At 42.2% G+C, this 72,089-nt stretch overlaps 1 protein-coding gene and 2 pseudogenes across 1 annotated transcript; 2 read left to right on the plus strand and 1 right to left on the minus strand.

The window, feature by feature from the left end:
• On the minus strand, window positions 566–1,507 carry ORYCUNV1R-PS1651 (vomeronasal 1 receptor oryCunV1R-ps1651 pseudogene; annotated as a pseudogene).
• Window positions 39,498–40,448, plus strand: ORYCUNV1R1547 (vomeronasal 1 receptor oryCunV1R1547). The gene has a single exon (NM_001167235.1). The coding sequence runs from the start codon at window positions 39,498–39,500 to the stop codon at window positions 40,446–40,448; it is 951 nt and encodes a 316-aa protein (NP_001160707.1).
• On the plus strand, window positions 65,938–66,881 carry ORYCUNV1R-PS1598 (vomeronasal 1 receptor oryCunV1R-ps1598 pseudogene; annotated as a pseudogene).

Raw genomic sequence — 72,089 nt, forward strand, 5'->3', positions numbered from 1 at the left:
TATTACCTGGGAATGTGCCAGTATGCTTTGTGGAGTGCCTAAGGCTTATACCTGAGTACCAGGGATGCATGCTGGCTGGGCAACAAAGCTCTGGCCACCTTTTGTGTTTGGACTGAGAATCTAGCGTGATACCCAATTGGGGCATGGTGGAGCACCTCTGGCTGCACTGGACTTGAAGACAGTGGGGACTGTGGAATTCTTCTTCATTCAAAGTGGGCAGTAAAAGGGACTGCTGCAGCTTCCTTGCACTTTGTACTGTGAAGGTGGTGCTCCCATATGAGTGGCTCCCACGTAAATGCCAGAGCAGCTGGAAGTAGTTTCCCCTCAATCCTCATTGTTCCATGTAGTCCGTTCTCCACTAAAATTTTCTCAGTCAATCCCCTAAGAATGTGGTGGAATTATTATTTTTTTTGGTTTCTTTCTGTGCTTAGGCCAGTGTGGCTTTGCACTATTGAGCCATCTTGCAACTCCCTTAACTCCATATATTTCATTGAACCCAGAGAGCATGTCCTGTAGGCACTCATGAATACATTTAAAGTCCAAATATTTTCTCAACTAAAGACATTTATTGATGAACAATTAAACATTTACTATCCTTCTCCCACATAGATTTGAAAATATTGATCCTCTGTCTTTCACTACTTATTAATATGAAGGGACAAATTGTGGCATAGCCATTGCCCAGCAACATCTGGACACACAAGCGAACTGGGTCATTTTTCCACCAGATTCCTGAAAAGGAAGACACCATGCAGTCCAACAAGTATAGGAGAACAAAGATGCTCATGAGTAGCAGAATGGTGTGGGTGGCCCTGTGCTCTGGGGAGGCTCTTGGAGAGAGGCTGCTGCTGTGAAGGTGCTGGGACCACCTCTTGTGCCTGCACAGGAGAGTCACCATGTACCCACTTGAGACAGCCATGAGCCCGATAAGGAAGACATCCCTGAAGATCCCCAAGATGTGAAATGTGTGCCTCGGTACATGGCTCAGGATCCAAAGGGAACAAGATTTAGTGACAAACATGGCTGTTGGATGTCTGATTTTTGGTGGCAACAGTGGAGATTAAGAGACGAGCACTGATGGACAAATTGAAGACACATAGGAAGAGAAACCCACACATGTTGTGATGTGAGGATGTGTGCTTGAAGTTTGCCAAGCACGAGCTCCTGGGGCTGAAGGTGATGGCCTGGAGGACACTCAGCAGGCAGGTGTTACACAGGGAGAGGCCCCATGTCACCTGGTATGAGTAGCTTTACACGTGATGTCGTCCCATAATTCCTGAGCCTCAAAAATATCTGCAGTTATGACCCTGATGCTAATCAGCATCACCAAATGGATGAGGGTCAAGTGCCCAGTGGTCAGGTCAGTGGGCTTGGGCCTGTGCTTGAGAAAGAATGAGAGGACGTGGAAGAGAAGATGGAGGGCATTGGCTGTGATCCCAATGCAGACTTCAAAGTAAAAGCCATTTCTTACAGCAATAAAACTTAAAAGTTTATTGTTTTTACCCATCTTTTTTGGGAAGTGATAGAAAAGTTCATTTAGTAAATGTTTGAGGAAAAAGAAGAAAAATCATTTATTGCAGATATTATGTCTTTTATCTGTCACCACAACTCCTACCTGTATGCACATATCTGGATCAACGTGACTGCACCCCCTTTTTACCTGTAAGTAATGAAGTTCACCTCACACACTCCTTAAAGCTTCTCTGTTTCTGGTTATATACTTGGCAGTTATATTTGGATAATAGATTGTAGTGCAGGGCTCACACAGGACCTAGAAAATAAAATTGCCAATATGTGAAAATTGTTTCCTGATTTTGTGTTAGTTTTGGCTTTTCATAGTCAAGGGCAATGAGTTATTTTCCTTTGGAACTGCAAATCCTGATGAACTTGAGGGCTCAGAGTAAGAGTGCTATTCATTTTGGTAAACTCACATGAGAATTTTAGGAAAGAAGAAATTAGACCACCAGATGCAGTAGGTGTCAAGGGTATATAAAATTTGCATATTTTCTTATGTCACTACTATGGTTACTTAGGTTTATTTTTTTTTTCAAAATAAATTATCTTTAATTTTATTTAAAGAATACCAACTTCATGCATTCCATGTATGTAGATTGAGGAACATAATGATTTTTCCCTCCTTATCCTCCTTCCTGCCCACACTCCAATCTTTCTTCCTCCTCCCTTTCATATTCCAATTCTTATATTTTACAAGGATCTATTTTCTGTTATCTTTATATTCATTAGATTAAGCCTACACTAAGTAAACAGTTTTACAAATAGTATGAAGAAAAAAACCGCTGTTTCTCAACAGTCAAAACATTTTCTGTTTAAAATCATCATATATTAGTGTCAAATTCTCTCCTATAAATTGCCTTTTAGGTACTCTATTAGTTACCACAGATCAGACAGAACATATGTATTTCCCTTTTTGGGAGAGGCTTATTTCACTAAGTTTAATGGTTTCCAAATGTGTCAGTTTTTCTCAGCCTGATACCATCAAATTTTTAGAGAACATTGAGTACACCCTACAAGACATTGGCATTGGCAAAGACTTCTTGGAAAAGACCCCAGAAGCAAAAGAAAACAAAGCCAGAATTGACAAATGGGGGTATGTCCAAATGAGAAACTTTTGCACTGCAAAAGAAACATTCAGAAAGTAAAGAGGCAACTGATAGAATGGAAGAAAATATTTCCAAACTATGTAATTGATAAGGGATTAATATCCAGAATCTATAAAGAGCTCCAGAAACTCAACAACAACAAAATGAACAATCCAGTTAAGAAATTGCAAAAGACTTGAACAAGCATTTTTGAAAAATATTCTTAACACATAAAAGATAAAATGATGGTTAGTATAGACTCAGACCTTAAATCTACAATCTGACATTTACAAAAGGTGTGATATTCTGCAGTTACTTAACACATGAGCCCCAGTTTTTTCATCTCTAACTATAGCTAAGCATGTTACTTGTTAGAGATGCTGTGTGTGCGAGGGTATTGGGTAGACGTGTGAACAGGTGTAGGGCCTGGGGAACAATGGTCTCTGCAGAAATTGCAGCCACTGCTGTCCCTGTGAGGTTCTCCTCCTGAGCTCACCTGGAGAGAGTGCCGTCCTCTCCTAATGTGCCAGTTCCTTCCCTGCCTGGAGGAGCAGGGGGAAGTGAGCACCACAGTAGTAGGCGCTGAACACCCTCTGTTCCACAGTTCCTTCTCTCTGTGTTCCCGCTTTGTGGAAACCACAGTGAATATGTTCACAGTCTAAGTAAATGGATGATTGCTTTGTATAGATGATCCCCTCTTGGCTGCCACCACCAACAAGGTGGTTCTGCACAGTGGCCTGAGTCTTCCCGTCTTAGCCATGTCAGGAAGTGCACATGAATTCAGTGATAAGTTCATGATGGAGAATAGTTATGAAGTGGTTGTTGGATGTGTTCCCTAGCAACAAAGTTATTTATTTAAAATCCTATTACTAGGAGGCATATACTATTGAATAAAATCCCTCTAATAAATTTTCACATGTTGATAATAAAATCAAGATTGTCAGCTGAATTTCATTCACAGATAATTAGAGATTTGTGGTTCTATGATAAGATGTGCTAAGGAGAAGCTGGACTGTTTAAGACCATATAGTAGGACACATATTTCTGAGATACTATTCTCCCCAAATTTAGAGATAGGAAGGATAGGGTCCTATCACCATCTCTTCCTTTTCTCTCTTTCCAGTGTAATTTCAGCCTCAATTCCCTGTCCTCTGGTTTGGAGTTTCCTCACTGCCTAAGAGCTGACTCCATCGATGTGATATTGAAGCCAGACCACAAAGTATTCACGGGAAGATTCTGGTAGACATTGTGCAGGAAGGGTGTCGCTCCCCCTCTTCGTGGAGGAACGACACAGGACCCTGCACTGTTCTTTTGTCTGCTCGGCCCTCCCCGGGTTTGCTGCTGGTTCTTCCCGGGTTGGCTACCGACCCTTCCACCTCCGTGGAAGGGCGGTTCCCCCGGCCACTTTCCCCACTTCTGCAGGGGAGCGGCACACCACCGGCCGGCTCTCTCAGGGGCTGCACAGGTGTTATTCAGATAGATGTTCCCCGGTGCATGTTGTCTCTCTCCTCCTTTATAGTCCTCTTCCACCAATCCCAACTCTGCTACCCACACGCCGAGTACACTGCTCTCCTCCAATCAGGAGCAGCTCCTGCAGCTTGTCAAATTGGTGAGAGGCAGCTGGGTAGAAGCTGTTTGCTCCTCTCCCAGCGCCATATTGTGGGAGAGCAGATGTATAGAATAAGTCTTAATTCCAGTAACAGTATAGTCTGAGTTGTTCCCAGTTGCTCCCCACAGATCCCCCTTTCTTTTTATTTTTGGCATTGATATGCACCTGTCTTCGGTGCCCCGTGGCACACACTCTGCTCTGCTTGCTAGAGTTGCCCACAGGTGCTTACAAGCCCTACCAATCAGGCAAACCGAATCCGGGTCCTCTTTTCGCCATGTTGTGAGCAGGTTTTTAGGCGCTGATGCGTGCCTGTGTTCGGTGTCCTGCAGCGCATGCTCTGCTCTGCTAGAACTGCCTGCAGGTGCTTACAAGCCCTACCAATCAGGCAAACCAAATCCAAGCCCTCTCATTGCCGTCTTGTGGGGAGACTTATTGGTGTTGATAACGTGCCTGTCTTCGGTGACCTGAGGCGCATAGCTGCTAGCCGCCCGCAGGTGCTTATCGTCTTACTAATCAGGCAGACTGAATCCAAGCTCTCTCATTGCTGTGGTGTGGGGAGGACTTATTTTTCTCTATTTCTCTATCTCCGGGCATTCCTATTTCTCCTATTTTACTATCTGCCAGCATTCCTATTTCTCTCATTTTACTTCTAAACTTCTGTTTCTCTTATCCCCGCGGCTTCCCGGCGCCCGCCCTGAGGCTGCTTCTTGGCGCCTCCCCAACGGCGGCTTCCCAGCTCTGCAAGGCTCGGCTTCGTGCGCTCCGTGGTCTCCACGCCCTTTGCGCCCACACCACAGCCTTTGCACCAGCCCCGCGTTCCCTATCTATTCACGCCCCGTCCTCTCTCTGCACGTGGCAGCTTCTGCGAATCACACAGCCTAGCTCACGTTTCCACCACCGGTATTCAGTCTAAGTTCCCCGGGCTAACCTGGAGAATTCAACCTATAGCTTACGTTTCCACCTTACGGTTTGGCTTCCCGTCTTTTGCTCCCCGGGCTAATTTGACGGATTCCAACCTGCAGGCGTACACCTTCTGGATAGGTTAACGCCGGTGAGACCTTGGAGACACCAGACGCATTTATCAGCTTTTCAGCTTCCACTTTATTTTTCAGCAGACTCGCGTTACATGTCGCGAACGCCCGCCGTCTTCGCCTCCTCCAACCCTCTTATATATCCCGCCCTGTTACCGGCATTCATTCACAACTACTTCATTCACCACTCCCACTTATTACTGGCGTTCATTCACAGCTCTTGCCTGTTACCGGCGTTCATTCACAACTCCGCCTTTTACCAGTGTTCATTCATCACTCCGCCTTTTACCAGCGTTCATTCATAACTCCCGCCTGTTACCAGCGTTCCTGCCTAACTCCCGCCCACTGTCCACCTATTTATATATGATTCATGGAAAACATGTTACCAACTAAGTGTGGGAAACATGCAATAACAGGATGCTTATAGTCAAAACAGGATCTTGCAATTAGCAACGGGCAGGGTGGAAAAAGCCCAGCACTAAACTTCTTGTGCTTGTACATGTCGGGAGGGGCACAGCTGGCCAGGCTGTCCCGTTCCCCGACATCTCCCCCTTATTTCTTTGCAAAATGGAGTGGTACTGTGCCTGTCTTAGGTGACCAAGAGCATCTATCGGGCTTACCCATCATTGGCACGTGAACATGAGGTGTGGAGGGAGCGTTCATGCCCTGTCTTAGGTTGCCTTGAAGACCTCTCAGAACTTACCCGTCTTTGACTACCATTCCAGCAGATTCAGCCACACCTGAATCTGTCCATTTTGCATGGGGTACTGGTTATTGAATGTTAGATGGCTTGTTTAACCACCATTTGCATATTAACAGCCCTTGCAAGATCCGAACAATAATTGATCCTGTTATAAGCACAATAAGAGCCAACCCTATAATAGCGGCCCATTGTTTAATTGGATTCCAACTACCATTTAACATGCTACCCAAAAGATGGGACTGATTAGCGGCAAATGAAAAGTGGTTGTAGAGGTAGGTGGTAACACAAACTGCAGTAGATCGAATAACACAGGGTATGCCAACCAGGCCTAATCTTGCAATAAATCTGTTCATTAATAGCTGAATAGCAGTATATCATCAAGTGCCTGGGTGGTAGATCTTGTGATGCTATCAAGTATGGCCAGTGTGGAGGTTTGGCTCACAGCCATGCCAATAGCGGCCTAACAAGCTGATAATGCCGCAATTACTGCAACGACGACCACGGTGACTCCAAAGTCTCTCCTGTGTTGAACAGCCATAGAGAAGTCCTTCTCAGGCAAATACACAACTGGAGAGGGAGAGGTAGGGCTCTCAAGAGACCCCAATACTCATCCAGCTTGGCCATTGTCGGTGACAGTGGCGTCATTATTAGTAGGAGTAGGATCACGATCATCTTGCCACTCTATTGTTCTTGTCCGTCTTTCTGGAGTCCAGATTGGATTTTTTTCTTCCTGTGGGAGAAAACAAACAGCGCCTCGTACCCTTCTTATTAATGGGTATGGGCCTTTCCATTTGTTATCTTGTGGGTCTTTCCACATAATCATTTTTCTAACGTGTGGCTGAGCTTATGTCAGTTCATGGGGTTTATTACTATTGGGGGTCTGTTCCAAGATTACATGATGTTCTGCCGGGGTGAGACCATCAGCTTTTTTATTTAAAAAATTTATGGTAAGTAAGGCGAGGTTGAGAATGTCTTTAGGGGAACGGGATAGTGCCCCTATTCCCCCTTTTTGTTTTAATACAAAGTTTTTCAGATACAGATTAGTGCGTACCACAACGGCTTGTCCAGTAGGGTTATATGGGATGCCAGTTAAATGAGAGATATGAAAAGTTGCTAAAACTCAGCAAAAGCCTTAGAAGTATAAGCAGGTCCATTATCAGTTTTTATTATATTAGGAATTCCCCAAGAAGCAAAACATTGTAACATATGTTGCATTACATGGGAAGTGGACTCTTTGGCGGCGGCGGTAGCCATAACTACTCCTGAGTAAGTATCCACCGTAACATGGACACAGGATAGCTTGCCAAAGGCAGGGATATGCGTTACATCCATTTGCCAAATGTGACATGGATAAAGGCCCCGGGGATTAGCTCCAGTGGACATAGTAACAGGCTGATGAATAACACATTTTTTGCAATTTTGGACAATAGATTTAGCTTTATGAATAGGGATATTAAACCTCATACTTAAGGTCTTACTATTAACATGCCAAAGTTTGTGATATTCTGTTGCCTGTTCCATGGCAGTGCAAGCTAAAAGGAAGCGGGAACGTTGATCGGCAAGGGCATTTCCCGCGGTGAGAGGACCTGGCAGGGAGGTATGTGCTCTAATATGGGTGATCATTAACAACATATAAGCTATCAGAAACGATATTAAGAGGACCCTCAACCATATATCTACACTTATGTCAAGGGTGATGGTAATGTGGGACCATTGCCAAGTTTCCTTAGCCCACTCCTGAATGACCACAGACTCTAATGGAAGAATGCAAGACTGTGGTCTTCTTCCTGCAATTTCTACGACTCGGTGGATGGCTTGTAAAACTAAATTTCCCATAGCCTCCGCATAGGAGGTAATAGATCTGGGCATATGGTTATGTGGGTATATAAACAACAATGGTCCTTCTTGCCAGAGTAAAGCATAGGGATAATGACTTTGTATGAACACCAAAATACTTAAGGGCATAGTGGGATCACCCCGCTGCATAGCGGTGCTCTTAAGGTGCTGTTCAAATTTTTTTAATACTGCTTTTGCCTCCTTTGTAAGTTGTCTGGGTGAATTTAGGCATGCATCGCCTTCCAGAAGTCAGAACAAAGGGTGCATTTCTTCAGTAGTCATTTTACAATAAGGCCGAATCCAGTTTAAATTTCCACACAATTTTTGTAAGTCATTTAAGGTTTTAACATGATGAGTGGAGATATTAAAATCAAGAGGCTTTACTGTGGTAGGGGTAATCCGTAGTCCTAAATATTGTACTGCAGGAACTCGTTGAATCTTTTCAGGGGATAAGATAAGATTATAATTGTTTAGGGATTGCTCTAACGCAAAGAAGGCTTTATCTAATTCTTCCTGGTTAAGAGCAGCCAATAGAATATCATCCATGTAGTGTACTATTGTCATTTGTGGAAATAATTTTCTTACAGGTGCAATAGCCTTAGCAACATATATTTGACATAATGTGGGACTATTAGTCATTCCTTGTGGCAATACCGTCCATTCAAAATGAGCATTGGGTCCTATATGATTTATAGAGGGAATTGTAAAGGCAAAACGTTGTCTATCTTCCTTGACTAGGGGGATAGAGAAAAAACAATCCTTTATATCAACTACTATTAGTTTCCATTCTCTAGGTAGCATGGTTAAAATGGGGAGGCCGGGTTGAGTGGCCCCCATAGGTTGCATTTGTTTATTTATAGCTCTTAAATCATGAAGTAGGTGATATTTACCTGATTTCTTTTTAATCACAAAGATAGGAGTATTCCAAGGAGAAGTAGATGGCTGAAGATGTCCTGCCCCTAATTGTTCCTCTACTAAGGTTTTTACAGCAGCCAATTTTTAGTCAGACTGTGTTTAACTTCCCCTTTTTTTGGCACTACCTTCCAGGCCCTCAAGGCTATATCTCTTATTTGTTGTAATACCTCCCGGGGACACCGAGCTTGCACCGCTTCTGCATGGAATGCTCCCTCTCCGTTTAACATGTCCTCATTCCAGGCAGGTTGCCCATCAGCTCGGTTTTGCGCCGCCTGAGTACGAGCTAGTTCCCTATAAGTGGCTGACCATAAGAGATAATCTCCCCCTGAAAGGACTGCCTTGCAGACATTTCTCCAATCTTCAGGGACTAGGCCCTGAGTGCCTAAGGTTCCTAGGATAGCTTTGGTGAAGTTAGCATGTGGCCTGTAGAGAGTCACTGCCTTTTGCAATTCTTTTAATGCTGTGAAGTTGACCAGAGTCCACCCGCGATTTCCTTGGCGGTCTTCGGTCACTGGAAAGATCTGATGGGGGTTAAAGAACTCTGTCCAATTTGGTTTCAGGCGCCACGGTGGGTGGGGAGTTGAATCCCCAGTATTTATAAAAAAAGCGGCTTCATCGTCATTACGAGCACTTTCATTTTCAAGCATTTGCCTTCTAGTCTGTTTCTCCGGCCCAGACTCCAAAACTATGGGCCTCATCTCGCTGGAAGCATTGCCGGCAAAACAGCAACAGCGCATAGAATGATGGGGTGGTTCGTAAGGAGGATCAGAGGGCATTAAGGGAAACTCCGAGTATAGTGGAAGCGATCCCAGCATCTGCGGATGTTTCGCTTTTGGTCGGGCTCCTCCGCTTGCTTCTATCCTTTGTTCCTCTATACTATCTCCTTTTTCGCTACTATCATGGGAGTCTTCGCTGAGCTCCTCCAGTAGTTCGGAGCCTTCATCTAAGAGTTCCCCGATCTGGTCATCCTCCGACTGTAAAGCAGTATCTATCAGATACCACAAGCGGATCACCCCCTCCTCGACTCCAGCGTTTCGCAATTCACGTCCCACCCGTCTCCACCGAACCTGTGATAAATCTCCTTCTTCAACAAACCAAGGACAAGTTTTATATAGTATCCTCGTAAAATTGCACACAGCTACACTCTTTACGGGCGTCCCCGTTGCCTTTAAAAGGCGGCTAATCAATAGGTGCACTTTCGTGGTGGACTGTGTGTTCCCCATTGTACCGCGGTATTCCTAGGCTTTTTCCCCTAGACTCCCGTCTATAGACTTTTTTTTCTTACCTTCTTTCCGCGTCGCAGCGATCCGAGTCACGGCACCAGTTGCAGGCGTACACCTTCCGGATAGGTTAACGCCGGCGAGACCTCGGAGACACCAGAAGCGTTTATTGGCTTTTCAGCTTCCACTTTATTTTTCAGCAGACTCGCGTTACATGTCGCGAATGCCTGCCATCTTCGCCTCCTCCAACCCTCTTATATATCCCGCCCTGTTACCGGCATTCATTCACAACTCCTTCATTCACCACTCCCGCTTATTACTGGCGTTCATTCACAGCTCTCGCCTGTTACCGGCGTTCATTCACAACTCCGCCTTTTACCAGCGTTCATTCATCACTCCGCCTTTTACCAGCGTTCATTCATAATTCCCGCCTGTTACCAGCATTCCTGCCTAACTCCCGCCCACCGTCCACCTATTTATATATGATTCATGGAAAACATGTTACCAACTAAGTGTGGGAAGCATGCAATAACAGGATGCTTATAGTCAAAACAGGATCTTGCAATTAGCAACGGGCAGGGTGGAAAAAGCCCAGCACTAAACTTCTTGTGCTTGTACATGTCGGGAGGGGCACAGCTGCCCAGGCTGTCCTGTTCCCCGACACCAACCTGGCCCACGTCTCTGCCTCTGGTTCCAGATTTTCGCCCCTTGTTCCCCGGGCTGACTCAACGAATCGCAAGCTGGCTTACGTCTCTGCCTCGGCCTGCCCCCGCGGCTGCATCCTCCCTAACATTTTTCTCTACCCGGTATGTTTCCCTAAGTTTTCTTCCAACAATATTTCCCTCTCATTTCTCCTGGCTTCTCCCCACAGTCCGTATCCGAGTCTAAGTTTCTTCTAGGTTTCACTTTCACTTTCAACCTGCAGACCGTATGAGTCTAAGTTTCTTCTTGCTTTCACTTTAAATCCTAACTTCTTTCCCACAGTCCGTATCCGAGTCTATGCCTAGGCTTTCAATAGCTTCTTCCGGCACCTTTTCCGTCCGGCTTTCCCCTGGGCTCTTTGCTAGTCTCTCTCTCCGGTATTTTCCCACTTCTTCCCGATTCTTCCCTCCTAGGTTTCCTATCCGAGTCACGGCACCATTATGTCGCTCCCCCTCTTCATGGAGGAATGACACAGGACCCTGTGCTGTTCTTTTGTCTGCTCGGCCCTCCCCGGGTTTGCTGCTGGTTCTTCTCGGGTTGGCTACCGACCCTTCCACCTCCGTGGAAGGGCAGTTCCCCCTAGCCACTTTCCCCACTTCCGCGGGGGAGCGGCACACTGCCGGCCGGCTCTCTCGGGGGCTGCACAGGTGTTATTCAGATAGATGTTCCCCGGTGCATGTTGTCTCTCTCCTCCTTTATAGTCCTCTTCCACCAATCCCAACTCTGCTACCCACACGCCGAGTACACTGCTCTCCTCCAATCAGGAGCAGCTCCTGCAGCTTGTCAAATTGGTGAGAGGCAGCTGGGTAGAAGCTGTTTGCTCCTCTCCCAGCGCCATATTGTGGGAGAGCAGATGTATAGAATAAGTCTTAATTCCAGTAACAGTATAGTCCGAGTTACTCCCAGTTGCTCCCCACAGAAGGGGAGGGTTAACATTTAATGGCATTCTTCTGAACATAGATAATCATTTGCTTCTAAAGGTTTTAGTTATTTTAAAAAGTACTGTAAGATGATAATTCTGTTTTAGGAAAATGAAAGTAAATAGCTGCTAACACTGAATGAAATTCGTCCAGTCCCAGGCTAACCTGTGATTATGAGAGCAGTTTTAGTCTTAATTGGAGAATAAGTGGTGTGACATGATACACCATGCAAATGATAGTAATTTTATCCAAAGAAATGAATGGGAGATAGAAAGTGTTTTATATGAAACAATGGACAAATTTTGTGAGTTAGCAAATTAAGGGAGCAAATATCCATCCAGAGAAGACCGTTTCCCCATTGTGTTGCACAGAGAACAGAGCTGAATTGTGGAGGACCGTTGGAGCCCACCTCCCTTCTGAGGCTGCTACAAACCTCAATGTAGTCTCAATTGCCTCCCTGCCTAAGAACCCACCCTGCTGATTCCTGATCTGTGCAATAAAGATCCACTTACGCAGCAGGAAGTTGGGGATTCCATGCACCTGCGAGAAACTTGCAGAATTTTAAGGAAAAGACGCCCTGAACTCATCTCTCTGTATTGTCATTTTGGTGTCTGGGGAAAGGTGATGAAGTCCCCTTGGAGAGCAGAGAACTAGGAGATCCCAGTGGAACTTGTCATTTTCCTTCATTCTCTCTTGGGTAATAGCAACCTGGGGAGAGCTGTGCTCAAAACTTAGTTTTGAGTTCCCTGACACTTGTGTATGGTTCAGAAAGGGCCTGCCTGGGTAAACAACACCAAGTTCTTCAACTTTCTATAGGAGAACATGATAGCCAAATTCCACTCCACACTGTGCAGTGCTTCTTCTGTGGGCTCAGAGATCCCTGGTGCCCGCATGAGTTTCCCAGGCTGAGGGGTGGCGGTCCTCTCCCTACACTGTGAGTGGCACGAGCATATCTGTATCTATTCACACACGCAACACCTGTTTCTGAGTGGCATTAGTCATATATTCCATGACGCTTAAGCTCTTAGTTTCAGTTTTCAAGCTCTATCTCAGATCAGTGATATAGAAAAAGATCTCTGATGGCCATGGGTGAAGGTAGTTAGCATCCTTTGGAGCCCATTGCTTTATTTTCATTCTCTAGTGCCCCTGTTTTCTCCATGTGTGGTAAATACTCAGCCCTGCCTGGTGATGGTCCAGATCCTTCAGGAGGTGAAGCTCACACCTGAGCACGAGGCAGGAACCTGTGCACACTGTGGCTGATGCACTGAGAAACCCATGCCCTCAGCACTCCAGGGCAAGGAATATGAGGCCTGAGTGATGATGGAGCGGGGGTGACGGGGGAGCCAGGATCTCCTGGCATTGAAGGATCCCCAGGCTTCAGATCTGACTGTGCTCCCAAAGTGGAAATGTCAGCCTGGGCATCTGAAGCAACTCTGTGTTCATTTTATGAAATTCCTCAGGAAGGGAACTACTTGGGGATGAAAGTTTGTCTATTCAGCAGTTCAATGAGATAAAAGCAAAATGCCCAGGAAACAGTGTTGCTCACCCAGCATGTCCACCAAGCAGAGCAGTGAGACTGTGGGTTTAATACAAATGCTACGGCCGGCACCGTGGCTCACTAGGCTAATCCTCCGCTTTGCGGCACTGGCACACCGGGTTCTAGTCCCTGTCAGGGCACCGGATTCTGTCCCTGTTGCCTTTCTTCCAGGCCAGCTCTCTGCTGTGGCCCAGGAGTGCAGTGGAGGATGGCCCAAGTACTAGGGCCCTGCACCCACATCAGATACCAGGAGAAGCACCTGGCTCCTGGCTTCGGATCAGCATGGTGCACCGGTCGCAGCTCGCTGCCCGAGGCGGCCATTAGAGGGTGAACCAACAGCAAAAGGAAAACCTTTCTCTCTGTCTCTCTCTCTCACTGTCCACTCTGCCTGTCAAAAAGAAAATATAAATGCTATGGACAACATGTGTCCATCAGTAGCCTGGACTCAATTAGGCTATGAGAGGCATGATCCACCACCCAGTCCTGCCTCGGCTTTCCCTGATGAGGGATATGGCTTATTGGTTCTGTGGCTGCTGATCTGATACTCAGTGGCACTGGGATCCATGTGGGTGGTGATCCCTGTGCCAAGAGTGAAGTCGTGTTCTCCCTCTGCTTATCCAGCTGACTCAGCAGCCAGCTGAGTGGACTTTTACTCAAGCAGCTGCCTGCCAGCAATAATGATGAGACATCTAGTTTTGCTTATTTTTCAAAGGTTGGACAGGTATTCTTTCCACACTTTTACTTTTAAAGCTTAAATGGCTTTATCCCTTACTATGGTATCTGTGGCTGATAGGAGATTCCTTATTGCAAGACTTTTGGAGCAGACATCATATGGAAATCATCTTTTTGTGCTTAGCTAATTTCATTTAACATAATGACTTCCAGTTTCATCCATTTTGTTGTAAATAGTAAATTTTTAGAACTTTAAATTTTTAAAATGATTTACTTATTTATTTGAGAGGCAGAGTTAGAGACAGAGAGATCTTCCATCTGCTGGTTCACTCCCCAGATGGCCACAATGGCCAGAACCAGTGTGATTGAATCCAGGAACCAATAGCTTCTTCCAAGTGCAGGGGGTGAAGTACTTGGGCCATTTTCTGCTGCTTTTCCAGGCCATTAACAGGATGTTGGATTGGAAGTGGAGCAGTTGGAACTTGAACTGGAGCCCATATAGGATTCCACTGCCACAGGTGGAGGCTTAAGCTACCATGACACAATGCCAGGCCCAATTTCAGCTCTAAATGACTAAATGACATTACAAATTTTCTCATGCTTAAGGCTGCTGAACATTTTCTGGAAATTACTGGTCATTTGTGTTTCTTCTTTTTTTTGGAGAAAACTGTATTTTGTTTTTAAAAACATTTTATTTTGGAATAGTTTGAAATTTACAAAACAAAAATTGTGAAGATTTCACATGTACCCCATAGTCTATTTCCCCTATTAGTAAGATATTAGTATCATGTCCTTTGTGAGTTTCTTAACTGTATTGTGTTTTGTAAATTGTTTTATCAATATAAAGAAAATATACTTCATACAGTTCATAGATACAACTCTAGTAGTATAATGATACCTCCCTCCCTCTCTGCCTTTCAATCTTTCTTTTATAATTTTTGAAATAACATTCTTAATTTTCTTTGTAATCACAAGTTTGATTCTCTGCTAAATAAAGAGTTCAGTAAGTATGGACCACTGTTCAGAAATATAGGTAAGGGCTATAAATAGTTATAAAATCTTGGGATGCCAATTGAACTCATTTGCAACAAGAGGTTATTTGATATTCTATATGTTAGTTACCTCAACTCAGAGGTAACAGGTGGCATTTGTCTTTTTTGAATCTTGATTCTTTCAGTAGGCATATTGGTATCCAATTGTATCCATTTTCTTTAAAAAAGGGTTTCATTCCACCTTGTACATATATCACATTTTCTGTATCCAGTCACCATTGTTGGTCATCTATATTAATTCCATATCTTAGCAATTTGTGAATTGAGCTGCTATATACATGAGGGTACTGTTAACTCTTAGATATGGTGATTCATTTCCTACACTTGATCTTAGCCTAAAAGCTGATAAGTCATGGCGATTCATTTCCTTTGGGTAATGAGTGGGATGGCTGAGTCATATTTTTAGATTTCTGAGGAAACTCTATAATAGTGTCAATAATGGCTGAATAGTTTACACTACAAACAACAGTGTACCTGGGCACCTTTAGGATGATAGCCATTGTAACTGCGGTGAGGTGAAACCTCATTGTGGTTTTCATTTGCATTTCTCTGATGGATAGTGATCCTGAACTGTTTTTCATGTGACTGTTGGCCATTTGAATTTCATCCTTTGAAAAATGCCTGATCATATTCTTTGCTTGTTTCATAACTGGATTGTTTACTTTATTGTTGTTGAGTTTCTTGAGTGCCTCATATATTCTGGATATTATTCTTTATTAGATACATAGTTGACAAATATTTTCTCCCATTCTCTTGGTTGCTTCTTCACTTTGTTGAGTGTTTCCTTCGTAATGAAGAAGCTTCCTATGTTTATGTAATTCCCTCCATTTTTACTTTGATTGCCTGTGCTTCTGAGGTCTTGTCGGAGAAGTGTTTGCATATGCCAATGCTTTGTATAGTTTCCCTGGTGTTTTCCTCTAGTAATTTGATGCTAACAGGTCAGCAGTTTAGATCCTTAATCAATTTTGCATTTTTTTCAATAATGTATAAATTAGTGGTCTTTCCTCCACTTCTGCTGGTGGAGATCCAATTTTTCCAACACCATTTGGTGATAAGGCTGTCCTCTCTCATGGGATTGATTTTATCTCATTTGTCAAATATTACTTGATGGTAGATGTGTGGATTAATTTTGGGGTTTCTATTCTGTGCCATTGGTCTACATGTCTATCTTCTTGCCAGAAAAAGGCTGTTTTGATGATAACTGCTCTGTAATATGTCTTGAAATCTGGTATTCTGATGTTACCAGTTTTGTTCTTGTTGACTTAAGATTGCTTTAGCTATTTGGGGTCTCTTGTTTTTCCGTATGAATTTTAGCATCATTTTTTCTAGATCTGAGAAGAAGGTTTTTGGTGTTTTGAATGGGATCACATTGAAGCTGTAAATTACTTTGGGGAGTATGTACATTTCTATGTTGTTCTTCCAATCCATGAACATGGAATAATTTTTAATTCTTGGTGTCTTCATCCATTTATTTCTTTAAGCTTTTGTAATTTTCACTGTAGAGATCTTTCATGTACTTTTTTAAATTCATTCCAAGGTATTTAATTTTTGTTATCTATTCTGAATGCTAATGATCATCCAAGTTCTTTCACAGCAATAGCATTGTTTGTGTATGCAAAGGCTATTCATTTTTGTGTGTTGATTTTATGTTCTGAAACTTTACTATACTCTCTTCTGAGTTCCAATAGTTTCCTAGTGGAGTCTTTTGGTTCGTCATGTATAGGATCGTAACATCTCTAAAAAGGGTTAATTTGAATTCCTCCTTTCCATTTGTATCCCTTTGATTTCTCCTCCTTCTCTGATGATTCTGGCTAAAACTTTCATACCTATATTGAATAGCAATGTTGAAAATGGGCTTCAGTGTCTGTTTCTGCATCTTAGCAGAAATGCTCCAACTTTTCCCCATTCAGTATGATGCTGGCTTGGTTTGTTGCATACTGTTTTGATTGGGTTAAAAAATGCTCCTTCTATACCAAATTTGATTAAGGGTTTTTTTTAATCATGAATTGACGTTTTGTCAAATCTTTTATTCACATCTATTGAGATAATCATATGGTTTTTATTTTTCAATTTGTTAATGTGATGTGTCACATTTATTGATTTGTATAAGTTGATCCATCCATGCATACCAGGGATAAATAGCACTTAGTCCACATGAATGATCTTTCTGACGTTGTTGGATTCAATTACCTAGTATTTTGTTGAGGATTTTTTCATCTGTGTTTTTCAGGAGTATTGGTCTATAGTTCCCTTTCTTCATTCTGTCTGTTTCTGGTTTTGAAATTAAAGTGATGCTGGCTTCATAGGAATTTGGGAGGATTCTCTCCCTTTCAGTTGTTTTCAGTATATTTTGAGAAGTAGTGGAAAATTTTCTTCTTTAAACATTTGGTAGAATGTTTATAAAGACCCAGGGCTTTGATTTCCTGGGAGAGTCTTTAGCAGTCATTCAATTTCCAGCTTGGTTATTGGTCTATTTGCTTTTCTATGTCTTCATGATTCAATTTTGTTAGATTGTATGTGTCCAGATATCTACCCATTTATTCTAGATTTTTAAATTTGGCATATAGCTATTTGTAGTAATTTCTGATTGTTTTTATTTCTGTGGTTCTGTTGTAACATCTTTTCCATCTCTAATTTTATTAATACAGGTTTTCTTCCTTTTATTGAATGTTTGGACAAATGTATCAATTTTTATTTTTTTTTTCAAAAAATCAGCTCTTCATTTCTCTGATTTTTATGTTGTTTTTGGTTCAAATTTGTTAATTCTCTAATTTTAATTATTTCTTTCCTCCTTCCAAATTTGGGTTTGGTTTATTTTTGATTTTCTCAGTCATTTTTTGATGCCTTTTTAATTTCTTGATGTAGGTACTAATTGCTATAAAATTCCCTCCTAACATTGCATTTGTTGTATTGCATGAGTTTTCACATGTCATGTTGCCATTTTCATTTGTTTCTAGGAATTTTTTTAATTTCCTCTTGATTTCTTCTCTGACCCACTGTTCATTCAGGAGCATGTTGTTCAGTTTCCATGTATTTCATATTTTCTAGAGCTTGTTCCATTGTTCATTTCCCACTTGATTTGCATTTGGTCAGAAAAGATACACAGTGTGATTTCAGTTTTTTTTTTTTTTAACTTTTTTAAGGTTTGTTTTATAGCCTATTATATGATCTGTCCTAGAGAATGTTCCACGCAGTGATGATAGAAATGTGTATTCTATAGCTGTGGGATGAAATTTTCTGTACATATCAATTAGACCCATTGGGTCAGTAGTGTAGATTAGCTCTGTTGCTTCTTTGTTGATTCTATGTCTGGTTGATCTGTCCATTTATGAAAGTGGGGTGTTGACATCCTTTTCATTATTTATTGGATCCTGTGTCTCCCAGTTGATCCCTTAATATTTGTTCTAATTATCTCTGTGCCCTAGCATTGCATGCACATTGACTACAGTCACATCCTTCTGTTCAATCAATCCCTTATTTGTTCCATAACTGTTTCCATGATGTTTATGTTCCATAACCATTTTTGTCTTAAGTCTATTTTGTCTGATATGAAGATAGATACTCATTTTTAATTTTCATTTGCATGGAATATGTATTTCTATCCTTTCACTTTTGATGTTTTTTGTCTTTCTTGGTGAGGTCTATTTCTTGCAGTCAGCATATACATGGTTTTTGTTTTTTAATCTATCCAAGTCTGTGTCTTTTATTAGGAGAATTTATTTCATTTGCATTTATAGTATTATCGATTGTAATGAATCTGTCTTACCATTTTCCCATCAATATTCCTATTTGTTTTGGATCTTCTTTGTTCTTTCACTAGGAGGTTTTCTGCCTTCACATTTTTTCATTGTGTGGGTTATCTTTCTCTGTTTCTCTGTGTAGTACTACCTTAAGTGTCATTTGTAAGGCTGGCCAGGTGGTGACAGAATCTTTCAATATTTGTTTTCTTTGGAAGTTCTTTCTTTCCCCTTGATTTATAAAATGAGGGTTTCACTGGGTACAGTATTCTGGGCTGAAAATTTCTTTTAGAACTTGTGTCTCTCCCTTGTCTCCTAGACTGTAGGGTTTCTGCTGAGAAATTTCCTGATCTAATTGGAGATACTTTAAAGGGAATCTGGCATTTCTTTCTTGCACATATGTTCTATGTTTGTCTTTGAAAGTTTGACTGTAATGTGTCATGGTAAGATCTTTTCTGATCATGCCTGTTGGAGTTCTGCGTATATCCTGTACTTGGATGTCCATACCTTTCTCCAAATTGGGGGAAATTTGTTATTTCATTGAACATGTTTTCTATGCCATTCTGTTTTTCTTTTCCTTCGATGATTCATAAGACAGGTAATATGTTGTCATTTGATGGCACTGCATACATCCTGAATATTTTCTGTTTTTCTAATTTTTTCCTTTTTGCTGGCTGAGCTATTTCAAGAGATTTGACTTCTAGCTTGGATGTTCATTCTTATGCCCTACTGAGTCTGTTCTTAAGGTATCCCATGGTGTTTCTATTTGACATATTGAATTCTTCCTTTCTAATATCATTTTGATTTTTCTTTAATATCTCTACAGCCCTACAGAATCTCTCATCCATGTCATACAGATTTTCTTATTTCATGTAACTGTTTTTCTGTATTTTTCAGTAATATTACTATCATTTTAAAAAAAATCATTTTCAGGCATTTTATCAAACTCCTTGTCTTCATGGTCTAATATTGATATTGTGTTCCTTTGGGGAGTCATATTGTCTTCTTTGTTCATGTTTTCTTGTATTTCTGCATTTATTTTTATGCATCTCTGGAATCACTTGTTGGTGTCTCCTCTGAAAATTTTGTTCCTGGAAATGCAAATTACAGAAGAAAAATCTCTATGATTTGTTGGAATGCCTGTGGATTATAGTGGTGATTGAGATGTGTGTGTTGGGCTAGGCCTGGGAGCTCTGGAATACAGTAATGACTGGAGAGATTCCACAGTGACAATCACCTTCGCCATGGTGGAGCTCCTCTGATTGTCCTCAGTAGTAAGCAATGGTCATGTTGGCTGGCATTTTCACAGCCCCAGTTGTTCTCTGTGCCATGGTGAAAAGATTCACTGCCTACAATGAGCTCACAGTGCTTGTGCAACACACCCTCTCAGGGGTACAACCTCTCACATATCATCTATGAACCTTGTAGTGAGAGCCCTCTGCTATGTCCCTCTTTCACATTCAGAGAGTTCAGAGCTTATGGAATCAGCCCGTGCACACTTCCATAAACCCTACCACAGTGCATGTCCATCTCAGTTTTGTGGACTAAGATTTGCACCATCACAGGATTCCCACATTCACAGGCTACAGAATATCCATTCTCTCCCATGTGAGCTGCCCTATCCCCAGAGAGAGCCTCCAGCGTGACAAAGAGATTAGCTTTAGCCCCGTCTCAGCAAGTTGAGTGCTTTGGTTGGGGGAGGGGAAGGAGGCAATGTGGCTTTCCTTCATAGAGCTAAATGGATTCCCTGGCTGCCCACTGACTCTGTAGGCTAGACTCAAATACAGTGGGGACCACAATGTTTCCAAATTTAATGGTTCACTTTTGAAATTTCTTAACTATCTTTCAATGATTATAGCAACATCTGCTCTAAAGTGATGTCTCTGCTGTAGTCCTTATGATAATCTGTGCCATTCTTCTTCTCCAGAATCTAAATAGTATTTTATTATTTTAATATTTGCCTAATTTTCCCTTTTTTTCTGAGGGTAATAACTCAAATAACTGAGACTACTCTTTGTTACAGCACTATTAATGTTATATATTGCTGGGGCCAGTGTTGTGGTATAGTGGGTAAAGCTGCCACCTGCAGTGCCAGCATCTGATATGGGTGCTGGTTCAAGTCCCAGTTGCTCCACTTCTGATGGAGTTCTCTGCTATGACCTGGAAAAGCAGTAAAAAATGGCCCAAGTTCTTGGGCCGCTGCACCATGTGGAAGACCTGGAGGAAGCTTCTGACTTCAAATTGGTTCTGCTGTGGCCATTGCAGCCATTTGCAGAATCAACCAACAGATGGAAGACTTCCCTCTCTTTCTATGCCTGTGCCTCTGTGTAACTCTACCTTTTGAATAAGTAAATGAATCCTTAAAAAAAGATTTAAAATGATAGTCTTTTTGAAGTATTATATATTTCCCCCTAAGAAGTGATTGAGCCTCAACACGCAAGTTGTGGTATCTGTGTTTGTATTTTCATTCACTTATAAAATTTTGTTATTTCTCTTGTAAGTCCTTGACACATGTATTTAGAAATGCATTAATTCACTTACAAATATTGGAGGATTTCCCAATTTTCCATCAAAATTTGTGGAGGCTGTAAATGGGAGCATGTATGGGTTTGGCCCTTGTAGAGGAAGGTGTATTCTGCATACAGAGGAGGCAGGGATTGTAGGGGATATCCACAGACTTGAAAAGGCATCAACCCTATCAGGTTCTAGGAGAATCTGTATTGCTATCCCAAACCACCTGGCACAAATCATGAATGACACTGGGGTTACTGTTACTTCTGAGTCTATTTGGGTTTTCAGCTGACGCTGGAATGCTTCCTACTACTGTGATGGAACATCAGTGGATTCTCTAGGATGGTCATGTGACTGGGACTCTGTGCTCTTGGGTGGGACAGGTACCAACAGTAATCCTCTTATTATAACACCACACTGCTGCAGCCTGTGTTCTGGAGATTGGGGTGTGTTAGCAGCTTTTCATTTCTACAATTAAATTATGTAAGAGGGGCTTCTTAGAAGGAAGGACACTTATTTCAGCTCATACTTTGGAGGTTCCCAGTCCAAAATTGGGCAGCCACACTGGCTCTAATAATTGACCAGTCCTTTTCAATCTGGATGAATTTTATTTCTTTTCTGTGGATAAATATCCTGTCTGTGACTTCTACGACAATGTTGAAGTGGCAAGAGTGAGCATAATTGTCTTGTTTGTATTCATGATCTTACAGGGAAATCGTTCAATGTCAGTATTCAGTTGAGTTAGTTCCCTTCTATTTTGATGAATTTTCTTAATATGAAATGTGTTGCATTTTCCCAAGATCTTTTCTGAATCTTTTGAAATAACCATGAGTTGTTATCCCATTCTAGTATTGTGAGATACTACTTCAGTTTTCTTTTGCATGCAGAACCATCTTTGCATTACTGAGATAAATCTCACTTGGTCATGGTATCTTTTCCTTTATCACGCTGCTGAATTTGATTAGCTAATAATTGAAGATTGTTGCATCTGTGGTTATTTTAATAGAAATATCTCTATCAGCTTTTGGGATCAGGGACATATTGTTCTCATAGAATGGGCTGGACAGTATCCTTTCCTCATATCCCAAAGGTTTTGGGAGTGTTTGAAAGAATGATGGTATGATTTGGATGTTGCTCTTATATGTCCCTCAAAAGTTGATGTGTTAGAATCTTCGTTCCCAGTGTGTAGATGTTAAGAGGTGGTTGGATATTTAAGTGGTGGGATCTGTGGGAGGTCATTGAGTCATTGTTGACGCTACCCTTGAAAGGGTCTCCCTGCTGGTGCCGTGGCTCACTAGGCTAATCCTCCGCCTGCAGCACCGGCACCCTGGGTTCTAGTCCCGGTCAGGGCACCGGATTCTGTCCCGGTTGCTCCTCTTCCAGTCCAGCTCTCTGCTGTGGCCCAGGAGTGCAGTGGAGGATGGCCCAAGTCCTTGGGCCCTGCACCCACATGGGGGACCAAGAGAAGCACCTGGCTCCTGCCTTTGGATCGGCGCAGTGCACCGGACTCAGTGCGCTGGCTGCAGTGGCCATTGAGGGGTGAACTCACGGAAAAGGAAGACCTTTCTCTCTGTCTCTCTCTCTCTCTCACTGTCCACTCTGCCTGTCAAAAAAAAAAAAGAAAAGAAAGGGTCTCTCTAAATGAATGAGTTTTTTCGCTTGAGCTAAGTTGTGATAAGTTGAGATATCTTCTCACTGCACTTGGACTGGCTACCATAAAAAAGACAAAAGATGACAAGTGCAGAAAGTCAATTAAAATTAATATTAATGGAAAATGGAATGGGAATGGGAGTGGGAGCATGGGAATGTGGGGAAGAAACACTATGTCCCCAAAAGCTGTACATATGAAATATGTATTAATTTCAATAAACTACAAAACAGAAATTAAAAAAAATGATGTGGGTAAAGGAACATTTGGATATTGTTGGGAAGGTAAATTTTTTCATCTGCTGTGGGAAATAGTATGGAGATTCCTATAAAAACTGAAACCCGGTCTGGGAGCCAAGATGGCGGAATAGTGAGGGCGCGCACCGATAGTCCGGGAAAATTTAGTTTAATAAAAGGGGAGTTACAGTAGCCTCAGAAAAAAGAACCAGAAAAATATTGCAGAGAAAACTCTTCTGGATCCAGTAGTCGTAAATCGGAGGACCTACTGGGAGAACAAGGTCGCCCACCACGCGGAAGCCGAGCCTTGGGACCCGAGCCGCGGGACTGAGCCACGGAAGCCGAGCCTCGGGACCCGAGCCGCGGGACCGAGCTGCGCAAGCTGCAGGGTCTGCGCGCAAGTGCTCAAAGGGGAGTGCGTGCCACACAGACAACAGTGGAGAGACTTGGGACGTCCAGGGCTCCGAGTCCACACATCGGCGCTGGAAGGGGAGCGGACCTGCGAGGAGAGCGTGGGAGCCCACAGTTCGGGACACCAGCGGCAGACTCAACACACCAGCGCTGGAACGCGAGGTGAGCCGAACCTCAAAAATCCGAGACACTGGCAGGCAAGCGGAGAGAGGAGACTAGAGGGAATGACCCCCGGTGGGGGGACTTCACCAAGCTAACTGGAAGAGAGAGAGAGGGAAAAAAAAAAGGTGACTGGTACAGACACGGGTTTCTCTCTCTCCGCTCACCTCTCAAGGGCGAGCAAGACAAAGAGCAGGCGCCATCTTGGACATACGTCATAAGCAGAGCGACCTCAGGTCTGCACCGGCCCTGAGCCTAGCAGAAAAACCTGACTCTGGGCGGGGCGAATTAACAGGAGATTAGGACCTAGTAAATTTGTGGTGCTACTGAACTGAGACTGAAAAAAAAAGAGACGGTGGGGGAGAGAACTCACGGAATTCACGTGAGTACTCTCCAGACATGTTACAATTCCATAACTTTGGCAACCCAGTGGGAGACTGAAGGAGACTTTGAGCCCACTCTGAGGGCTGAACAGATTCCCTGTGTGGTCCTTGGGAAAGAGCTTCCGATCTCTGGCTCCTGTGGGTATATCATTTGCCTGCTAACTACCTCCAACTTCGTTCAGCTGTGCAGAATAACTTCCCTTTTGAATCAAAAAAGAGAGAGAGAGAGAGAGAGAGAGAGAGAGAGAGGTTTACCACGCCTAACCTGGGAGTGTCACCTTTGGCACACCAAACAGAGCTCTCAGGCCACACCCATCTCAAGCCCTAAGGCTCCATCAAAAACAGATAGTCCACTTAATCTAGAGTCATAGTATAACAAGAAAAAGCACCACAGTGAAGAAACCAAATATCTCCAATATGACAAATAACAAACGCAAAAACCAAGGTAATAAAAACAAGGAAGTCACCATGAAGCCCTCAAATGAAAAAGACACCCCAATTCAAGATTATGAGGATGATGACATAGAAGAAATGCAAGAAGCAGATCTCAAAAAATTGATAAGAACATTAAGAAGTTCTCAAAAACAAATTCTTGAACTACAGAAATCCTAGTACAACAGGAAACTGGGATAGTGACTGAAGTGAAGAATTCAATAGATCAAATGAAAAACACAATAGAGAGCCTTACAAACAGAATGGGAGAAGCAGAAGAGAGAATATCGGACTTAGAAGACAGAGAACAGGAAAGGATACAGTCAGACCAAAGAAAAGACGAGGAAATTAGAAACCTAAAACATATTGTCGGGAATCTTCAGGATACTACTAAAAAACCCAACATTCGGGTTCTAGGAGTTCCTGAAGGCATGGAGAGGGAGAAAGGATTAGAAGGCCTTTTTAGTGAGATATTAGCAGAAAATTTCCCAGGTTTGGAGAAGGACAGAGAAATCCTAGTACAGGAAGCTCACAGAACCCCTAATAAACACGACCAAAAGAGATCCTCACCACGACACGTAGTAATTAAACTCTCCACAGTGAAACAAAGAAAAGATCCTAAAATGTGCAAGAGAGAAACGTGAGATTACTCTCAGAGGATCTCCAATCAGACTCACAGCTGACTTTTCATCAGAAACTCTACAAGCTAGGAGGGAATGGCGAGATATAGCCCAGGTACTAAGAGAGAACAACTGCCAGCCCAGAATATTATATCCTGCAAAGCTATCATTTGTGAATGAAGGTGAAATAAAGACTTTTCATAACAAACAGAAATTGAAAGAATTTGTTGCCACTCGTCCAGCCCTGCAAAAGATGCTTAAAGATGTGTTACACACAGAAACAAAGAAACACGGTCATCAATATGAAAGAAGGTAAAGGAAGGAAACCAAGGAAGGAAAGCTCACAGCAAAAGATCACAGGGAATTCAAAGCATATATTAGAACTTATCTTTGGCAAATGGCAGGGCAAAGTTACCACTTATCATTAGTCACATTGAACGTGAATGGCCTGAACTGTCCAGTTAAAAGACACCGTTTGGCTGATTGGGTTAAGGAACAAAACCCATCTATTTGCTGCTTACAAGAAACACATCTTTCCAACAAAGATCCATACAGACTGAAAGTGAAAGGCTGGGAAAAGATATACCATGCCAACAGAAATGAAAAAAGAGCAGGCGTAGCCATCTTAATATCAGACACCATAAACTTTACCACAAAAACCGTTAAGAGAGACAAAGAGGGACACTACATAATGATTAAGGGATCAATTCAACAGGAAGATATAACAATTATCAATGTATATGCACCTAACTACAGGGCACCAGTTTATCTAAAAGATTTGTTAACGGACTTAAAGGGAGACTTATACCCCAATACAATAGTACTGGGGGACTTCAATACTCCACTCTCAGAAATAGACAGATCAATAGGACAGAAGATCAACAAGGATACAGTAGATTTAAACGACACTATAGCCCAAATGGATCTAACAGATATATACAGAACTTTTCATCCTACATATAAAGCATTGACATTCTTCTCAGCAGTACATGGAACCTTCTCTAGGATTGACCACATACTAGGCCATAAAGCAAGTCTCAGCAAATTCAAAAGAATTAGAATCATACCATGCAGCTTCTCAGACCATAAAGGAATGAAGTTGGAAATGAACAACTCAGGAATCCCTAGAGCATATGCAAACACATGGAGATTGAACAACATGCTCCTGAATGAACAATGGGTCATAGAAGAAATCAAAAGAGAAATCAAAAACTTTCTGGAAGTAAATGAGGATAACAGCACAACATACCAAAACTTATGGGACGCAGCAAAAGCAGTGTTAAGAGGAAAGTTTATATCAATAGGTGCCTACATCAAGAAATTGGAAAGGCACCAAATAGATGAGCTTTCAATTCACCTCAAGGATCTAGAAAACCTACAGCAAACCAGACCCAAATCTAGTAGGAGAAGAGAAATAATTAAAATCAGAGAAGAAATCAACAGGATTGAATCAAGAAAAACATTACAAAAAATCAGCCAAACGAGGAGCTGGTTTTTTGAAAAAATAAACAAAATTGACACCCCATTGGTCCAACTAACTAAAAAAAGAAGAGAAAAGACCCAAATCAATAAAATCAGAGATGAAAAAGGAAATGTAACAACAGACACCACAGAAATAAAAAGAATCATCAGAAATTACTACAAGGACTTGTATGCCAGCAAACAGGGAAACCTATCAGAAATGAATAGATTCCTGGACACATGCAACCTACCTAAATTGAACCAGGAAGACATCGAAAACCTAAACAGACCCATAACTGAGACAGAAATTGAAACAGTAATAAAGGCCCTCCCAACAAAGAAAAGCCCAGGACCAGATGGATTCACTGCTGAATTCTACCAGACATTGAAAGAAGAACTGACTCCAATTCTTCTCAAACTATTCAGAACAATCGAAGAGGGAATCCTCCCAAATTCTTTCTATGAAGCCAGCATCACCTTAATTCCTAAGCCGGAAAAAGATGCAGCACTGAAAGAGAATTACAGACCAATATCCCTGATGAACATAGATGCAAAAATCCTCAATAAAGTTCTCGCCAATAGAATGCAACAACACATCAGAAAGATCATCCACCCAGACCAACTGGGATTTATCCCTGGTATGCAGGGATGGTTTAATGTGCGCAAGACAATCAATGTGATACACCACATTAACAGACTGCAGAAGAAAAACCATATGATTATCTCAATAGATGCCGAGAAAGCATTTGATAAAATACAACACCCGTTCATGATGAAAACTCTAAGCAAACTGGGTTTGGAAGGAACATTCCTCAATACAATCAAAGCAATCTATGAAAAACCCACAGCCAACATCCTATTGAATGGGGAAAAGTTGGAAGCATTTCCACTGAGATTAGGTACCAGACAGGGATGCCCACTCTCACCACTGCTATTCAATATAGTTCTGGAGGTTCTAGCCAGAGCTATTAGGCAAGAAAAAGAAATTAAAGGGATACAAATTGGGAAGGAAGAACTCAAACTATCCCTCTTTGCAGATGACATGATTCTTTATTTAGGGGACCCTAAGAACTCTACTAAGAGACTATTGGAACTCATAGAAGATTTTGGCAAAGTAGCAGGGTATAAAATCAATGCACAAAAATCAACAGCCTTTGTATACACAGACAATGCCATGGCTGAGGAAGAACTTCTAAGATCAATCCCATTCACAATAGCTACAAAAACAATCAAATACCTTGGAATAAACTTAACCAAGGATGTTAAAGATCTCTACGATGAAAATTACAAAACCTTAAAGAAAGAAATAGAAAAGGATACCAAGAAATGGAAAAATCTTCCATGCTCATGGATTGGAAGAATCAATATCATCAAAATGTCCATTCTCCCAAAAGCAATTTATACATTCAATGCAATACCAATCAAGATACCGAAGACCTTCTTCTCAGATCTGGAAAAATTGGTGCTGAAATTTATATGGAGGCACAAGAGACCTCGAATAGCTAAAGCAATCTTGTACAACAAAAACAAAGCTGGAGGCATCACAATACCAGATTTCAGGACATACTACAGGGCAGTTGTAATCAAAACAGCATGGTACTGGTACAGAAACAGATGGATAGACCAATGGAACAGAATTGAAACGCCAGAAATCAACCCAAACATCTACAGCCAACTTATATTTGATCAAGGATCTAAAACTAATTCCTGGAGCAAGGACAGTCTATTCAATAAATGGTGCTGGGAAAATTGGATTTCCACGTGCAGAATCATGAAGCAAGACCCCTACCTTACACCTTACACAAAAATCCACTCAACATGGATTAAAGACCTAAATCTACGACCTGACACCATCAAGTTACTAGAGAACATTGGAGAAACCCTTCAAGATATTGGCACAGGCAAAGAGTTTCTGGAAAAGATCCGGGAGGCACAGACAGTCAAAGCCAAAATTAACTATTGGGATTGCATCAAATTGAGAAGTTTCTGTACTGCAAAAGAAACAGTCAGGAGAGTGAAGAGACAACAAAAAGAATGGGAAAAATATTTGCAAACTATGCAACAGATAAAGGGATAATAACCAGAATCTACAAAGAGATCAAGAAACTCCACAAAAAGAAAACCAACAACCCAATTAAGAGATGGGCCAAGGACCTCAATAGACATTTTTCAAAAGATGCAATCCAAATGCCCAACAGGCACATGAAAAAATGTTCAAGGTCATTAGCAATCAGGGAAATGAAAATCAAAACCACAATGAGGTTCCACCTCACCCCGGTTAGAATGGCTCACATTCAGAAATCTACCAACAACAGATGCTGGCGAGGATGTGGGGAAAAAGGGACACTAACCCACTGTTGGTGGGAATGCAAACTGGTCAAGCCACTATGGAAGTCAGTCTGGAGATCCATCAGAAACCTGAAGATAACCCTGCCGTTCGACCCAGCCATCCCACTCCTTGGAATTTACCCAAAGGAATTTAAATTGGCAAACAAAAAAGCGGTCTGCAGCCTAATGTTTATTGCAGCTCAATTCACAATAGCTAAGACCTGGAACCAACCTAAATGCCCATCAACTGTAGACTGGATAAAGAAATTATGGGATATGTACTCTTTAGAATACTATACCGCAGTAAGAAACAACGAAATCCAGTCATTTGCAACAAAATGGAGGAATCTGGAACACATCATGCTGAGTGAAATAAGCCAGTCCCAAAGGGACAAATACCATATGTTCTCCCTGATCGGTGACAACTGACTGAACACCAAAAAGGAAACCTGTTGAAGTGAAATGGACACTATGGGAAACGGTGACTTGATCAGCATAGCCCTGACTGTTAATGAACAACTTAATACATTATCCCTCTTAGTAGTTTTTTTTTTTTGTCTGTTCTACTTAATATGACTGGTTTAATTCTGTAATTAATACACAGTTATTCTCTTAAGTGTTAAAAATTAACTGAAATGTGATCCCTGTTAAACATAAGAGTGGGAATAAGAGAGGGAAGAGATGTATAATTTGGGACATGCTCAAGCTGACTTGCCCCAAATGAAAGAGTTAAAAACATACCAGGGGATTCCAATTCAATCCCATCAAGGTGGCATGTACCAATGCCATCTCACTATTCCAAGTGATCAATTTCAGTTCACAATTGATCATAATGAAAGGACTAAGAGTCAAAGGGAGCACATAAACAAGTCTAGTACCTGCTAACACTAACCGATAGAATAAATAAAGGGGAGAGTGATCCAACATGGGAAGTGAGATACTCAGCAGACTCATAGAATGGCAGATGTCTAAATAGCACTCTGGCCTCAGAATCAGCCCTAAAGGCATTCGGATCTGGCTGAAAATCCCATGAGAGTATTTCAGGCATGGAAAGCCTAGACACTCTGGCAAAAGATCTCTGTGAGTGAGATCTCAGTGGAAAGAACAGGTCTTCAAAGAAGGAGGTACTTGCCGGCGCCGTGGCTCAATAGGCTAATCCTCCACCTTGCGGCGCCGGCACACCGGGTTCTAGTCCCGGTCGGGGCGCCGGATTCTGTCCCGGTTGCCCCTCTTCCAGGCCAGCTCTCTGCTATGGCCAGGGAGTGCAGTGGAGGATGGCCCGAGTGCTTGGGCCCTGCACCCCATGGGAGACCAGGAAAAGCACCTGGATCCTGGCTCCTGCCATCGGATCAGCGCGGTGCGCCGGCTGCAGCGGCGGCCATTGGAGGGTGAACCAACGGCAAAGGAAGACCTTTCTCTCTCTGTCTCTCTCTCTCACTGTCCACTCTGCCTGTCAAAAATAAAAAAAAAAAAAAAACAAAAAAAAAAACAAAGAAGGAGGTACCTTTCTCTGAAGGGTGGAGAGAACCTCCACTTTGACTATGACCTTGTCTATACAAGATAAGAATCGGAGAACTCAGAGGGCTTCCATAGCCTTGGAAACTCATGACTGGAGCATAGGGAGATTACTGATGCCATAGACAGGAGTGTCAATTGGTAAAGTCAACAACAGGAGTCACTGTGCACTTACTCCTCATGTAGGATCTCTGTCCTTAATGTGCTGTGCATTGAGATTTAATGCTATAACGAGTACTCAAACAATATATTTCACTTTGTGTTTCTATGGGGGTGCAAACTGTTGAAATCTTTACTTAATGCATACTAAACTGATCCTCTGTAAAAAAAAAAAAAAAAAAAAAAAAAAAAAAAAAAAAAAGAAGAAACTATCAACTCCCAGCTTGACTCTCACTGGGATTAAACATGACAATAGGTCTGATCTGATTTCATCATCATTTAAAGAAAATCATCTATTATTTTTCACTTTATGTTTCTGTGTGGGAGCAAACTATTGAAATCCTTACTTAATGTATACTAAGCTGATCTTCTGTATATTAAGATAATCGAAAATGAATCTTGATGTGAATGGAAGGGGAGAGGGAGTGGGAAAGGGGAAGGTTGTGGGTGGGAGGGACGGTATGGGGGGGAAGCCATTGTAATCCATAATTCGTACTTTGGAAATTTATATTCATTAAATAAAAAAAAATCAAATCAAAAAAAAAAAAAACTGAAACCCACCATCCAGCAATCCCAGTACTGGGCATGTATCCAAGGGAGATGGAATAACTCTGTTGGAGAGACACCACCACTCCTGTTTGTAACAGAAATCCTCACAATAGCCAAGATATGGAAACAACCTATGTGTCTACCAACAGATGAATGAATATGTATCTGTATACATGGAAAGCTAGTCAGCCGGGTAATAGAGGAAATCTTAACATTTACAGCAAAATGGATGGAGCTTGAGCTCATTTTGTTAAAGGAAATGCCAAACACAGAAGGGTAATTCCCATCTTGCACTTGTATCTGCAATCTAAGAAGAGTTGACCTCACAACAGTTGAGGTATTGCAAAGGCAACAGGAAACGGGAAAAGCTGATGAACAGGTAACTCAGATGGGAGTTGGCACTGGGGCTGTTACTGCACATTAGAGTGACTGTAGATAACAACGTACATATATTTTTCTGAAAAAGGAAGAAAAGATTTTGAATGTTTTAATCACAAAGAAATCATGAGTGTTTGAGGAACATGTACCCTGACTTCAACGTGAAGCAACTTATACGTGTATTGAAATATCACATGGTGCTCCATAACTATGTACATTCTGAAAATCAGGACAGTTGTTTCAAGCAACAGACATGATGTCTGTTGGGAGGTCTAACCCATGACAGAATGTCATGGTTTGCATCCTGGCTCTGTTTCCAATTCCCACTTCTTGCTGATCTGTACCTTAGGAGAAAGCACATGAAGGCTCCTGCAGTTCAATCCCTCCTGCCCTCATAGATGACATGGATTGAGTTACAGGCTCCTGGATTCAGCCCAGAGAAGCCTTGGTTCTTGCACACATTTTGGGATGGGATGTTATCCAGTAGATGGGAGATCGTTCTCTGTCTCTCTTTAACATAAGATATAAATTTTTAAAAATGTGCAGACCATCCCAAAGACTATGAGTCAGTTGAGCCAATGAGTTTCTGATGTTCTCAGGAATCCTATATGGAATGTGTTTTCAATCCACAGGTGCCCTCTGCTATTTTTTCTGCTCCATCAAAATATTTCACTGAGGCACCTGATATCAACCCTGTCTACTATAGTAAGATTCTTTGTTCCACAGGCCAAGTTAGACAGTGAGAAAAAGAAAGGGGGGGTGTCTTCCTTCCATTGGTTCATGCCCCAAATGACCACCACTGCCAGCACGCTGCGCCAATCCGACGCCAGGAGCCAGGTGCTTCCTCCTGTTCTCCCACATGTGTGCAGGCGCCCAAGGACTTGGGCCATCCTCCACTGCCCTCCCGGGCCACAGAAGAGAGCTGGACTGGAAGAGGAGCAACCGGGACAGGACTGGGGCCCCATCTGGGATTAGAACCTGGAGTGCCAACACCGCAGGTGGAGGATTAGTCTAGTGAGCCATGGCACCGGCCTACTATAGTAAGATTTTAAGATATTTAAACTTTTCCTCTTTTTCATAAAAGCCTAGAGTGAAAGAGAAAACATCTGTGCAGGCTTCTCACAGTGATTTCTTGCAGGTGGCTATCTGCTTGATGTGCAGAAGGAAGACAGAATTGGCTCTGTGGCAAGAGGGTTCACCTGCCACATGGGTTCTCCTGGATGCTCAGTCCAACTGCTTGGCAGCCACAGCTCCAGGGTGCCAGATGCCAGAGCAGAGCTGGGTTGTGGATCACAGCATCACAACAGTGTGAGCCCAGGCCACTAAGAGCCGTTGCTGCTGCACAGCACAGTATGAAACCCACCCTTACTTCTCTGGTGGATAAGCTGGATGAGAAAGAGTTTCCTGGGCATTTTACTTTTATCTCTTTGAACTCATGGACAGAAACTTTGATCCTGTAAGTGGTTCCCTTCGTGAGGAATTTCATAAATGAACACAGAGTCTCTCCAGCTCACCATGGCTGTCCTCTCTACCCCGGGAGCACAATCAGGTCAGAAGCCTGGGGCTCCTCCAATACCAGGAGATCCTCCCCCGCTAATCCATCGTCACCCAGCCCTCATGTTCCTTGCCCCGAGGGCTGAGGGCATGGATTTCTCAGTCCATCAGCCACCAAATGCACAGGTTCCTGCCTTGTGCTCAGGTGTGAGCTCCATCTCCTGACATGTGTGGACCATCACCAGGCAGGGGCTGTGTATTTGTGTCACATGTGGGTGACACAGGAGAGATCTTAAGAAGAAAAATGATGAAAAGAGCTCCAAAGGAAGTTGGCCACTTTCAACCAGAGCCATAAGAGAGATTTTTGTAACTTGTTTAATGTTAGAGCTTAATCTTGAAATTAACAGCTTGGACATCATGGATTAAATAACTAACATCACACAAAAACACAGGTGCTGGCTGGCGCTGTGGCTCACTAGGCTAATCCTCTGCCTGCAGCGCCTGCACTCCGGGTGCTAGTCCTGGTTGTGGTGCCGATTCTGTCTCAGTTGCTCCTCTTCCAGGCCAGCTCTTTGCTGTGGCCCAGGAGTGCAGTGGAGGATGGCCCAAGTCTTGGGCTCTGCGCCCGCATGGGAGACCAGGAGAAGCACCTGGCTCCTGGCTTTGGATTGCTGCAATGCGCTGGCCACAATGTGCCAGCCATAGCGGCCACTTGGGGGGTGAACCAATGGAAAAAGGAAGACATTTCTCTCTGTCTCTTTCACTAACTCTGCCTGTCAAAAAAAAAAAAAAAAAACAGGTGCTGTGGTATGAATGGATGTCAGGATCAGTCTGATCCTCATACTGTATGGAGGGGACCCTCAGCCTCCTAGAACCCATGGAGGACACTGGAGGTCTCAGTCCAGGGTAGGGGCACTGCACAGTGAGGGGTGGGCTGGGCTAAGATGTTCTCAGGTGAGAGAACTCAGAGTTCTCTACAGAGCTGGTCCCTTCTGATCCTCACACCTGTGTCAGGAAACTCACAGGAAAGTTTTGAGCACAGCTCTTCCCAGGGGCTATTGTGCAGGAGGGAATAAAGGAAAATGTAGACAGGTGATGTGTTTCACTGGGGAATCCACATTCTGTGCCTCGGAGCTGGATTTCATCACCTTTCCCCATACTCAAAATAACACACAGAGAGATGATCTCAGTGAGTCTTTTCCTTAAAACTCTGCAGGTTTCTCTCAGGTGCATGGAGTCCCTCAGCTGTCATCCTGGGTAAGTGACTTTTTATTTCACAGATGAGGAATCAAGCCAGATGAGTTCCTAGGCTGGGGGTAAAGGGTAAAAATTGGCTGCAGTGGGGTTTGTAGCAGCCTCAGAAGAGATGTGGGCTCCAACAGTTCTCCAGGCTCAGCAGTGTTCTGTGTAAAACAGTGGAGAAATTTTCTTCTCATGATATTTGGTCTTTCAATTTGGCAACCCGCAAAATCAGTCCAGTTATTTAGAAAACATTCTTTTTTTTTTTCTTTTCCTTTTATATATGCTTGAGTCAACTCTGAAAGCACTCATTCTCTGATTGCTGTAGTTACAAGAGTGCTCATTCATAACCACACCTTTACCTGGAAGGGACCAGTTTTTATTCTGAGTTTCATTCAACATTATTAGTGTTGCTTCTTTCACCTTCCTAAAAGTGTTAGAACTATGATTTTAAAATGACTTTGATAGTTTCTTTTTTAAGAAACAATGTAACCCTTTAGAAGGAAATGGAATCTTTGTTCAAAAGAGTGCCATGAGCAGTTAACCCTCTCCTTCCTACACAATGTCAACCAGTATTTAAAGATCTTTCTTCTTCAGCCTTCACTTGGACAGATTTCAAGTTCACGGAGTCAGCTCAGCCTTGAATACTCCAAACTAGATTCTGGGGAAAAGAGGCTGAAACTACACTGAAATAAGGTAAATGAAAAGACAGTGATGGAGCGCTCTCCTCCCTGTCTCCAATTGGCCAAAGGACAATCAGGACAGGTATGTGGATCCAGATTTCTTTGTTAAAAAATCTCTCTCTCAATGAACAAATTTCACATAGCTTAATTTGTATGCTTGAATTTTATGCTTTTTCCCCCAAACCGAATACATTGATGATGCAAGACATGTTGTACAGGCCTAGTGCTGTCATGCATTCATCGGCACAGATGAAGCTGGAATAGTATTTCTTGCTAGTACGATGCCATGATGGTGATGTGGTGAGTGACAGTGACATCTGTTTCACAGGACGCTGGGCTGCTCTGTGCTGTTGCTCAGGGAAGCTGACTCAGCACTGTCTTCCATTATCTGTGACACATCTGGCTTTGTATCTATGATAAGGCCCTTGCTTTGGAATGATAATAGTAATACTTATTATTACTAATAACTTAAGTTATTAATTACAATTACTACCAGTAAGTTACTACTAGTAACTAAAATACTTCAAATTTTTCTGACTACACATAAAAATATTGGTACCATCAATAGCCAAGTGTAAGCAGGCAGCCTGAGCTTTATTGTATAATCTCTTCACCCTGCGTTGCCAATATAAAATTCTCACCAGTTTTTTGAGAAACAGCTGCCATTCATTTGCCAAAATGTTTCTCAAGCTTCTCGTTCACTCTGCTGGAATTCATGTATTGCACGACATCTATGTGCATGCCACTAACATCAGTTTGTGTGCTCTGTCAGCTGCCTCTGCAACGTTCTCAACGTAATTCTCCAGCTAGAACCATACAACACAGAACATGTGGTGCAGGACACTTGTACTCTTCATATGCATCCATTGTGTATTATCAATGTCACCTTCTGAACTGATATATTTGTTGGCCAGTACAGTCAAGTTGACGTATGTGGAACTAACAAACCAAAGGGTGCTCTTGTACCATCTAGGCACATCACCATGTGCTGACATAAATCCTAGCATGTACACGTTGTGTCATTCCTAACAGCTTGATTATGCTCATGCTGCACACAACTGAACAGACATGGCCTACATGTCTTCCTTTTTTTCACCCTGTATCTGTCCATTCAGAAGACTGTACACTGGACTAGCACTGTGGCGTATGAGGTTAACCCACTGCCTGCAACACTGGCATCCCTTATGGATGCTGGTTCAAATCCAGGCTACTCCATTTCTGATCTAGCTCCCTGCTAATGAAACGGGACAAGCAGTGGAAGATTGCCCAAGTGTTTGGGCTCCTGCCACCCAAGTGGGAGACATGAAAGAAACTCATAGCTTCAGTCAGCCCGGTCAGCCCCAGCCATTTTGGCCATCAAGGGACTGCAAAAACAAATGGAAGATCAGTCTCTTTCTGTATACTTTGGGCTTTTAAATAATTAATTTTTAAAAGCCACACACTTGTACTGAGATCTGCTGAGGGTTTTCTGCCTGTTACCCCTACACTACCCTCCTGACTGCACTGTTCTTCATGATCTCTGGCCCACTTGATGGTGCCATGTAACACAGGACTGGCTGTGAGTTGGGTCCGTGCAGCACACAGCTGTCTGAAGTGAGTGCTGTCTTGATCAGGTGGTGGGAGGAGTCTTCACGGTGTCCATTTGCTCCTGGCTGAACTCAGCCTGCAGCATCAGATCTAAGACTTCCTGGAGGTCAGTGCTCAAGGAAATGCTGATTTCTCTCAGACACTTCTTAGTCTGTGCTCTTTCTCCTAACCTTCCCACTCAGCCCTTCCTGATTCCACCTGTCTGGATGAGATCTCTTTAAGAACTTCCAAATTGTAACCCCTGTGATCTCTATCATTTCATTCAGACTCTGAGGGCTGTCTGCTTTCTCCAGTGTGGAGAAGGTGACCTGGGGGCTTGGTCCATCAGCAGAGTCAGGTGCCACCTCACACTGTCACTCCTTGGTGCTGTATCTGAGAGGGTCTCCTGGCTCCTCCTGCTGTCTTATGATCTCCTAGTCTGTGCAGTGCTTGTCAGGTGTGTGTGTGAGGAGCATGGCTGGGGAGCACTCACTATTACCATTGCTTGCAGAATACTTTTTCTAATAAAATATCAGCCAGAAAGAGCTAACACATTAGCTTTCTATTCCCTTCCTCATAGTATGTGAATAGAAATATAAAATGTCGATATTTGGCTTGTGTGTTCCCCTGGTAACAGTGGTGGGTGCTCAGCACAGTGTGGAGACCGCTGGGAGGGTGGATTCAGCTCTCAGCCCCTGGCCATTCTCGGGAGCCACTGTGAGTGGGCACCCGTGCATGGTTCTGACTGGGTCCATTTCCTTAATGACCATTGTGTGAAAGGAGGCAGAATTTCTGCTCCTTCTGGAGGATTTGCTCTATTGTAAAAGGTAAGACTTTTCCAGTGGTTTTTAAGAAATTTCTGATATGATACCAGTTCATGGCACCATACATCCTACCTTTCTTGCATGACCCCCTGAGAAACTGCATCTATGCAGTGCCATTTCACAACTTACTATGATGAGACATGCTATTTGATCAGTTTTATATCATGCACTTGCATTACTAAGTGTCAATTGTATTTTAAAATCTGAGAAAGCAAAGCCTGCACAAAGTAAATACAAAAAGTTCATGAGAAAAACTGAGTTAAAAGGTTAGTTCATTTTGACACAAAATATCTTGAAATCTGTGCATAGTTTTTTCATACTGTGGCTTCTAAGGAAAAAAAATTAAAGATGTTTCATACACATGGAGTGTGTAGCTTTTTATAAAGTGAGCATCTTTCAATTACATTTTTGAAGATCTCATGTATTTCAAATAACATAAGAAAAAAAGAATTTTAATTTTTACCTCAGCCTTTTAAAGTGCTGGTATGTTACTTTATATCTATTAAATGTTACTATTTTATAACACTTAGTATATATTTTTTAATTAGGTAAAATGGAACCACAGTAAATAGGTGTATATCATTTTAAGTAGAAGAAAGAAGAAAGTTCAGGGTTGTGTACTTAATGATTTGCAGTGATAAGTGGAGGATGATGTGACAAATATTTTCCCATTTTCTCCCGGAGCTCAGACAGGAGCCAGGAGTTTGTTCTAGGTCTGCCATGCCGCTAAAGCAGCCCAAGTTTTTGAGCCACCTTGTACTGCTTTCCTGGGCCACAGCAGAAAGCTTGATCAGAAGTGGAGATGCAGGGACTCCAACCAGCACCCGTATGGGATGCCAGCGCTACAGGCTGGGGCTTTAACTTTCTCTGACACAGCACCAGCCCCTAGTCACTGTATTCTTAAATGCTACACAGTAATGGGGCTTAAAAAATTCAATTTCTTAGCTACTCATATTATAGAACCATAATACTCCAATTTTCTATGGATGAAATTCAGCCTGACACTCTTGACTTTTTTGAATGATAAATCTGTGAAAGTGTGTTGCTGGAATTATTGTTACAATATTAAATGCCACATATTTATAAAGTTTGAATTATAGTAAAGAACTGTATCACACAGGTGAAGCATCGTACCTGTAGGTCGTACCACTTAGTTCTTCAGCACTTCCAACTGTGGGGCAGACAGGAAAACTTGGCCCCCATGGAGAACCACCTTCTTGGTGAAGAGGTGTACCATCATTCCTGTAGAAAGGAATCATCTGTCCACTTAGACTGTGAACATAGTCATTGTGGCTTCTGCATGCCTGGGTTGGAGAGGGAAGGGACCGTGGAACAGAGGGTGTTCAGCACCTGCTACTCTGGTGCTCACTTCCCCCTGCTCCTCCAGGCAGGGAAGGAACTGGCACATTAGGAGAGGACGGCACTCTCTCCAGGTGAGCTCAGGAGGAGAACCTCACAGTGACAGTAGTGGCTGCAGTTTCTGCAGAGACCACTGTCCCCCAGGCTCTACACCTGTTCACACGCCTACCCAATACCCTCGCACACACAGCAGCTCTAAGTGACACTTATCTATAGTTACAAATAATGGAGTCTCAGACTTCCTGGCTAACCAGCATGGGGTCTTTTATGTATTAAGAATATCTCGGGCTGATGCTGTAGCACAGTGGGTTAAAGCCCCGGCCTCCCATATGGCCACCGGTTAGAGTCCTGGCTGCTCCTCTTCTGATTTGCCTCTCTGCTAATGTGTCTTGGAAACCAGTGGAGGATGGTCCAAGTCCTTGGGCTCCTGCACTCAAGTGGAAGAGCTGGAAGAAGCTCTTGGCTTAGCTCCAGCCATTGAGGCCATTTGGAAACTGATCCAGCAGTGGAGGCTCTCTAACTCTTTCAGATGAAACAAACTTAACGGTGGTATAAGGAGTCATACACATTGATATATCCTGGACCCCTGCATATGGGGGCATAATTTCTTCTTGCTTAAAATTCCCATGTGAATTCATCAAAACTAATGGAATTCATCAGCATTTTGCAAATCCCAAGGGAAATAAATCATTTCCCCACCCCTGAAAAGCTAAAAATAACAAAAATCTAGAACAAATTTATAATAATGGCAATTTTATTCTCTAGGTCCTGAGTGAAACCTGCAATGGAATTTATTTATTATCCATTATAATTTACAAGTATGTAACTAGAAACAGCAGCTTCCAGGAGAGTACTCACAGGTGAAAAATGGTGCAACGGGGTTGATCGAGACATCGTCCTGAAGGTAGGAGTTGTGGAGGAGACCAATTCAGTTCATAATATTTGCAATAAGTCATTTTAAAATTTTTCTTCAGACATATACTAAATGCTCTTTCTTCCCCCAACAAGATGAGTAAAAACAATCTACTTCTAAGTTTGATTGCTGTAAGAAATGGCTTTTACTCTGAAGTCAGCATTGGGATCACAGCCAATGCCTTCCATCTGCTCTTCCACATCCTCTGGTTCTTTCTCAAGCACAGGCCCAGGCCCACTGACCTGGCCATTGGGCACCTGGCCCTCATCCACCTGGTGATGCTGATCACTGTGGGGGTCATAGCTGCAGACCTTTTTGAGTCTCAGGAGTTATGGGACAACATCACATGTAAAGTTGTCATCTACTCATACCAGGTGATGCGGGGCCTCTCCCTGGGCACCACCTGCCTGCTGAGCATCCTCCAGGCCATCACCCTCAGCCCCAGGAGCTCCTGTTTGGCAAAGTTCAAGCGCACAGCCTCACATCACAACCACGGTGGGTTTCTCTTCCTGTGGGTCTTCAATTTGTCCATTAGTGCTCATTTCTTACTCTCCACTGTTGCCACCACCAATTGTACGTCCCACAGTCTTATGTTTGTCACTAAATCCTGCTCTCTTAGGCCCCAGAGATACCTACCTAGGCTCACATTTCACATCTTGGGGATCTTTAGGGATGTCTCCCTGCTAGGGCTCATGGCCGTCTCAAGTGGGTACATGGTGACTCTCCTGTGCAGGTACAAGAGGAGGTCCCAGCACCTTCACAGCACCAGCCTCTCTCCAAGAGCCTCCCCAGAGCACAGGGCCACCCAGACCATCCTGCTGCTCATGGGTGTCTTTGTGCTCCTGTACTTGATGGACTGCATGGTGGCTTCCTTCTCAGGGGTGTGGTGGAAGAGTGACCCAGTGCGCCTGTGTGTCCAGATGTTGGTGGGCAACGGCTATGCCACCATTAGTCCTTTGTTACTAATCAGTAGTGAAAAACGAATGATCACATTTTCAAATTCGTGTGGCATAAGGAGACTAAGTGTTCAATTGGTCATTAAATAACATGAAATCACGATGAATTAGGGGAGATAGAATGTCCTGAAAAAAGAATTCAAAGTAAGGTTTTAAGGTTACTGAGCAATGCAGGTAAATGACACAGAGAATCAGTACGTGACATAGATGAGTAATTACAGAAAGTGATAAACAGCAATATTGTAGATGAAGTTTTCAATCTGTCAAAATAAAGGTACAGTACAAACTTTCACCAGTCTTTTGTTTGACTGAAGATAGAATATCTGACCTAGAAAGCAGGTGTTTGAAATATTTCAATCAGATCAGAAACAAGGGGTAAGAAGAAAAAATCAGCAAGCCTGAGCAGTGGTCCAGATCTATGGGATACCATAAGTTCATGGAGTTGCATTAATATCATAAAAATGTCCACACTGCCCAAAGCAACTTACAGATTCAATGTGATACCAAGTCAAAATACCAGCAATTTTTTTTCACAGAAGTAGAAAAAGCAATTATGAAAATCATACAGAAACATGAACGATCACAGATAGCCAAAGTCATCTTACACCGTGGAAACAAAGCTGCACAATACCAGATTTCCAGATGTGCTGTACAGTACTGTTAGCAAAATGGCCTGCTACTGGCATTCACACAGGGCTATTGAGGAATGGAACACAATGCACACCTCAGGTCAATCCATGCATCTGAAACCAACTAATCTTTGACAAACAAGCAGAAGTTGTTCCTTGGAAAAAGCAGAGTTCCTTTAACAAATAATGTAAGAAAATTCTATTTCCACATGAAGAAGTATAAAGAAGGCCCCTACCTTACAGCCTTTACAAAAACCAACTCACAGTGGATCAAGGACCTACAATTAAAACCTGGCCATCAAACTGCTAGGGGAAAACATAGGAGAAGTGCTGCATGCAAGTGTCCAAGGCAAGTACTTCATGGAAAAACTCTAGAATCCTGGGGAACAAAATAAAAAAGATACTAAGAGAATTACATCAAGGTCAGAACCTTTTGCACGGCAGCACAAAAAATTAAAGCGAACGAGCACCTACAGAATAGGAAAAATAGTTGCAATCTATGAATCTTAGAAAGCATTAATATAAAATAAGGAACTCAAGAAATTCAGTGACCCAAGCAATCGAGTGAAGAAAAGGGCAGAGGATATTCACAAATCACAAACATAAACATGAAAATAATTTTATAATCTTGAGCCAGCATGAAATGCACACTAAATTCACAATGAGGTGCTATACTCTAAAAATTAAAATTCATAAATTTCTAGTGCTGCTATAATGTGAAAAACCAGGTACCCTAATATTCTCTTGGTGGGATGTAAACAGCTAGAAGCATTGGGGATGGCACTACTGAGATTCCTCAGAAAACTACAAATATATCCAACAACTGACCTAGCAATGCTGCTCCTGGGAATCTAGCCAAAGGAAATTAAATCAGCATATGAAATCAAATCAGCATATGAAAATGTTGATGGCAGCTCAACCCACCATAGCTAAGCTATGGAATGAACTTGGATGTCCATCAATGATAACTGGATAAAGAAAACTCCACATATATACATGCTTGTGCATTACTCAACCACAAGAAGAATGAAATCCTGACCTACGTCACAAAGTGGATCCAAAGGGGATCATTGGCTACAGAAAATAACCCAGTTCCAAACAGAAACACTATGTTTTCTCTTTATATTTATATTTCTCTTTATATTTGGTGCAGCTCTACTTAGTGCTTCATTGCATGCATCACTGAAGCATACCATGTCGGGGACAATATGGTCTTATTTCACAAGCTAACAAACAAAGGTGTTCTCCCCACATGTTGGTATGCATGTCACCACATGACAAAAATATTTTATCTGTACATGCATGTGTACTGTATTGTAAATAAAATCTAGAACATCCTTCTTGACAAGTAACTAATGCATAAGTTAACCCTAGGACAACTACTGGGCAAACCCAAGGGTTCAATTCAAATCACACACATAGTACCTTCAGCTTATACCAAATTTCAAACTTCAGGAGACAAAACATAATGAGAGGTTGAAAGAGGACAATAAATGGACAAAGTGATTGTGGTTACTGTGCCTCCTGTAATATATGTGTGCATTAAATATGTATACACACCTCAAGAAAACTGTTACAACAACAGAAAATCAGAATAGACATGTAACTACAAAGGAGATGCACTTAGTCATCCAAAACTTACCAAAAAGAAAATCCATAACCAGGTCAATTCACTGTTCCTATCAAGAGTGTAAATGATTTATACCGGGGCCAGTGCTGTGCACTAGGTTACTCCTGCAGCGCCAGCATTCCATGTGGGCACTGGTTCTAGTCACAGTTGCTCCTCTTCCAGTGCAGCTCTCTGCTATGGCCTTGGAAAGCAGTAGAGCATGGCCCAGGTGCTTGGGCCCCTGCAGCCACAGGAGAGACCAGGAGGAGGCTCCAGGCTCCTGATCACTACAGCTCTGGCCATTGTGGCCACTTGGAGAGTGAACCAACAGAAGGAAGACCTTTCTCTCTCTCTCTCACTGTAATCCTACTTGTCAAATAAATAAAATCTTTAAAAAAGGATTTATACCATTGTTATGCTTAAAGGGATGTTTTCCAGCATTGATAACAAAATACCTAAGGATGAATGATTTATAAAAATTCAGGATTATTTAATTCATGGGTGGAGGTTCAAGGGCCTGACACCAGTATCAGCTCGCCTCAGGGGAAGAGCTAATGCAGGGTGGTAGCAGTTCATCACAGTGGTAGGAGTTCAAGCAAAAGGCAGAGACCACCTGGTGAGAAGGAAGCCACAGAGACCTGGGAGCTGGTCCTGTGCTTTCATTGTAACTGGACTCCAGGGAACAAGTCACTCATTTAGAGAGATCCCTCCAAGGGCAGGGCCCCAATGACCCCATGACCTCCCATAGGATCCCATTATTTAAGGTACAGCTGGACTTTTAACATCCTAACTCTAGGAACCAAGATTCTAACACATCCACGTTGTGGGGACACACATGGGCAAAATCCAAAGCATGGCACCAGTCTTTGAAAACTTTCCCCCAAACGTTGAAACATGTAAAAGGGATACTTTCCTGCTCATTCTAGGAGACTGGAAACAGAAAAAAAAATACTGACAGGGCAGCACTGTGGCAGAGCAGGTAAAGCCACTACCTACAGGGCTGCCATCCCATATGGGTGCCTGTTCGAGTCCTGGCTGCTCCACTTCCGAAGAAGCTCTATGCTATGGCCTGGGAAAAGAGTATAAGAGGGTCCCAAGGACCCCTGCACCCACATAGGAAACCCAGAAAAAGCTCCTGACTCCGAAATGGCACTGCTCCAGCTGTTGTGGCCACCTGGGAAGTGAGCCAGTGGATAAAAGCCCACTAACCCTGGCTCTGCCTATCTGTAACTCTGCCTTTCAAGTAAGTAAATCTTGTTTTTTAAAGAGTATTTACAGTCTGGAAATTTTTTTAAAAACTTTTATTTAATGAATATAAATTTCCAAAGTACAGCTTATAGATTACAATGGCTTCCCCCCCATAACGTCCCTCCAACCCACAACCCTCCCCTTTCCCACTCCCTCTCCCCTTCCATTCACATCAAGATTCATTTTCGATTCTCTTTATATACAGAAGATCAGTTTAGCATACATTAAGTAAAGATTTCAAAAGTTTGCTCCCACACAGAAACATAAAGTGAAAAATACTGTTTGAGTACTAGTTATAGCATTCAATCTCAATGTACAGTACACTAAGGACAAAGATCCTACATGAGGAGTAAGTGCACAGTGACTCCTGTTGTTGACTTAACAAATTGACACTCTTGTTTATGGCCTCAGTAATCACCCTAGGCTCTTGTCATGAGCTGCCAAGGCTATGGAAGCCCCCTGAGTTCACTGACTCTGATCATATTTAGACAAGGCCATGGTCAAAGTGGAAGTTCTCTCCTCCCTTCAGAGAAAGGTACCCCCTTCTTTGATGACCCATTCTTTCCACTGGGATCTCACTCGATCTTTCATTTAGGTTTTTTTTTTTCCCCAGAGTGTCTTGGCTTTCCATGCCTGAAATAGCCTCATGGGCTTTTCAGCCAGATCTGCATGCCTTAAGGGCTGATTATGAGGCCAGAGTGCTGTTTAGGACATCTGCCATTCTATGGGTCTGCTGTGTATCTCACTTCCCATGTTGGATCATTCTCTCCCTTTTTTCTTCTATCAGCTAGTATTTGCAGACACTATTCTTGTTTATGGGATCCCTTTGGTTCTTAGTCCTATCATTACGATCAATTGTGAACAGAAATTGATCACTGGGACTAGTGAGATGGCATTGGTACATGCCACCTCGATGGGACTGAATTGGAATCCCCTGGTATGTTTCTAACTCTACCGTTTGAGGTAAGTCAGCTTGAGCATGTCCTGAATTGCACATCTCTTCCCTCTCTTATTCCCACTCTTACATTTAACAGCAATCACTTTTCAGTTAAGTTTCAGCACTTAAGAAGAATTGTGTATTGATTACAGTATTCAACCAAAAGTATTAAGTAAAACAAACAAACAAAAAATACTAAGAGGGATAACATATCAAGTTGCTCGTCAACAGTCAGGGTGAGGGGTGATCAAGTCTCAGTATGCCTTAATGAAGCTGCTGTGCATTCTTCTTCTGTTGAAGCTTTAGAATGAACACTATAAAAATGGATGAAAGTAGGGCTGGCGCTATGGCATAGCAGGTAAAGCAGCTGCCTGCCATGCTGGCATTTCCTCTGGGAGCTGGTTCTAGTCCTGGCTGCTCCTCTTCCAATCCAGCTCTCTGTTATGGCCTGGAAAAGCAATGGAAGATGTCCCAATGTCCTTGGGGCCCTGCATCCACATGGGAGATGTGGAAGAAACTCAGGGCTTCAGTGCAGCCCAGCTTTGGCCATTGCAGCCATCTGGGGTGTCAATCATTCAATGCAAGATATGTCTCCCTCTGTGTGTCTCTAACTTTGCCTTTCAAATAAATAAGTCAATCATAAAAAAGAAAATGGATGAATACATACATTAAACCCTACACAACTAATTCATAGCTTCCTACAGATAATTCAGAACTCATTGAAAATACTTGAGACTTTAAAAATACTTAAGAGACTTGTATTTGATATACGGAGGCCATGTAATGAAAATTTTTGCCTATAGGCTTCCCATTGAATATGTTAGTCATTGATAATCTCCCTAATTAAATGCTCCTGTTAAACTCCCATGCTGGGACAACTTCTTCATTCTTCTAGAAGGTAGCACTAGAAGTGCTACAGTCCACTTCTTTTTTTGTATTTTTTGACGAGGCAGAGTTAGGCAGAGAGAGAGAGAGAGAGAGAGAGAGAGAGAAAGGTCTTCCTTTTTCCGTTGGTTCACCCGCTAAGTGGCCGCTATGGCTGCTGTGTTGCGGCCTGTGCGCTGCGCTGATGCGAAGCCAGGAGCCAGGTGCTTCTCCTGGTCTCCCATGTGGGTGCAGGGCCCAAGGACTTGGGCCATCCTCCACTGCCCTCCCAGGCCACAGCAGAGAGCTGGACTGGAAGAGGAGCAACTGGGATAAAATCCAGCGCCCTAACCTGGACTAGAAACCAGGGTGCTGGCACCACAGGTGGAGGATTAGCCACGGTGCTGGCCAAGTCCACCTCTTTGCTATGGGTAGTGACACCATGGAATTATTTGTTAATAAATGTTATGTCTAAAAATGACTTATCACTGTGGATCCAATTGTCAGGTTAGAATTAGCAATGTTTTGGAGAAATACATTTTGAGGATGTGTAGTTTAGGCCATTAAAGATTAGAGATGGGACTTGAGCACCCCCTTGACTTGCATTCTCTGGTCTGCTTTAACAAAAATCAGGAGGAAAAGAAATCTGGGCATCAGAAATGGAAAGATAGGTGGCTGTTCTGCACAGTGATCTGCCCTCAAGGAGACCCAACAGGCCAGTCCACTGCAGTGGCTTTCAGCGTGGTAAGCCTGGGCTTCAGCAGAAGTCAGCTTGCGAAGAGCCCTGGCAGCTCGGCCAGCCAAGAGTTGGATCACTGGAAATGGACCTGCCCTGCAGTCGAAGGACTTCAGGTCAGGGCCACAGACCTTGCTGGCTCCAAGCTGAAAAGCCCTTCACTCAGCCCAGCTTCCAAGATGACCACCGCTGAGAAAAGACGGCCAAGTAGGGTCAGCAACACTGCAGGCAGAGCTGTAAATTTCCTGCTGGAGTTGCCACCTGCCTTCACCTGGCCAGCTCTCCTCCCAGGCCAGCCAGGTAATGGAAGTCAACAGGGTGCCTTCCCCAAGGAGGTTCACACCTCCCTCAGGAGGTACCGTATCAAGTGATAGGTCTGGGCCTCTTAACTTACAAGCCCTAAAGCCCACCAGATTATTATCAAGCCCCTTCTGTCAGGTTCTATTTGTCTCTCAATCAGCAAACTTAGTTGTGGTTGAAACAGCACTTTGCTTGGGTCCTCTAATAATGACTCTGTCCTTTGTTCTAGACCCTGTCTAGCCCGCTTGGGTGTCATTCCTTTGTAATCATAACCTCTACTCTAACATCAAGGCTCTGCTCCCAACCTGTGTGTACTGGCAGTCCTCTCCTCCACTTAATTTGTATGATTATTCAGAATTTCTCTACAGACAAACCCCACTACCTGAAAAAGTTGAGTGGCCTTTCTCCCAGTCTTGGCTGGGATCAGATTTAAACCACGTCCATCAAACAATCCTCACAAGGGTCCAGAGACCCCCTCATTTCCTCTCTATGAAATCCTTTCATTGCCTGGTTAATGCCACTCTTAGGATCATTGGTTGCTATTCTCACCCTGACTTGTATACCACAGTGTCTGTTTAAGTGTTTACAGCAGGTGATAATGGAATGAACCAAGGCCTTCAGCAACCAGGCAGTCAACCAGGTGCTTCTCCATCCATACATGCCTGTCCCTGCGGAGCCCCAAGATACCCACAGCGGGCCCTTGTAGATGACGTCCCCAGTCAGTAGGAAGTAGCCAGAGAGACCCATCGTCACCCCCTTTTCTATCATCAAAAGGTTGGGATGGTAGCTTTGGGATCCGCAAGGAGGGCAGGCCTATACTTCTGGGAATGGAGAGTCCCTACCTGTATTTCTGGGGAAGAAAAATCCTTGTCAGGGTCCCTGCAGGTGCCTAAAGGTCAACCAATGAGGATGAGACCTGCCTCAACCTTTAACCCCCATGCCCTGAATCTATAAAAGGAGCCCTCCCAATCTCTGACGTGCAACTTTCCCGGCCCCCGCTGTGTTGGGACCAGGGAACCTCGCCCAGGAGCGGAATCCCAATAAAAGCTTGTGAATTAATTGATTCGTCTGCCTGGGAAGATTTGTTATGTGTTGCACACCTTGCAATAACTAGTACTCAAACAGTATTTTACACTTTGTGTTCTGTGTGGGTGCAAACTGATGAAATCTTTACTTAATATACAGAAGATCGATTTAATATATATTAAGATAATTGAAAATGAATCTTGATGTGAATGGAATGGGAGAGGGAGGTGGGAGGGAAGTTATGGGGGAAATAAGCCATTGTAATCCATAAACTGTACTTTGGAAATTTATATTTAGTAAATAAAAGTTTAAAAAAAAATTTGAGGATGTGTGAGAAGAAGGAACAGATTTTATGAATGATGCAGTGAAAGCTCATGATTGAGTTTGAAATGGATAATTACCAAAGATTTCCGTGTAGATTTTGGCTTGATCAAATGAATCTTCAAGGAGTAAGTTCACAGTGGAAGACGCTGCCATTGCCATTCTACATCTGGATTTTGTTTCCATTCCTTTGTAGAACCTACATCTTTCTAGGAGGTTTATGTTGCACATTGGTGTTTAATGGTCAAGGCAGTGTCAGACGCCATAGATGCTGAAAACTGACTCACCGGTTTTCTTCTGCCTTATTCCATGAGCCTACTGCCTTGTCTTGATTTATAAATGAAACCTGGAAAACCTACAAAAGGAAGTGTCTTGTGATTTATCTAGAAATAATACAGAAAATATTGCTGATATTTCTGGTAAAGAAAAACAATTTTGTATAGTTTATATTTGAATCTAGATGAAATGTGATTTCTGTTTACATACAAAAGTACTGAGATTCAGATGCAACTAGACCTAGAAGTAACTGTGACCCCATCACCTTAGCCCAAGCAGTGTCATTCATGACTTGGGCAAGCTGGTTTGGGATACCAAGACAGAGTCTTCTAGAACTGGAGAAAGTGGGGTTTGGCTTGTGTAGATTTGGGACTATTCCCCCTATGATCCCTACCTCCTCCTCAGACTAGGGCCACTCCTACTGTTGTTCCCTTCTACAGCCCACCTCAACTTTGGTGGAACACTGGAAAATTCTCATATATTTGTGAATGAATCGAGGCAATTCTAAATTTTTGAGTCAAAGAATCACAAAGGAAATTAAACAATTTTTAAGTCGGGACCAGCACTGTGGCATAGTGGGTAAAGCTGCCGCCTAAGCTGCCAGCATCCCGTATGGGCACTGGTTCGAGACCAGGCTTTCCGCTTCGAGTGCAGCTCTCTGCTCTGACCTGTGAAAGTAGAAGATGGCTCAAATCCTTGCACCCCTGTACCCACACAGGAGACCCAGCAGAAGCTCCTGGTTCCAGATTGGCACAGCTCTGCTGCTTGTGGCCAACTGGGGAGTGAACTAGTGGAAAAGAGCTCTCTAACTTTGACTTTCAAATAAATAAATCTTAAAAAAAGTTTTTTCTAATAAATTGGAAATGCAGATACCACTATTTGGGTGGAGAAGTTCAAGCACTGCTAGATGGAAATGTATAATATTAATGGTATTACACCAAAGATTAGTCCTAGACAGTTACCTGAATTTCCACCTTCAGAAAAAAGCAAATTAAGCAAATCTTAAAAATTCTTGAAATAAAAAAGAAGAAAGTCACAGATCAGGACTAGGGAGGAGGCATCACTATAATCATTAAAAGATACTTAAGACTTTGCAACAAATGTACCAATTAATTTGGAAATCTTTAACAAATTTTGCTGAGATAGAAGGGAACACATTTAATACACTAAATGAACACAAAATGCATCACACTGTGGGCACTGTGAGCTAGTGGGCTAAGCCTCTGCCTGCAGCACCCCATCCATAAGGGTGCCAGTTCGTGTCCCAGCTGCTCTTCTTCCAAAATAGCTCTCTCCTATGGCCAGAGAAAGTAGGAGAAAATGGTCCAAGAGCTTGTACCACAGCACCCGTGTGGAAGACCCAGAAGAAATTCCAAGCTCCTGGCTTCAGATCAACCCAGTCTGGCCACTGTGGCCAATCGGGGAGCAAACCAGTGGATGAAAGATCAGTTTCTCCCTCTCTCTATAGGCCTCGCAAAATAAAATAAATAAAATAAAATAAAATTATAAAAAGAGGTGCATCACAAAATTACAAATATTAAAACTAATTATATATCTAGAGGAAAATATCAATATAATTTACATGATTTGGCATTAGGCAAAACTTCTTAAACATAACATAAAATTTGTAATTGAAAAGACACATAAATAAATAACATGGAATTCATGAAAATGAAAAAAAAACTTTGTGCTTTAAAATATATTACCAAAAAGTACAAAGACAACCCAAGATATGCTGGAAAATGTTTTTATACCATAAATCTATAATCTTGTGTCCCAGATATACAAAGAGTGCTTATTAATCAAGAAAAGATAGTATCCAAGCTTTAAAAATTAGTAAATCTCTTCTTATTCTATATTCACTGCTGTAACATAGTACAAGTAACAAGTTTGTAAGACTTCCTGGCTTACAAACATATCACTCTATCAAGAGGTTTAATGTCAACTCCGTGTACAGCCAACTTCTCACTGTGTCTCATGGCAGAAAAGCTGGGGGAGCTCTCAAGGGATCCTTTATTAGGGCACTATTCCCATTGCCAGTTATTCTACCCTAATGATGTAATAACTTACCAAATGCCCACCTCGTATGCCATTCATGTTGTAGTTAGGGTGATATTTCTTTAATGAAGGTATACAGAGGACATCCCAGATGGCTGCAAAGGGAGAAGAAGCACTGATTTTACCCACAGGAAGGTACCAACAAAGAGGCCAGCACAGGCCAGTAGGAGAGAAATTTTCAGTGGAAAACTTGCAGAATGGAATGGATCATCTGTGGACAACAAGGACAGTGTACACACTCACTACAGTTAGCAGTTCACCACCAGCAACTGACAGGGCAGTGGGGAAATGTCACCTTCCCACAGTGAGATGAGAGGAGGCTGCAGAAGCCCATGGGTCACTGGTGATTTTGGAGGAGAGAGAGCTCTGCAGTCCCTGTGGACTGGGAATCCAGCCACGAGAGCTGGCAGCAGCCCAGGCATCCACTCAGCTCCATGAAGGAAGGCCACGTTGTTCCCTCCTTTCTCCCAGCAAAGCTCATGGCACCAGCAGGGAAATGCCATTTCCCAGAGCAAGGGAAACTGAGGCTGCAGCACCCGCTGTGGTCTTGGTGATTTATCTGAAGGGGAACTACATGGTCCCCACTGACTTTGAGTTCAGCCAGGAAATACTGTGGAGCTGGAATTCACTTAGCTGTGGGGAGGCAAGCCACACTGCTTCCTTCCCCTATCTCCACCAAAGCACCAGACTCAACTTACTGAGGCAGAGCTATAGCCAATGTTTCATGCCAGAGGCCTGCTCTGGGGATGGGGCTGCTTGCAGTGATTGTAGGAAATTCTGTGATACCACAGATTCTCAGCCACAAAATGGAGGGGCATGTAGTGCCGGCTGGGTTTATGGGCACTTGCCAGGTCTGGTTCCAGAAGCTCCGAACTCCCTAAGTGCTAGAAGTGGACCTCGCAGAGTGCTCGTCACTCACACTACAGAGCACACGAATGCGGTGAGGCTGAACACCTGAGTGGGTCGAGTGCTTAGGCACTGTGAGCTCAGCCTTGGCCGTGAATTTGTCTGTTCACCACTGCACAAAGAAGCTGTGAAAATGCCAGTGCGTGTGGTAATCCCTCCGCCTCCTGATGGAAGTCAGAGGAGAGAGACCATGCCCAAGGTGGTTGACATTCTGGACATGCTGCACCCATAAATGCAGACCAGATGTCCCTGGATTGGCCCAACACAGACATCTCAATTACCCCTGTAATCCACAGGCATTCCACCAAATCATAGAGATGCACTTCCAAGAACAAAACCTTCAGAGCAGACACCAACAAGAGATTCCCTAGATACATAAAAATAAATGCAGAAATGTAACAAAAGTTAAACCAGAAAACCAATGACTCCCCTAAACTAACAAGATGTTAGATCATTATTAGTCTGTGAAGCAGATGGAAGTGAGTACTGTCTCTCAAGGAATTCCAAAGGATTATTCTAAGATTGTTCAAAAACACAGGCAATCGTTTACATGAAATAAGGAAGTCTATACACGACAAACAGGAGAACTTCTATAGGGCACTAGAGATACTAAAGAAAAAAATGAAATACAGAACTGAAGTATTCAATATGTCAAATGAAAAAAATAGAATACTTTAACAACAGATACAGGCAGAATTAAAAAAAAAAAATCCTAGCTAAAAGACTAATGAAATATCTCACTCTGACAAAAATCAAGAAAAAATAAACAGAAAACAATATTTGTGATCTGTGCAATAACATCCAACAACAATATATACATGACCTAGGAATTCTTGAAGAAACAAAAACTGGCTTAAATTATTCCATGATATAAGATTAGACATTTTCCCTAGTTTGGACAAAGATAAGGACTTTTAGCTGCAGGATTACACAGAACCTCAGTAGGCATGATCAGACCAGTTTTTTAACACGACCTCACATAGTCAATTTTCCCAAAGTCAAACATGAAGAAAATATTCTAAAATGTCTAAGAGATAAGGCAGATCGTGCTTAAATGATCTCCAATTTTTTGACATTTCTCATCAGAAACCCTAGAGGCTTGCAAAGAATGGAGACATATAAGCCAAGTCCTACAAGGAAAACAACTGTCAACCCAGAATAACACCATCACCCAATGAAGCTCTCATTTTCAATAAAAGAACTTGTAAAAATGAAAATTCAAAGAAGCTGATCACCTGGCGAGCCTTACAAGTGACACATAAGGTTGTACTACACCTAGGAACAGAAACACATAATCACATCAGGGAAGAATATGAAGGCAGAACACCTTGTATTAAAAGAGTAAAAGAAGATCCAAAACAAACAGCAGGAATATTTATGGGGTAATGGCAGGACCAAGACATTGCTTAGCAATAATAACCTAAAATGCAAATGGACTACATCCTACTAAAAGATGCATACTGGGTAAATGGATGAATAAACAAAATCCATCTTTTTGCTGCCTCTAAGAAACATCTCCCCAACAAACGTATGCACAGACTAAAAATGAAAGGATGAAGAAAGGTATTTCATGCAAATGGAAATCAAAAATTAGCATGAGTATCTAAATCGCAGACAAAATAGACTTTAAGACCAAAACCAGTAAAAGAGACAAAGGAGGTCAAAACAAAACAATTAAGTCGTAAGTTCAAAGATGTAACTATAGTAGATGTCTATGCACCAAATGCTAGGGCATTCAGCTGTTTAAAGTAAAAGTTAATGGATCTAAAGGTAGATGTATAATCCAATATGTAATAATGGGAGATTTCAACACCCCACTTTCATCAATGGACGGATCAATTTTGTCAAAAAAATAAAGAAACACTCAGCAAAACTTATCTACACTACAAAACAAATGGATCTGATTGATGTTTACAGAATATTTCATCCATCAGGCAAAGAATACACCTTATTTTAAGCAGAGCATGTAGCATTCTCTGTGATCAACAAGAGATAATCCCAACATATTTCAAAAAATCAGATTTCACTTTGTATCTCTTCCGACCAATCACAATCAAGCAGAAAATTAACCTAAGAAATCTAGAGAATATACAGACACATGGAACCTGAACAGCATACTCCTGAATGAACAGTGGGTCACAGGATATGTTCCAAAGAAATGTAAGAACTCCCTGAAATGAATGAAAAGGATAATGAATGTATCAAAAATTAAGGGATACAGCAAAGGCAGTGTAGAGGAAAACTGATAGCAATTAGTGCCTGCATCAAAACCTGGAGAGTGAATCCTGCATTTCGGTGGCTGGCAAGGAAGCCACCTTCCAGAGCGGGGTGAGAGGATTCTGTAGAAGCCCGTGATCTTGCCTTGGGGAGAACCTCGCATTCCCCACTGACTTTGAGCTTAGGTAGACAACCTGGCTGGGGGCATTGCACCCACTGAACTCTGTGAATGAGGGGCATGTTACTTCCTTCTCCTCCAACCAAGGTAGAGTAGTGAATGACCTCTGCTGCACAGGTGGCAGACTCCAGGGATGCAGCAGCTCTCTTTGGAGCAAAGGCTGGGGCCCCTGCAAACTGTGATGTGGGAATGCTTTAATTGTGAAATTCTGGAAAACTGAGAACAAAGTGGGGTGTGGCTAGGTCTCAGCTTCTGGAGTTGGCCTCAGTAATTGCCGTAAGAATTCCCTACGTGATGGTAATAGACATATAGGGGTCTTCATGCTCACGCCATAGAGCACAGATTCTTAGTGTGGTTCATGCACCTGGGTGAGCAGGTACAGAGAGGTTCATCATGGCACAGAGAAGGGAGGGTGCAGTGATATTTCCAGTCAGAGTGATCATTTCTCCCCTAATGACTGCAGAGGACATAGAGCATGTATAGCATGGGTGTTACGGTGGAAGTATGCCCTGCCCCATGCACAAATGCTAACCAGCGCTCCCTGGTTCTACCCAGCACACACATGGATTTTTGATATGCCTAGAGGCACATTCCCAAGGATTTCAGATGAGATCTCAACAAGTGTTCCTCCAGATGTATAAAAGTAATCATAGAAATAAAACACAAACAAGGAAGACAATATGAGTCTTGGAAAGGAACATAATAGTACTTCAGTATTAGATTGTCAAGAGGAGGATTGATGAAATTTCAGAAAAGGAATTCATAAGAACGATGCTAGGATTAATAAATAGAGAATAGTTAATTAAGATTAATAGATGTTAATAAACATGAATTAAACAAGTCTGAGTGACATGGATGAGAAATTCTGCCAGGAAATAGAGTATATTAATGAAATAAAACACAAATATTACAATAATTCAGTATATCCAAAAAAATACAATGAAAAGCATAACCAATAGACTTAATGAGTCTGGATAAAGATATCAAAACTGTAAGAAAGTTTTTGCAATATCTAAGAAAAAATTAATAAAACCAAACAGTGTTCAGGATCCATTGGAAACCAACAAATGACAAAATATACATGTCTTAGGAATTCCTGAAAGAGCAAAAAACAGAATGACTTATAAAATGTATTCATTTAAAAAAATCAGAAAATTTCCCTAATGTGCACAAAGATATGGACACCCAAGTATAGGAAGCACATAGAACTCAAAATACGCATGATCAGAGATCTTCACCAAGACACATTATAATCAAACTTTCAAAAATGAAACACGGAGAAAAGAACCTCAAAAGTGCAAAGGAGAAATAAATGCCTGATTACTTGTAAGGGATCTTTAATTAGATTAGCAATAGATTCTTACATAATCTCAACAGGCTAGGAGAGAATGGAGAGATATAGTCCAAGTCCTAAAAGAAAATTGTCAACGCAGCATACTGGACCCAGCAAAGACCTCATTTGTAAATGAAGCTGAAATAAAGACTTTTCAAAACAAAAATAAATTGAAAGCAATTGTCACCACCAAGACAGCCTTAGAAATTATACCTTAGTATGTGCTACACACTTAAACAGAAAAAAGTAACCAGTATCATGAAAGAATATGAAGGCAGAACATCTCATAAAAACAGTACAAAGGAGATCCAAATAACAACAAAGGAAATCCAAAACAAACAACAGTAACATTGATGGAAAAGTGCAAGATAAAAACATCACTTATCAATAATAACCTTGAATTTAAATAGACTAAGCTCTCCAGTTAAAATACACAACTGAATGGATTTAAAAGCAAGACACATGTAATGCTGCCTACAAGATACACACTTCATCAACAAAGATACACTCAGACTGAAAGAAAAAGGATGAAAGAAGGTATTCCAGATACTCCATGCAAATGGAAATAAAAAATTACTATGTACCTCAATATCAGAAAAATAGTAAGAAACTGTTTACAGGTCATTATGTAACAATTTAGGATCAACAATGCATGGAACATTCTCTAGGATAGACCCATACTAGGCCATTAGGCAAATAAAAATTAAAAAAAGGAACTCATACCATGTGTCTTTTATAACCAGAAAGGAATGAAGCTGAAAATTAACAACATAAGTAACTCTAGAAAATGTACAAATACATAGAGACTTGAACAAATGCTCCTGAATGAAGAGTAGGTCAAGAAGAAACCAAAAGTGAAATAGTAAAAGTCTGAAACAAATGAAGATGACGATGCAACATATCAAAATTTTTGTAATGCAACAAAAGCAATGTTTAGAGCCAAGTGTATGGCAATTACTGCGTGAGTCAATAAAGTAAAAGGATATCAAATAAATGACCTAACATTGCATCTCAAGGACCTAGAACAACAAGAAAAAACCAAATGCAAAATCAGCATGAAAAGTAATAAAAGGCAGAGACTCAACAAAATTGAAATTAAAAAACCATACAAACGATCAGTGAAATTAAGAGCTGATTTTCTGATTAATAAATATCACACTGATATTGGTCTAGAGGAAAACACTAAGGAAACTGCAAGATACTGGAATAGGCAAGACATCAGAAGCACAGGCAAATGGGATTACATCAAGCTGAGAAGCTTCTGCACTGCAAAGTGAACACTCTACAAACTGATGAAGCAAATGACAGAATAGGAGAAAATATTTTCAAACTATGCATCCGATAAAGGATACTATCCAGAATATATGAGGCACTCAAGAAACTCAACAGTAAAACAAATAATCCAGTTACGAAGTGGACAAACACATGAATAGGCATTTTTTTTGAAAGGATGAAACACAAATGGCCAACAGACACATTAAAAAATGCTCACGGTCACTATGTATCAGAGAAATGAAAATAAAAATCCCAACAAGGTTTCACCTCAATGGCTATCATCCATAAAGTACCCTAGTACACTGCTGTTTGGAATGTAAACCAGCTTCCTCAGAAATCTAAAAGTTGATCTAGCATAGGACACAGCCATCCCACTCATTTCACAAAATAAATCAATCACCATAAAAAAGTTACCTGTACCCCTTGTTTATAGTAGCTCAATTCACAAATTGGTAAGATATGGAACCAACCTAGATAACAACTGAAGACAAGATTAAAAAATGTGGTGTACATACATGATGGAATACTACTCAACCATAAAAGCCAATTAAAACCTGTCTTTTGCAAAAAAAAAAATGGATACAAGGAAACAACTAGATACCAATGTCTAGTGAATTAATCAAGATCCAAAAATACACATGTCACCTATTTTCTCTGAGTTGAGGCAGCTAACATAGAGAGTACCAAAAAAATGTGTATGAGTGAAACTGATATATTGGGATCTTTTTAACTATTTACACCTCTTCCCTATATTCCTGCTTAATGGTGATCTGTTTTTTACTAGCTGATGTTTTTGTTTAGTGGAGCATCCACTATGTGATTATAAGGTAAATTAGGAATATGTTTTAACAAAAATTAAAATGGAAAAATTTGAAGGAAGAAAGAAGTGAAGTTTTGTGATACTATTAGAATTGTATCTATGAACTACATGAAATATGTTCTCTTTATATATTTTTTAACTTTTATTTAATGAATATAAATTTCCAAAGTACGAATTATGGATTACAATGGCTTCCCCCCCATACCGTCCCTCCCACCCACAACCCTCCCCTTTCCCACTCCCTCTCCCCTTCCATTCACATCAAGATTCATTTTTGATTATCTTAATATACAGAAGATCAGCTTAGTATACATTAAGTGAGGATTTCAACAGTTTGCTCCCACACAGAAACATAAAGTGAAAAATAATAGATGATTTTCTTTAAATGATGATGAAATCAGATCAGACCTATTGTCATGTTTAATCCCAGTGAGAGTCAAGTTGGGAATTGATAATTTCTTTTCTTTTCTTTTTTTTTTAACAGAAGATCAGTTTAGTATGCATTAAGTAAAGATTTCAACAGTTTGCACCCCCATAGAAACACAAAGTGAAATATATTGTTTGAGTACTCGTTATAGCATTAAATCTCAATGCACAGCACATTAAGGACAGAGATCCTACATGAGGAGCAAGTGCCCAGTGACTCCTGTTGTTGACTTTACCAATTGACACTCCTGTCTATGGCATCAGTAATCTCCCTATGCTCCAGTCATGAGTTTCCAAGGCTATGGAAGCCCTCTGAGTTCTCCGACTCTTATCTTGTTTAGACAAGGTCATAGTCAAAGTGGAGGTTCTCTCCTCCCTTCAGAGAAAGGTACCTCCTTCTTTGAAGACCTGTTCTTTCCACTGGGATCTCACTCACAGAGATCTTTTGCCAGAGTGTCTTGGCTTTCCATGCCTGAAATACTCTCATGGGCTTTTCAGCCAGATCCGAATGCCTTTAGGGCTGATTCTGAGGCCTGAGTGCTATTTAGGACATCTGCTGTTCTCTTTATATTAATAATTTTTAAACAACCAGCATACAGTTCAGAAATGGGCAAAGGACATCATGCTAATATGTTATTAGTAGGGAAAGCAGATTAACAGCCAAGCTATCTAAAACAGAAAGAGCAAAGCAGAAAGTACCACAAGAAATAACCATTAAATATACTACAAAGCTACAGTAATTAAAGCAGACAGGTAGACCAGTGGAACAGAATACAGACCCTGGAAATGAATACAGTCAACTGATCTTTGACATTCTCCATACATGGTGAGAAGACAGTCTCTAATACATTGGAGTTAGGAAATTGTATATGCAAATGCAGACAATGTAACTAGACCCTACTCCTTACCATGTGCAAAAAAGCACAAAATGGATCAAAGATCCAATGTATGCGCTGACACTGTGACACGGGAGGGATTGCTTCAGGGCATTGTCATGGACCAGGAATTACTGGGTCAGACCCCAGAAGAATGAGAAGCAAAACTAGACAGTAAGATTTCAAGAAACTAAAAGGCTTTCACACTGCAAAGGAAATGCTCAAAAGCGTCAAGAGAACCTACACAATGTGAGAAGAGATTTTCAAGGTATACATGCAAAAAGGGGTTGATAATCCTAATATTTAAAACACAATAGCAAAACAGCCAAATAACCCCACTTTGAGAAGGGCAGTAGCTCTAAATGGTTATTTTTCAAAGCAGAACACAGGAGTTGCCAGGTTCATGGAAATGCTGCACGTTCCTCATCAACTGGGAAATGTAAATCAAAACCACAGTGAGACAGCGCTTCACTCCTGCTACACTGGCTGCTATCAAAATGACAAACGATAACAAGCGCTGCATGTAGGAAAAGGGGAACCACTGAATACGGTCAATACCACTGCGAATGTAGTTTGTTCAGCCACTGTGGGAAACAGTATGCAGGTCCTTCTGAAAACTAGAACTACCCTAGGACCCAGCAATTCCACACATGGTCATGTATGAAAGAGAAATGAAGTCAGTCTGGTGAAGAGACATCTGCACTAGTGTTTATTACAGCCATCTTCATGACAGTCAAGATAGGGAAACAATTCAAGTGTCCATCAAGAAATGAATGGATCAAGAAAGTGTATTTATGGGGCCAGCACTATGGCACAATGAGTTAAACCTCCACAGAGGTGCTGGTTTCAGACAGGACTTCTCCACTTCCAATTCTGTTCCCTGCTAATATGCCTGGGAAAACAGCACAAGATGGCCCAAGGGCATGGGCCCCTGCACACATGTGGGAGAGCTGACACTAGCTCCAAGCTACTGGATTCACCCTGGCTTAGCCCCTGCCATGATGGCTATTAGTGGCATGAACCAGGAGATGGACAATACCTGTTTCTCTCTCTTTCTGTCTCTTTATCCCCCCCCACACTTCCTCCTCCTCCTCCTCCTCTTTAACTCTGCCTTTCAAATAAATGAAAATTGTATCTTAAATATTTAAAAACTGTATTTGTATGTAACAGAATGTTATTCAGCAATATAAAGCTAAAATTATATCATTTATAACAAGATGGATGGAATTGTAGGTTACTATGTTAAATGAAATATGCCAAGCATAAAAAGGCCATTTCCATTATTTCACCTGTATCTGTAATCTAAAAATAGTAGATCCCTTCCCAGTTGAAATATAATGATGGCAACAAGAGATTGGGCAGGATGGGGTTTGGGGTCAGAGCTGCCAAACTGCTATTATATGTTGATAGGACTAAGCACATATGCTATTCTATGGCACAACAGAGTGACAACAGATTGCAATAGTATACTATATATGTAGATAGATAGAGATAGATATATAGATACAGATTTTACATGTTTTCACCATGGAGAAAAGATGTTTTAGGAATGCATATCCTGAATGTAATACTATGCAACTATATATATATATATATATATATATATGTTCAATTATCACATGGTACCCCATAGATATTATTTTTCAATGGGACAGGTGTTCCATGCAGCAGTAAAGATGTCAGTTGTGATGTCCACATCCCACGTCAGAAGGTCAGGGTTTGAGTTCTCATTCCATTTCCAATGCTAGCTTCCTGCTGAGAGGCACTGGTGGCAACTCATGCAATTTGATCCCTGCTACTCTTGCAGGAGACATGGATTGCATTCCAGGGTCTGGCTTTGGTGCCGCCAAGCCTCAGCTGTTATAAGCATTTGGAGAATGATACAGAGGATGGGAGATCTCTACTTTTCAAGTGATAATTTTAAAAAATCATCCAGGCTGCCCAAAACCTGTAACTGCATTTCTGGTGCTCTTTCAGGTGCCCATCTCTGGAGCTTATTTTAAGCCCACAGGTGCCCTGGTGATCTCACCCATAGTCTTGCAATGAGGAATCTCATAGCAGCCATGTATGCCATAATAAGGTATAAGGCCATTTAAGCTTTAAAAATAAAGGCATAAAGTGACAGAAAAAATAACCTGTCCAATCTTTGGGAATAAGAGCAAAACTAGATTTCTCAATTTTATTGCTGGCAGGTAGCTGCTAAGTAAAAGCCAACTCAGTCAGCTGCTGAGTCATCTGGATGTGCAGAAGGAGAACAGTACTTCACTGCTTGGCAAGGGGTCACCACCCACATGCCCCACTCAGAGGCACTGAGTCTGTCCAATCAGCAGCCACAGAACCAATGAGCCATGTCCCTGATCAAGGAAAGCCAGGGCAGAATGGGGTGGTGGATCATGCCTATAATAGCTGGAATGAGCCCAGGCTACTGCCGGACACATGTTTTCATAGCACTTGTATTAAACCCACAGTCTCACTGCTCTGCTTGGTGGACACACTGGGTGACTAACAGTGTTTCCTGGGCATTTTGTCTCATTGAACTACTGAATAGACAAATTTCATCCTGTAAGTGATTCCCTTCTTGACGAATTTCATAAAATGATCAAGGAGTCACTCCAGATCCCCGTGGCTGACATCTCTACTTTGGGAGCACAATCACATCTGAAGCCTGGTGTTCCTGCAATGCCAGGGAATCCTGCCTCTCCCCACTGCCCCATCATCACCCAGCCCCTATTTTCCTGGCCCTCGAGGGCTGAGGGCATTGATTTCTCAGTGCATCAGCCACAGAGTGCACAGGTCCCTGTCTGTGTGTAGAGGTGTGAGCTTCACCTCCTGAAGGGTCTGCACCATCACCAGGCAGAGGCTGTATTTGTATCACATGTGCCGCCACAGGAGGGAGCTCTAGAGGATGAAAATGATGAAATGGGCTCCAAGGAAAGCTGCCTACCTTAACTCACGGCCATAAAAGAGATTTTTATTTCTCATTTAGTCTGAGACACAGCTTGAAACCTGAAACTAAGAGCTTGGACATACGGATTACACAAGTAATGCTGCATGGAGACCAGGTACCGCATGTATGAGTGCATGTCAGGACCAGGCTGCCCCACCACTGTAGGCAGAGAACCTTCAGCTTCCTGGAACTCACGGAGGGCATCAGGGGTCTTTCAGCCAGTGCAGGGTCACTGCACAGTGTAGACTTGGTTGGAAATAAAGTGCTCTCAGGACCAAGATCAGAAAACGTGATATTTTTTATGCAGCCAGGACTCCTGTAACTCACACCTGTGTCAGGTAACTCAGAGGGAAGTTTTGAGCACAGCTCTGCCCAGATTGCTACTATCCAAGAAAGAATGAAGGAAAATGCAGAGACATGCAATGGCATCCACTGGGGACTCCGTGATCTGTGCTCCCCAGCGGAACCTGTCACTTTTCTCCAAACACCTCGATGACAATCCACAGAGAGGTGAGATCAGGATGTCTTTTCCTTAAAACTCTACAAGTTCCCCTCAGGTGCATGGAATCCGCCAGCTGTCATCCTGGGTAAGTGGCTCTTTATTCCATGGATGGGAAATCAGGGCGGGTGAGTTCCTAGGCAGGGGGTTTAAAGGGGGCAAATCTGGGTTACAGTGAGATTTGTAGCAGCCCTAGAAGAGATGTGGGCTCCAGCTGCCCTCCACAGCTAAGGAGTGTTCTCTGTTGTGACACAACGGAAAACTGTCTTCTTAGGATATTTGGTCTTTTAATTTGGCAACTCCCAAAATTAGTCCATTTTTATAAAGCACTCATTTTTTTGTTTCCAATTCATATCTGGATTTGATAACTGTCATTTGCTTGTTAACCAACTCTCAAAGCATACGTTTTCTGATTGCTGTAGACTAAAATGGTGCTCACTCATAACCACACTTTTACCTGGAAGGAACCAGCTTTAATTCTGAGTTTCATTCAAAATTATTAGTGTTGCTTTTTTTAAAAAAAATTATTTATTTCAAAGAGTTACACAGAGGGAGAAGAAGAGATATAGAGAGTGAGATGGAGAGGGAGAGGTCTTCCATCTGCTGGCCCACTCCCCAATTGGCTGCAATGGCTAGAGATGTGCCTATCCAAAGTCTGGAGCCAGGAGCTTCCTCCGGTTTTCCCACATGGGTGCAGGGGCCCAACGACTTGGGCCATCTTCCACTGCTTTCCCGGGCCATAGCAGAGAGCTGGGTCAGAAGTGGAATAGCACAGACACCAACTGGAGCCCATATGGGATGCCAGCGCTGCAGGTGGCAGCAGTGCCAGCCCCAAGCGTTGGTTCTTTGATCTCCATGAAAATGTTAGAACTATGATTTTCAAGTGCCTTTTACAGTTTCCTTTTAAAGAAATAATGTAACCCTTTAGAAGGAAATGAAGATCTTTGTTTAAAACTATTCTACCTGCAGTTAATCCCCTCTTTCCTATACAATGTCTACCAGTATTGCTCTTAAAGATCTTTCTTCTTCTGCCTTCACGTGCACAAATTTCAAGTTCATGGAGTCAGCTCTTAGGCAGTAAGGAAATTCCAAACTAGAATATGTGGAAATGAAGCTGAAATTACACTGAGAGGCTGGCGCATTGGCACAGCAGGTTAAAACCCCAGCTTGCAGTGCCAGCATTCCCATATGTTGCAGCCATCTGGCAAGTGAACCATTGGATGGGACACCGTTCTCTCTACCTCCGCCTCTCTGTAGCTCCACCTTTCAAATGAAAAAAATAAATTTTTAATTAAAAAGTCCGCAAGCTTCAACTGAGATCTTCTGAGCGTTTTCATCCTGTTACTCCTACACTTCCATCATGACCACCGATGGGTGAACTGACCCCAGCATTTTCACAATTTCTGGCCCACTTGATGGTGCCATGTAGCACTGCACTGGCTCTGAGTTGGGTCCATGCAGCACACAGCTGTCTGAAGTGACTGCTGTCTTGATCCAGTGGTAAGAGGAGTCTTCACGGTGTTCATCTGTTGCTGGATGAACTCAGCCTGCAGCATCAGATCTAAGAGCTCCTGGAGGTCAGTGCTCAAGGAAATGTGGATTTCTCTTAGACACTTCTTTCCATTTTTAAAGATTTATTTATTTTATTGAAAAGGCAGAATTACAGAGAGGGAGAGGTCTTCCACCTGCTAGTTCACTCCTCAGATTGCCACAACAGTCAGAGCTCAACTGATCTGAAGCAAGGAGCCAGGAGTTTCTTCCAGGTCTCCTACACAGGTACAGGGGCCCAGGAATTTGGGCCATCTTCTACTGCTTTCCCAGGCCATCAGAGCTGTATCTGAGAGGGTCTCCTGGCTCCTCCTGCTGTCTTATAATATAGCCTGTGCTATGCTTGTCAGGAGTGTGTGTGAGGAGCATGGCTGGGGAGCACTCGCTATGACCATTGCTTGCAGAATACTTTTTCTAATGAAATATCAGCCAGAAAGAGCTAGCATATTAGCTTTCTATTCCCTTCCTCATAGTATGTGAATAGAAATATAAAATGTAGTTATTTGGATTGTGTGTTCCCCTGGTAACAGTGGTGTGTGCTCAGCACAGGGTGGAGACTGCTGGGAAGGTGGACTGAGATCTAAGCCACTGGCCATTCTCGGGAGCAACTGTGACTGGGAACATTAATTTAATAACCATTATGAGAAAAGACGGAAAAATTTCTAGCTCCTTCTGGAGGATGTCCCCTACTGTATACGTAAGACTCTGGTAGTGGTTTTGAAGAAGGCTGCACCTCAACTGGGGTTTCTGATATGAAACCAAGTTCATGGCATTGTATGTCCTGCCTTTCCTACATGATTCCCTGAGAAACTGCATATAGCAGTCACACTTGCAATTTACCTATGATAAGACATGCTATTTCATCAGTTTTATAATATAATGTACATGTATTTCTAAGTTTCAATTTTATTTTAAAATCTGAACGGAATCAAGGCTTGCACAAAGCAATTTTAAGAAGTTCACGGGCTGGCGCTGTGGCTCACTAGGCTAATCCTCCGCCATGCGGCACCAGCACACCAGGTTCTAGTCCTGATCGGGGCGCCGGATTCTGTCCTGGTTGCCCCTCTTCCAGGCCAGCTCTCTGCTGTGGCCAGGGAGTGCAGTGGAAGATGGCCCAAGTGCTTGGGCCCTGTACCCCATGGGAGACCAGGAGAAGCACCTGGCTCCTGGCTTCGGATCAGCGAGGTGCGCTGGCCGCAGCTCGCTGCCCGAGGCGGCCATTGGAGGGTGAACCAAGGGCAAAGAAAGACCTTTCTCTCTGTTTCTCTCTCTCACTGTCCACTCTGCCAGTCCAAAAAAAAAAAAAAGTTCACGAAAAAGTTTGCGTTAAAAGATAAGTTTAGTTTGGCACAAAACACCTTGAACTCTGTACACAATTTTTTCACATGATGCATTCTCATGATAAAATTAAAGGCCCTTCAAGCACACAGAGTGCAAAGTTTTGTGTTTTTTTTTTGTTTTGTTTTGTTTTGTTTTTGACTTTGAGCTGTGGGGAAGAATGGAGGGCTCAGGCCCCCACAGAGAACATAGTTTACTTGGAGGCAGAAGAGGTGTCCCATCATTTCTGTAGAAAGCAATCATCCCTCACTTAGACTGTGAACATACTCGCTGTGGTTTCCACAAGCCAGGAACACATGGGGAAGGAACCATGGAGCAGAGGGCATTCAGTACCTGCCACTGTGGTGCTCACTCCCCCCTGCTCCTCCAGGCAGGGACAGAGCTGGCAAGTTCAGAGGTCAGCGCTCTCTCAAGGGGAGCTCAGGAGGAGAACCTCACAGGGACAGCAGTGGCTGCCGTTTTCCCAGAGACCATTGTCGCCCAGGTGCTATGCCTGTTCGTGCATTTACCTAATACCCTTGCACACACAGCGTCTGTGCCAAGTGACACGCTTACCTGCAGTTACAGATGAGGTAACTGGGGCTCATGTATTAAGTGACAGCTGATGGTCACAACTTACAATGTCAGATTTTAGATTTAAACGCACAAGCTACACTAGCCACCACTTGGTCTCCTATTTAAGAATAATTCTATGGAAATAAATGAACCAAAATAAACAAACATGAAAAACATGTACACTGATATACCCTTGAGACCTACTGCATCAAGGGTCTAACTTCTTTCCTAAAATTCTCATTTAAGTTCATCAAAAATAATAGCACTCTTACTATGTGTCCTGAAATTAATTATAATTTTGCAGATGCAAAAGAAATAACTCATTGACGTGACTCTGAAAAGCTAAAACTAAAATAAAAATGAGCAAACATTTTTAATAATTGCAATTGTATTCTCCAGGTCCTGTCTGAGCCCTGTAATGGAATATACTACCTAATTATAACTGGCAAGTGTGTAACTAGAAACACAGTGGCTTCTAGAATAGTGTGAGGTGACTGCAATGTGCACAGGTGAACAGCGGTGCAATGGAGTCGATTCAGATATTCTCATGAAGGTGCAAGCTGTGGAGGAGACTGGTAAGTTGGTAATATTTGCAATAAATAATTTTTCTTAACTTTTCCTCAGATGTGTACTAAATGGTTTTTCTCTTCTCAAAAAGATGAGTAACAAGAATATACTTTTAAGTTTAATGGCTGTGAGAAATGGCTTTTAGTTTGAAGTCTGCATTGGGATCACAGCCAATGCAATTCATTTGCTCTTCCATGTCCTTTCATTCTCAAGCACAGGCCCAGGCCCACCGACCTGGCCATTGGGCACCTGGCCCTCATCCACCTGGGGATGCTGATCACTGTGGGGGTCATAGCTGCTGACATTTTTCAATCTCAGGAATTATGGGATGACATTACATGTAAAGTTGTCATCTACTCATACCAGGTGATGCGAGGTCTCTCTATGTGCAACACCTGCCTGCTGAGCATCCTCCAGGCTATCACCCTCAGCCCCAGGAGCTCCTGTCTGGCAAAGTTCAAACACACATCCTCACATCACAACCATGGTGGGTTTCTCATCCTGTGGGTCTTAAATTTGTCTATTAGCACACATTTCTTAATCTCAATCATTGCCACTACAAATCGTACGTCCAACAGTCTTATGTTTGTCACTAAGTCCTGCTCTCTTAGGCCCCAGAGATACTTACCCAAGCACACATTTTCCATAATAGCGAACTTCATGGATGTCTCCCTTGTAGGGCTCATGACTGTCTCAAGTGGGTACATGGTGACTCTCCTGTGCAGACACATGAGGCGGTCCCAGCACCTTCACAGCAGCAGCCTCTCTCCAAGAGCCTCCCCAGAGCACAGGGCCACCCAGACCATCCTGCTGCTCATGCGCATCTTTGTTTTTCTATACTTGTTGGACTGTATTGTGTTTTCATTCTCAGGGATGTGGTGGAAGAGTGACCCAGTGCGCCTGTGTGTCCAGCTGTTGGTGGGCAATGGCTATGCAATGATTGGTCCTTTGGTCCTAATAAATCCCGAAAAACAAATGATCAAGTTTTTCAAATCCATGTGTGAGAAGGAGAGTAGGTGTTTACCTGTTTATTAATACGTAACCTGTCTCTCTTTGAGCAAATATTATGAAGAAAGAGAGACTGACTAGAGGATTTTGAAAAAGAATTCAAAGAAAGACTGTAAGCTTACTCAACAACACAAGCAGTTAAATGACACAAGGGAATCAGTACACTGCACAGATGAGGAATTATGGAAAGGCATAGTGTCAAAGAAATATTGGAAATGAAATATTCAATACGTCAAATGAAAAATAGTATGCAAATCTTTACTACAGACTGGTGAGACTAAAGACAGATGAATTCACTGATTGATTCTATCAGAATTATAAGGATCTATACCAATGGTTTGCATAAAGGTCTGTTTTCCATCACTGTAAGAAAATACACATGGATGAATGATTTATAAAATTATAGGATCATTTAATTCATGATTTGGTGGTTCAAGGGCCTGGCACCAGCATCAGCTTGCCTCAGAAGGGGACCTAATGGAGAATGATATCACAGTGGTAGGAGTTCAAGCAAGAGACGTAGACCATCTGGTTAAAAAACAAGCCACAGAGATCTGGGAGCTGGTCCTGTGCTTTCATCATAACTCAGCTCCAGGGAACAAATCGCTCATTCAGAGGCAGCCCTCCAAGGGCAGTGCAACCAATGACCCCATGACCTCCCTCCCACAAGATCCCAATATTAAAAGTCCAAGCATATCTTAACATCTACACTCTGGGAACCAGGATTCCAACAATCAACATTGTGGGGACACACATGGGCAACATCCAAATCATTGCACCAATCTCTCAGGGTGTCACAAAATGATTGAAGTACAAGGAGGGGACAATTGCCAGCTCATTCTGTAAGACTGGTAAGTCACTGATTCCAAAAGCTGATATAAGTATTTCTAGAGACAATTCACAGATGCAACAGTTTCAACAACTTACTAGCCAATCAAAACCAGCAGTGTATTAAAAGAAAAAGACTCCATGACCAAACGGGATTTATCTGAGTAATATGAAGCTGGTTCTACAATTGCAAAATACAACTGAAGTAGTATCTCATGATAATAGAATGAATAAAACCACATGGTTATCTGAAGAGATTCAGAAATGTTCTTGGACAAAGGCAGTACATTTCATATTAAGAATAATTCAACAAAAACAGAATAGAAGGGAATGCACTCATCAGACAAGCCACATTTATGAAAAAAAAAACAGTTAACATGGTACTTGTGAAACACTGGAAGACTTCCTTGTAAGATAATGAACACAAAAAAAGAAAAATGCTCATTCTTGCTGCTTCAACTCTGCATTATTCATTAATCCTATTCAGTACATTTACACAAGAAAAAGACAGAAAATTCTTCCAAATTGGAAAGGCCACACCAGATGTCAGAACCATGGCAGTAGTCCAACCTTGGACTAGGAACCTTCAGACTATGAGCTGAAATAAAACCCCATCAAAAAGCCCCTCTCAAGTATTTTAGTTGTAGAAATGAAAAAGCTGAGCTGTAGATACAAGATGGAGGAATAGGAAGACAGCTTGCTGCTCTAGTCTAGGGGAAGATAGTTAGAAAAAAGTGAAGAGAGTGCAGTATCAGGGAAAAGCTAGGAAGAAAACAGGGGAAACTCCATGCAAATTGCAAGTACAATGTAGCTCTGCATGGAGAGTGAGGACCTGTGCAACTCAGGATCCCAGCAGCAGAGAGCCTCAGAACCATTTTTGGAGAGTGAGGTGAGACCAGACTGCAGCATCCAAGACACTGGTGATAAAGCTGTGGGAAGAGCCTTGAATGAGCCTGGCTGGGAATCTTGTTGTGGACAACATACCTGCCAAACTAGAGGGAAAAAAAGGCAAGCACATTTCTCTCTCCACAACCACCTGGCACCAGTGTCCCACAATTGACAGAGAGGGTGGGTCCCATTTTGGACCTAAGCAACGGCTGCACCACCTTTTGTCTGTGCACCCAGTAACCAGTTGAGAGGAAATGCCTGAGTCTAGTTGGGAGAATTGATGGGGGTTGGATGCTCATGACTGTGGGAGTCCTGTGTGCTGGAACTGTGGCTGCATTAAAGGGCACAGGCCCTGTCTTGGTTAATGGGCAGTCACTGTGGGTGGATCCATATGCTCAGGGCTTCCTCATTCCCTGGTGAGGGTCACTGATGAGGGATCCAGGCTCACACTGAGGATGGCACAGATCCTCTGTGTGGTTCTTGTGGCAGCATGGATGAATATTGCACTCATTGGGGCAAATGTTCAGGTACTGGTCTCCTTGAAGGAGAGGAAGTCATCATGCCCAACTTGGGTGTCAGCTTGGACACTCCCCTCACCCTAAAGCACTGAACAGTGTTCCCTGGGCACACCCAGCACATGCCTCTGGGTATTCACTGTAAGAACAGACACTTCACTAAGCCACAGAGGTATAGTCCTAAGATAAAAGCCATCACAGAGAGAAAAAAACCCACAGGTATCCTGATAAATGCCTAAAAATAAGCATAGAAATTCAAGAAACAAGAATAAGACAACAAGTTGCCCCCAAAGGAACCCAGCACTTCAATATTAGAATGTGAAGATGAAGAGATTGAAGAAATTCCAGAAATGGAATTCAATAAATTGATTGTAGGATTGCTTATAAGTAATCATAAGTAAATGCATGAAATAATCCATATATAACAAATAAAAAACTTTCCTATGAGATTCAGATTTGATAGGAAAATCAAAATGATATATTAGAAATGAAGAATTCAATAGATTTGAATAAATAAAGTAGTAGAAAGCCTTAACATCAGACTCGGTGAGCAGAAGAAAGAAAATCCCAGTTAAAAGACAAATCACTGGGAAATTTACAGTAAGACCTAAACAAATAAAAAGAAAATAGAAAACTAAAAAAAACATTGTTGGACATTTATTGGATAGTATCAAACAAACCCAACATATGTGTCTTAGGATTTCCTAAAGGCATGGATGAGAGAATGGATTAGAAAGCATTTTAGTGAAATAATTACAGAAAACATGCTAATTTGGACAAAGAAAGGGATGACAAAGTAGAGGAAGCACAGAGAACTCCTAACAGAAATGACAGGAAAGATTTTCACCACAACACATTGTAGGTCAACTCTCCACAGTAAAACATAAAGAAAAGATTCTGCCTTTTTGATTCTATCAGTTAGTATTAGCAGACACTAGTCTTGTTTGTGTGATCCCTTTTACTCTTAGACCTATCAGTGTGATCAATTGTGAACTGAAATTGATCACTTGGACTAGTGAGATGGCATTGATACCTGCCACCTTGATGGGATTGTACTGGAATCCCCTGGCACATTTCTAACTTCACCATTTGGGGCAAGTTAGATTGAGCATGTCCCAAATTGTACATCTCATCCCTCTCTTACTCCCACTGCTATATTTAAGAGGATCACCTTTCAGTTAAAATTTAAACACCTAAGAATAATTGTGTGTTAATTACAGAGTTTAACCAATAGTACTAGAAAAAAACAAAGAAAAATACTAAAATGGATAAAGTATTACACTGTACATCAACAGTCAGCACAGGAGCTGATCAATTCATGGTTTCTCATAGTGTCCATTTCACTTCAAAAGGCTTCCCCTTTGGTACTCAGTTGTTGCCAATCAGGGAGAACATATGATATTTGTCCCTTTGGGACTGGCTCAATTCACTCAGCATAATGTGTTCCAGATTCCTCCATCTTGTTGCAAATGACCAGATTTCATTGTTTTTGACTGCTGTATACTATTCTATGGAGTACATGTCCCATAATTTCTTTATCCAGTCTACTGTTGATGGGCATTTGTGTTGGTTCCAGGTCTTAGCTCTTGTGAATTGAGCTGCAATAAACATTAATGTGCAGACAGCTTGCTTGTTTGCCAATTTCATTTCCTTTGGGTAAATTCCAAGGAGTGGGATGGCTGGGTTGTATGGTAGGGTTATATTCAGATTTCTGAGGAATCTCCAGACTGACTTCTATAGGGGCTTAACCAGTTTGCATTCCCACCAACAGTGGGTTAGTGTCCCTTTTTCCCCACATCGTCTCCAGCAACTGTTGTTGGTAGATTTCTGAATGTGAACCATTCTAACCGGGGTGAGGTGAAACCTCATTGTGGTTTTGATTTGCATTTCCCTGATTGCTAGTGACCTTCAACATTTTTTCATGTGTCTGTTGGCCATTTGGAATTCCTCTTTTTAAAGATGTCTATGGAGGTCCTTGGCCCATCTCTTAAGTGGGTTGTTTGTTTTGTTGTTGTGGAGTTTCTTGATCTCTTTGTAGATTCTGGTTATCAACCCTTTATCTGTTGCGTAGTTTGCAAATATCTTTCCCATTCTGTCCGTTGTCTCTTCACTCTCCTGACTGTTTCTTTTACAGTACAGAAACTTCTCAATTTGATGCAATCCCAATAGTTAATTTTGGCTTTGACTGCCTGTGGTTCTGGGGTATTTTCCAAGAAGTCTTTACTAGTACCTATATCTTGCAGGGTTTCTCCAATGCTCTTTAATAATTTGATGGTGTCAGGTCATAGATTTAGGTCTTTAATCCATGTTGAGTGAATTTTTGTGTAAGGTGAGAGGTAGGGGTTGTCGCTTCATGATTCTGCACGTGGAAATCCAATTTTCCCAGCACCATTTATTGAACAGACTGTCCTTACCTCAGGGATTGCTTTTAGATCTTTGATCAAATATAAGTTGGCTGTAGATGTTTGGATTGATTACTGGTGTTTCTATTCTGTTCCATCCCAGTAGAAAGAACGTGCCATCAAAGAAGGAGGTACCTTTCTCTGAAGGGAGGAGCGAACTTCCACTTTGACTATGACCCTGTTGGAATAAGATCGAACTCGGCGAACTCAAAAGGCTTCCATAGCCTTGGCAACTCATGACTAGAGCCTAGGGAAATTACTGACGCCATAAACAAGAGTGTCAAATTGGTAAGTCAACAACAGGAGTCACTGTGTACTTACTTCTCATGTGGGATCTGTTCTTAACGTGTTGTCCAATGTTAAGTAATGCTATAACTAGTACTGAAACAGTATTTTACACTTCTTATTTCTGTGTGGGTGCAAACTGATGAAATCTTTACTTAATATATACTAAATCAATCTTCTGTATATAAAGATAATTTAAAATGAATCTTATTGTGAATGGAATGGGAGAAGGAGTGGGAGATGGGAGGGTTGTGAGTGGCAGGGAAATTATTGGGGGGGAAGCCATTGTACTCCATAAACTGTACTTTGGAAATTTA

Source organism: Oryctolagus cuniculus, chromosome 10 (genome assembly GCF_964237555.1).
Source record: "Oryctolagus cuniculus chromosome 10, mOryCun1.1, whole genome shotgun sequence".
Lineage (NCBI taxonomy): Eukaryota > Metazoa > Chordata > Mammalia > Lagomorpha > Leporidae > Oryctolagus > Oryctolagus cuniculus.

Excerpts from the sequence above, each read along its gene's own strand:
- ORYCUNV1R1547 (NM_001167235.1), top strand. The coding sequence starts at position 39,498 with ATGAGTAAAAACAATCTACTTCTAAGTTTGATTGCTGTAAGAAATGGC.